Source organism: Eschrichtius robustus, chromosome 12 (assembly GCF_028021215.1).
Source record: "Eschrichtius robustus isolate mEscRob2 chromosome 12, mEscRob2.pri, whole genome shotgun sequence".
NCBI lineage: Eukaryota > Metazoa > Chordata > Mammalia > Artiodactyla > Eschrichtiidae > Eschrichtius > Eschrichtius robustus.
In genome coordinates, this window is record NC_090835.1 from 76,618,504 (window position 1) to 76,688,934 (window position 70,431).

The window sequence follows — 70,431 nt, forward strand, 5'->3', positions numbered from 1 at the left end:
ATTTTTCCTTATCATGCTCAGGATATAATAATATGTTGTTATTTTTAAGCTTTCTTCTTGGTACACGTAATCTCGGCTTCCTCCAAGTCACTTTTTTTTTTTTTAAAGAATCAATTTTATTTATTTGTTTATTTTTGGTGGCATTGGGTCTTCTTTGCTGCACGCAGACTTTCTCTAGTGTGGCGAGCGGGAGCTACTCTTCGTTATGGTGTGCGGGCTTCTCATTCCGGTGGCTTCTCTTGTTGCAGAGCACGGGCTCTAGAGCGCAGGCTCAGTAGTTGTGGTGCACGGGCTTAGTTGCTCTGCGGCATGTGGGATCTTCCCAGACCAGGGATTGAACCCGTGTCCCCTGCATTGGCAGGCGGATTCTTAACCACTGCACCACCAGGGAAGTCCCCCAAGTCAATTTTTGTTTTGTTTTGTTTTGCTCTGTCTTTTCTGTTAGAAGCCTCAGATGTCTCATAAGCCTTGGTTGTTTGCTTATTTTTAAATGTGGGGATCTGAAAAGCTGGTTGGAAGCTGTGTGTGTGTGCGTGTGCGTGCTCAAGTGTGTGTGCCTTGTCTGTGAGCCTCATGCGAGGGTGATCTGGCTGGAATATTTCATTTTCAAGCCCCCAGTATTAGTATCTTTAGTCTTTTCTTCCTTTCAGGTTGGTCAGATTCCTCAGAGATGCACCCTCTAGGTTCCAGCCTGGAGGACAACGGCCAGTGTTCTGAGATTCCAGTGGGTAAGAGGACCCAGGTCTCAGCATCCACTATGTGAACATTTTCAATGAGATACTCCTTCCTTCAGTGTCCTGGGGTTTCCTTGTCAGAGACCCTCTGCTTTCCCCTCACCAGGGAATAGCCTCTAGCTTTTGCCTGGCTGTATGGGGTAGGGGAAGAATCTGAGGATCTGACTGCTTTTTTTTTTTTTTTAATAAATTTTATTTATTTATTTATGGCTGTGTTGGGTCTTCATTGCTGCACGTGGGCTTTCTCTAGTTGCGGTGAGCGGGAGCTACTCTTCATTGCGGTGCGCGGGCTTCTCATTGTGGTGGCTTCTCTTGTTGTGGAGCACGGGCTCCAGGCTCATGAGCTTCAGTAGTTGTGGCACGCGGGCTCAGTAGTTGTGGCTCGCAGGCTCTAGAGCGCAGGCTCAGTCAGTAGTTGTGGTGCACGGGCTTAGTTGCTCTGCGGCATGTGGGATCTTCCCAGACCAGGGCTCGAACCCATGTCCCCTGCATTGGCAGGCAGATTCTTAACCACTGCGCCACCAGGGAAGTCCAGATCTGGCTGCTTTTTAAAAACACTTTCCCAGTCCTCTTTACTTACTCAATTCCCTTCACCCTCACTTGCTGAGGTAACTGGTGTCACCAATTCCTGAGCCTTTTGGGGATTCTGGGGTATAGATTAGTGGTAATGACTTTCACCACCACCTGTTCCGTGTTCTTTACTGTTCTTCCACCTGCTTTCCAGCTTCCAAAATTTTGTTTCTTTTACCTCCTCTCCCATCCTCCCTGTCCTTGTGGGTATATATCTTAAGAAACAAAATCAAAAGGAAAGAAAAATTTAGAAAGCCTTTCACTTCATTTTAGTGGCTTCAGGAAAGAGCAGAAGTGGGTGCAGGTGTTCAGGCTGCCATCTTTTCCTGGAAGTCCCTTAATCCATTATTGCAGGCTTTTATTATTACCACTTCCACATAATCATAGACCATGTATGCTTTGCTCAGGAACTAACATGTACATTCCAAAAGGGCAGAAATTGTGTGTCTGGTTTACAGTGGTGTTTCATCCTCCTGCACAAGGGCTGGTATATAAGAAAGTACCAAGAAATATTTACTAACTTTATGAACCAACAAATGAACAAATCAACTGCCTTCAGAACCTTTATTACATTAAAATTTTTCCTCAGCGATATCAAGGTTTCATCCTTGGGAACTGAATAGTATGTGGAAATAGCCAAAAGTTATTTAATACCAAGATGTGTGACCCAGAAGGGTAAGCAAACTGAGCAGGTAATAACAACACCTCTTTTTTTGTTTTTTTTTTTTGGTCCAAAACAAGGTGTGGCACCAAATTATGAGATTGATTTCCTTGTTTGGTGTACAATGAAATCTGAGGTCAATTCACAAAGAGAAATAGAGTCCAAAAGTGTTTTGAGCAAACTTGGATTTGTTGGCCAAGATGTGTAAAGCTCCATTTTTTGAATATATAGGATTTTGCAGGTAGTCTGGAAGAAAATGGTATATGATTTGGGGCAAGCCGTGTAGGTTGCAGAAGGTTTTGCCTTCCACGTCAGGAAAAATAGAGTTAAACTGGATGAGCTCCCACTACCTCTTAGCCATGGAGTTCGATGATGATTCTAAGTCTCTTGGGGGCTGAGGTGTGACTGGCGGGGCAAGAGAGTGCAGAAGACTGATTTCCAGGGACACCCATCCTAGTAGGCAGGAAGGAAGGGGCGCTGGGAGAAGCTGTTTCTCTGCGGCCAGAGTGGGGTCAGCATCCGGGCACGTCTACCCAGCTCGAAATGACAACACCACAGCCTCAAATGTTGATAACGCACTCACTCCATGCCAACCCCTGTGCTTTATTTACACAGGTCACCTCATTAGGTGCTTGCCATAGCTCTGTGGAGTCAGTACTGTTATTATCCCCATTTTCCAGATAAGAAAACTGAGTCACAGGGAGGGGAATGTAGCGCAGACATTCCAAGGTGGTTCAGCCCTGGAATGACAAAAGGACGATAGCAAAGGAGGACAGAGGCATGAAGGGGATACATTCCCCATGGCCAAATTTTACTATAACAGCTGGGGATTGATGGGGGTATGTGTGAAAATCAGTCAGCGAGTGGTTTTCTGGTGATTACTCCATGTAATATTTGCTGACTGACCAATGTTGCCCATTTAATGATCAAAAAGTGGCTAAATTGGTGATCAGCAAAGGGAAAGTAAGTTTCTCCTACAGACAGTTAAGAGACAGCTAGGATCAACTCTAGGAACACTCTGGTGACTGAACAATCAAGGTAAGTGATTTTTCTGACTCTGGGATGAGTATTTTTTCAACTTCATTTGCTAATTTTTTCCTGGAACCCTAATGAGTAAGGCAAGACTACCTGGGTGCCTCTTTCTGCAACGACTGAGGTTTCTGGCCTCACTCTGAAGCGTGTGGGATCGGGAACCACCCCCCCGCAATGGACTCTGCTTTGAAATCCTGAAAGCATTTGACTGAAGTTCACTTTGCTTTCTTGTTATTTCCTTCTTAGAGTACGAAAAGGAAATTCTGGTTTTCAGTTTATTCTTTTATTCAAATCATAGTGGTTAAGAGTACAGGTTTGGGGGCCAGACAGTTGAAATCCCAGCTCTGTTTACTTGTGGTATGACCTTGGGCAAGTTACTTAAACTCTCCCAACTGTAGTTTTACAATTAGATACTAAGGGATTAATGAGATAATGAAAGGCACACAGGAGGAATGCAGTCAAAGGCAGTATTTACCATTATTATCATCATCATTCACAAAGAGTCTACATGTGGCTCTCTATGCCTGCAGGCTTGTATTAGTCCTTAGGCTGGGGTGGAGGGATACAGACCACTGAAAAATGCAGTCCTTCCTATGTAAGTGTGCTTGAAGAGAGAACACACATACACACACACCCTCAGAAAGCTAAATGCATTGAATAGCAAACTGAGGCTGGCATGAGAGACACAGACAGCTCATGCTGTAGGAGTTTGGGGGAGACCACTGAGCAGAAGCGGTTCAGGGAGTCTTGTTTTAAGAGGTGCACCTTCATGGCTGATGGGGCATAAACCAGGAGGAAGAAACAAGTAATATGTGTGTCTGGGGCTATCAGAAGACCTGTCAGGCTGGAGTGGGATGTATATGTAGGGAGGCAGTGGGAAATAAGGCTGCAAAGTAAGCTGAAGCCACACACAATAATTATATTGTTAACGATGGGAATAGTGATCAGTGTTAATTTAGCTTCTACCGTGTGCAGGCCAGGTGCTTACGCTACATCCTTTCCATATATTATCTCATTCAATCCTCACTACAACCCTGTGGTGTAGGGATTATTATTACAGGTTTTCAAGGAAACTGAGGCTCAGAGAGGTTGGGTAACTTGCCCAAGGACTCAGAGCTAGAAACTGGCAGACCCACAGTCTGGATGCACAAATACACACGCAGACACTGACACAGACAGATAGACTCAGGGGCCTGGGCTTAGGCAACAGACAGCTGTGTCCCTCCTCATTCCCTCCCCCCTCACTGAGTTAGGGGTTAGTTCTTCCCTTTGAGGGGTCCGGTGTGAAAAAGCGACCCTTCTGCTCCCCCACCCCACCTCTGCCTCCCATATGCCTGAGGCTTTAGTCCCCAGGACAGGCAGCCCAGAGCGCAGGGCTGGGACTAAGATGAGGGGAACGAGGGGACCGGGTACAGTGTTTATGGAGGCGCTCACCGACAGGGCCAACCCTGCACTTGAGCGTGAGCACCTCCTTACACTGTGTGCCCTAGCTGCCTCACTCGCCTCACCCTAGTTCTGATCCTGCATGGGGGTGGGGAGCTTTGCAGCTTTGCTCTGTGGGCCAAGAAGCCCCTCGTTACTCCCAGCTCAGGCAGAAATTCCAAGGGCCCAGGCCACCGCTCTCCGTTTTGTTCCCAGATGAACAGGAGAATAATCTCAGATTGGTCTCAGATCATCTTTCCACTGTTCACACTCGGCGGCTGTTAGCATCCCCCATAGCCCACCTGTCCCTGCATCCTCTGAGCAGTCCCCTTCCCAGGCCTGGCCCATACACTCCTGCCCCTAAACAGTGAGTCTGGCTGCGCAGCCTTCAGCATGGGGCCCCTTTCCCCAGGGGCAGGGTGTAGGGCAGCTGGTTGGTCGAAGGGGCCTGTGCTGAGGGCCACCAGGGTATGCCCCAGGGGCCGGGAAGTCAAGCGCTGCTCTCCCACGCCCTCTAGAGGCTCGGGGTGGCACTGGGTGAGACACCCAGGAGGGGTCCTGATTGAGGAGGGGGCCCTGGGCTTCCAAGAATGTCCAGAAGGTGTCCACAGTCAGACAACAGCTTCATCTGAAGCCTGCTGCTGGAAGTGCCCGGTGAGGCTGTGCTGTAGGTTCAGGTAGAAGGGGGTTCCAGGCCCCTCACCTCTGTCTGGGTTACAGCCAGTCAACGATGAGGCTCCCTATAGCCTGCGCCCAGCCAGCGCAGCAGGACAGCTCCTTTCCGCTTCTCACCTTCCCCTTGGGCAGCTTCAAGGAGGCTGGAGGCTGCCCCTGCCAGCCCTGGCGTGGGGTGGGGACAACTGCGGCCCTGTCCTCTGACAGCCAGGAATCTCTGGAAGAGCTTTAGGCCAGGAGAGGAGGAGAGGTGAGGGGTGTGTCCCAAGGTGGCTTTGTGAGGACAGACCTAGGAAGGTGGTGGGAGAAACCTTCAACTCCTGCTTAGGTAGGACAGACAGAGAAGAAGGAGGATGGTGATGCGGAGAGAGCCTGGGAGGATGGGGGCAGAGTGGACAGAGGCATGGAATCACTTAGTAAATCTTTTCAGGCTGGAACATTGGGAGCTGGGGACCTGGGCTTCTAGAGGGAACTGGGTGGCCGACCAGCTTCCTTGTAACACACACGCATAGCAGCACATCTGCTCGCCTGGCCCGCATCCAGGTACCCGGGCTTCACCTCAGATTGTTCACTATTTGGCTGAGGTATTTGCAGGGCTTGGCCCCATTCTCTTGCTCAAACTCCTCCTTACCTGGTCCTCACTGCAGCAAAAAGGAAGGTGGATAGAGAGAAAGAGGGACTTCCTGGGTGGTTTTTCAGCCTCAGTTCACTCAGGAGACCAGAGATTCCTGGGTTTGGGACAGAAGAGGAGGAGGGACTATGGAATGAGTCTCAGAATTTTCCCACCTGCCCAAGGGCTAGGCCAGGAGTAGAGCAAGGGCAGACCCTCTCCTAGAGCCTTACCAGCTGGCCCCAGGTGAGAGGTGGGGGTGATACCCAGAGAAGAAGCAGAACGGGCCTGAGTGTCCTGCAGTCTTGGGGGAAGGAAGGCCCCTTGTCCTCAGTCTGCCCTGTGGACACTGCCAGTCTTACCCTCCCCAGTGCCTCCCCAGTGGGCCCAGGCTGGGTAGGTGTCACTCTACTTCTCAGACAGCGGCTCTGGGCTCCCGTGCCCAAGCTGAAGTCACAGCAGAGGCGCAGACCCTGCCCCAGTGAGGTTCTGTTGAGCCTGGAGTGGGGCTGGGGTGCCCAGGGCAGGGAGCCCTGGGCTGAGACTCCGTCTCACCCCCTCCAACCCGGGAAGGGTCTTTCTCTCCATTTCCCGCAAACACTTGCTTCGCCACTCGACAGCCTTCTCATTCCATTCCCCTGCTGCCCTGCTCTCGGGCCCACCACACCCCTGACAAATTCCTTCCTCCACTTCAGCTCCCAGACTGGAGGCACGGGCACCCCACCCACCTCCTCCCCTAAAAGGGGGTGGGGGGGAGCTAACACCTTGTCTTTCCCTCTCCTTTCTCTCCCCTTCTCTCCTACTCCCTGACATTTCATCCAGGCCACGAATGGGCCTAGAAGTCTCTAGATAAACATCCCGCTGCCATCATCCCATAAATCCCTCCAGAGAAGATGAGTTTGCTAGGCTTCTGCGTATCTAACTCAAATCCTTCTGGCTGCAGTACCAGCTGTTCTGGTTGATGGCAACAGGCAAACCCAGCTGCTGGTCAGACAGCGGACTGAAGAGAGTATGCCCTTCTCTGCCTCCCATCCACCTATGCTCCTGTGACCTTCACAGCATCTCTAAGAGGTGGTGCTGGCGTGGTGCTCCCGGTCCTCCCTCCACCTCTTTCAGTCTGCCAGGCCACACGCCAGCGTGTACGCAGCTCTCATCCTTACTGCTTCCTCCCCATTCCCCACAGCCATGGCGTAGGATCCCTAACAGGGCTTTAGAAATCAGCCTTTGCCTTCACTCTACAGAGAAGACACTGATATTACAGGTGGGCAGGGCCTTGCTCCAGGTCACCCAGCCAGGCAGCAACAGTTCCTGGTTTTCAACTCAGGTGTCCTGACCTCCAGTCGCAGCCCCACACCTGGTCTCTGAGGAGCTGCTCTGGAAAAGCAGCAGTACTTATTGGCAGGGCCTCAGAGACACTCTCTGTGTGAGGGACTTTCAAGGTAATTCCTGCGGTGGTATCGAGAGGGGCTGCTCAGGGGACGCCCAGTCTCTCCCCGCAGCCCCTGTAGGAAGGGCACCGTGACCCAGGTTGGCTTGCCTGGAACAGCTGGATTTCTGGGAATACTCCTCTCTTCTCTGTGGGGCTCTGTCATGGGCGGTGGTGTGCGTGTGCGTGTGTGTGTGTGTGCGTGTGCGCGCCTGCACGCGGTTTATTAGTCCCTGCAGCCTTCAGCCTGGAGATCCGAGGAGTGATGGAGAGGAGGAGGTTGGCAGATGAGTGGTGGGGAGAGGGTCACGCGGTGGGGGAGGGTGGGGCGGCTCCCCCAGGGCAATGGCCGGGGGCTGGTGAAGGGCAGACTCACCATGCCTACACCTGTCCTCTTTAAAGCCTCAGGTCACACCGGGGGCTTGGCGGAGCGGATCTGGCCCCTAGAGTTGCCACCCCACCAACCCTGGTGCCTGATGGGCAGGGGCACATCCCATCTCCTCAGAAATGTCCCTTCTGCAGTTCTCCCATAGTCCCTGGAGGGCCAGTGGGAATTGGGGAGATGTGAAGACCATCCTTTCCCCTAGCTTGTCCCCCACTGCCCAGCCTGCCCCCCAACAGTGAATGGGAAGTGGGGAATGGTCACCTCCCAGGGGGCTCTGAGAAGCTGAGGCTTCTGACAGGCCAGAGGAGCACTCAGCTAACAGGACTGGCCAGGAGGTCCCCTGGGACAATGGGAGCCGGCGGAAAAGTTGGAGAGAGAAGGAGATGAGGAGGGATGAGATATCCAAGCAAAGAGAGACAAGGAGGGAAAGGAAAATGCTCTGATTACTCATAACTGTCCATGATCTGGGCACTTGGGAATTCTGGCTGGCCGTACCTGCCCTTTTTTCGATAGTGGCTGGAACCCGTGAATGGTGAGGTCCCTGCTATGTTGGGTGTGGGCTACACTTGTGGATGGAGCATGGGGGGAGTCGTGCCCTGATCTTCCCAGGAGCGGAGGAGATATGGAGGCATGCAGACCAGGGCCCCAGACAGTCCTCATTCTAGCTGGGAACTGCACATTCCAGCCTAGAGTTGAGAGGAGACTGGGGCAGGGCAGGCGCTCAGCTGGTACAGGCCGGCACGGTCACCTGATTGGTAAATAGCTGCTGTTCCAGCCCCTGAGTCCCCCATATGCCTCTCTGGCCACCCTAGTCCCTTCCTAAGTCCCCTGCCCCTCCCCACGATCCAGAAACTGAGGGGTTTATGTCTGGCTCAGCATATGCCCCCAGCTCCATGTAAACTGTGCCTGGGCCGAAATGGGTGTTAAATATTTTGGCCATCACCCTCCACTGAGGGGGCTGGTGTCCCAAAGCTGGAGCAGACCAGGGCCAGGTCTTAGGACCTGGGGAGGCTGGCAGCAGGCCCAGCAGCCTGGAGCTGCCCTACTTTACTTTTCCTGATGCTTCCAGCTGTGTTCTGGAAGGACATGGGTCTGAATGAGTGCGCTGGCATATGGGGAAATGTGGAAAGAGCCATCTCTCCAGGGGACCCCAGTGGGGCATGGTTCACACAAGCTGTGCCCTCTGGAGGGCACTACACGGAATGAGGGAGTGCTGAGTCCCTCTACGTGGGAAGGGGGAGCAAACAATGGAGCCCTGGGCCCGGAAGCTGACCTGCTCCAGATGCACAAGGCACCTAGTGCCAGCACCCTTCCCTGGCACTGCCTGGCTCCCCAGAGGGCTGAAGCCCTATGTATCCCAAAGGTGCCTGGCTCAGGGCTGGGTCCTGATTAAGTGCTTAAGTGGCCCTTGGAGAGGCAGCCATGAGGCTGAGCTATGAGTCAAGAGACCTGGCTGGCTTCAGACAGCCCTGGGCCTCCTTCTGCTCATCTGGCCAGGGAAGGGATTTTCATACTTCTTTAGCAGTGGAGCCTTTTCTTCAAACGAAATCCCAAGCGAAATTCCAATCAACGAGGCAGATAAAACTGGGCGTGCTGTATCTGCCCACTCCCACACCCTCCCGCTGCTGCCCCACCTCTAAGGACGCCCAGGTCTTCCAGGAATCGGTCTGATGTTCTCCTGACATGGATACCCCTTGACTAATTGTGTGTTTCACTGATTATCTCGAGGATGTTAGGGCAGGCTGCTCCTGGAAGCTGAGGGGAAGTCTCCCCCACTGCCCATGGCCTGCCCTGCACTTCTGGGTCTGCAAAGGCAGGCAGGATGGTGGGGCGACTCCTCTCAGGGGGCCAATCATTAACCGGCTTTATCTTTGTGAACCGTCCTGGAGGGCCTGGGTCCTGGGCCAGACTTCCGGCCCAGGCCCAGGGGGTCACTGGGGGAGGAGGGAAGGGACCCTTCTTGCTAAGGGGTGGGGGCCACCTTGAGTCCTTGCTTTCTTTTTTTTTTTTCTCCTTAGGATTTCCCTGAAGGAACCTACATTGTAGCCAACTCAGTGACAACCTGGTGACACAGTTGCTCCAAAGAAAGGCTAAAGCAGGAACTAAGCCAACATACCCCACCCCTAGCCATCTTTGGCATGCACTGTGTGATTTCTTTCTTTCCTTTCTTTCTTTCTTTTCTTCCCCCTCTCCCCCCACAGAGGGATGGGATAAACCCATTTCCCTATTCCTTTCTGTTTGACTTTAGCCAAATGATAGTAGGTTTGCATTCTCTGAGAGTTTGCTCACACATGGGGGTAGGGACGGGAGAAGGGGAAGGGAAGTAACATTATGTGACGCTTAACTCTAGGCCAGAAGCTTTGCTTCTATCCGCTGTCTCCATATATCTCCCTACAACCCTGGGAGGTAAGCGCCATGACTCTCATTTTACAGATGAGGAAACTGCGGCTCAGGCAGATGAAGTGACTTGTCCAAAGTCTCATGGCTTGGATGTGGTGAATGAAGATTGAGCCCAGCCTGTCTGGCTTTTTCCACTGCATGCTACGGGGGAGGAGGGTGGGGCAGGGGAGCTGGTGGGGGCGTTTCAGAGTGAGGGTTCACCAAGCCAGGGTCTTTTCAAAAAGGACAGAGGTCCTGGCCTGCCAGGTGGGAGAGGAAGCAATTCTCTACCTGCTAGGATTTGAGGGGTTCCTTGGAATCACATCTCCCCTCCACCACTTGGTGCTGTGCTCCAGATTTCACCATGTGTGCTGGATTTCTTTGAGTTAAGCAGTGCCCTCCCTAGGAGCCTTTAAAAGCACACAGACCCCTGGAAGATATGACATTTTTGTATCAGTGATCTCAGTTGGAGTGTCTGATGGAGCTGTTACAGAGCCCTAAAGCTTAGGGAGTGCAACCTCACTCTTTCACCTAGGAGAAGCCTGAGGTCCAAAATGGGGGACTGACTTGGTCAAGGTCACACAGCATGCAGCACATTTGAGTTTTTTGCCCAGGGCTGTTTCCAGTCTCCACATGTCTGTGGCAGGCAGACAGGAGAGCTCTGGGCACCAGGTGGGGATAGGAAGGGGGCAGAGCTGGAGGAAAGGTCTTTGTGCTTTGAGCTCTGCCCCAGCTGAGTGGCCCTGTGCTTGTCACAGGCTGGTGTCCTCTGCCCTCTTCCTCTCGCCCCTGGGGCAAACAGCAGTGCTCAGCGTGCGAGCTGGACCTACCTCTAGTGTCTGCTTGTTTGTTTAAATACTCTGGCAGAGGCATGCTGTCCCAGAAGGCGGGGAAACCAGTGTGGGGCTCACCCCCTGAGGGAGCAGCATTGTCCCTTTGCGCTTTGGCTGGGAATGTTTCTGAAGAAGCCCTAATTCCCTACTCTGCCTAGCCTCAAAGTCTCTGTCACCCAGGGGAGCAGTGGGAGAGCTGGGTGAGCCAGCAGCGTTTCCCAGACCTCACTTCCCTGCCTGTTCCCTATCCCCGCTCCACTCAGCAAACTAGACTCCTGCTCTTCCTGCAAGACTCTAGTGTCACCTCCTCCAGGAAGCCTTCTCCCACTCCCAGCAATCATGCGTCCCTTCAGAGAGTTTCTATTTTCAGTGTACTCTTTGGTTCTCCTGCACACAGGAAGCCCCTTCTACATTGTTGTAGCCCCAGGGCCCAGCCCAAAACAGGGCTCATAGGCTGAGTTTAATATTTGCTTGTGGAGGGAGCTCCCTGGCAGTCCACTGGTTAGGACTCGGTGCTCTCACTGCCAGGGCCCTGAGTTCGATCACTAGTCGGGGAATTGAGATCCCGCAAGCTGCAAGGTGTGGCGAAAAATTTTTTTTTTGCTTGTGGAATAAATGTCCGGAGCTACCTCCCACAGAAAGCCCTTCCTGATGCCCATTCCAGCCGGTCTGACTGCTCTGCCTCAGTACCTTCCTGACACTTTGTGCCTCTCTCAGGGCCTCTTTCCCATCCTACCTTCTTGGGTAGCTGTGGGCAGCTGTCTGTGTGCAGCAACTCCCCAAGGCGGGTGTTTTCACTCTTGTTTTACAGACGAGGGGAACTGTGGGTCAGAAAGGTTGATTAACTTGCCTAAGGTCACACAGTTAAGGAGTGCCAGTACCATTTGGGTCCATTTGGATCCAGAGTCCTTGTGCTTTCCACTTAGGTGTCCCTGTATCTTCTATAATATTAGCACAGTGCCTGGTGCCTGTCAGGCTTTGGGAAAGATCCACAAATTGGAACAAAGCTCGGCTCCCACGCATGGCCCAGGTGGGGAGGGAGAATGCAGCTTTAGGTCCTTAGCTGCCACCTCTGCCACCACCTTCTTCTCAGCGGAGGGATTCCCTCCAAGACTGGCTGAGGGTGTGAACAGGGGCAGCAATGGGCAGGATGGGGGTCAGACTTTGAGGGATGGCAAAGATTGGGGTGTCAGGAAGTGGACATGCCTGGGGCTGTTGGGGAGAAGCGATCCAGAGAGACAGTCTGGTGTTTGGGGATGAAACTGAGGCCCGTGAAGGAGGGGCAGAGATGTGGCTGATGGGTCTGGGGCTGCTGTGGGTAGGGGTGCTCCCTCAGACAGTGACCCTACCCTGCCCCTTCTGCTTCCTCTCCCTCTTCCCTCCCCTTTTCCTGACTGGATCCTCTTCCTGGGCTTCCTCTGCTCTAATCTTGTTCCCCAGTTGGCATCATTACTCCAAGTCAGACCTCCAAAACCAGATGGGAATATGATTTTGGCACTGGAAAAAGAGGGCCTTCTTCCTTGCTTTTGCTTCATCTTCCCATTGCTTTATTGTAAAGACCTAGTGAGAGAGAGAGAGAGAGAGAATTGAGGGAAACCAAACCAATTCTCTCTCCCTCCATTCAACAGATTCTGTTCCTGCCCTTGCTGTGGATCAGCTCTGTGTCCTGCTAGGCTCCTGGGGGTTGGGGGATGGAGTGAGTGAGACACCTTTCTTCCATCACAGAGAAACCACTTGGAGAAATGTTTAGACAACAGTGAGACTCAGCGCCTCTCTCCCCCATCTCCCTTCTAGCTTCAGAGAGGCTCTGCCTCTTTACCTGCGCAGGGAACAGCCTCCACCCACACAGGGAGAGCGACCCTGAACATCAGAGGTGTCAGGACATCAGGACAAAGTACAGCTATTGTGCCTTGGGCCCGATCACTACTCCCTTTGTCTGGGGCCACTGCTGGCTTCTGGACACCTTTCATGCTCTTCTCCACCCACCTCTGCCCTTCTCTCCCCTTCCCCCTCACCTGGAACACCTTCCCCTTCCTCTTTGGCTCCTTCTGAACCACTACAGAGCCGCAGGCCGAGGCTGCCCTGGCCATGAGGTGGGGCCCTCCGAGTGGGGCTGAGGTTGCCGCTGAGGGGGCCCAGCGTGACCTCTGTCCGGGTTGCTCGCTGCTCCACACGCCCCCACCCCTCCTTGCCATGTTGCTGGGTGACCTTGGGTCCCTCTGTACCCTTGGAATTCTCTGGGGGGAAAGCCTGCCCTGATAGTCCCTGTCCTGAAGCGGCCTGCAGAGGGAGGATAAGTGGAATCAAGTTTGTTGGAGGGGATTAAGTCCATGGAAGGAGAAGATGCTATAGAGATGTGATGTGGTCTTATGGCTGTTGACTTGTGTTCTTGTTCTGTGTGTTTCTGGCCCCCACTTTTGAAGACCCAGGAGCGTGGGGCTCTCAGTTTGATGATAACCCATGGGGTTGGATCCATGACAGTGTATTATTGTGAAAGCTGGTGACATCACATTGGGGGATGGGACCCAGAGTCAACCCCCCACCCCCAAGTCACCACCAGGTTGTGGCTCTGAAATGAAGGGTGGAGATGGGAGACCCCTCCTCACCCTAGTGAAGGGTGCTCAGAACCCTTCAGGCAAGGCTGCAATTCTGCTCCCTCATTCCCCTGGTTTCCTGAGCAGAGCTCACAGAGGTTGCTGTAACACACTTTGCTGAATGGGGAATGGTTGGCTCAGGTGTGGGAGAGACTTGTGGCTATTAAGTGACAACTGATGGCCATCCCTCCTTGGAACCCCTCCGTCTTCCTCCCAACTTCAGGGTCCTTTATGAAGACCTCTTCAGGCCTCTCCGGGGTCCAAGGAAGGCTGGGATGAGAAGGGATGCAGAGGAGGGGGCCAGAGTGACCCCCGGTGGTGAAGCAGGGAGCCTCTGTCCTGGGCTCTGCCGGCCCCAGGGTAGGGATAAGGCAGGGGATCCCTGCCAAGGTGCCCACATCTTATATTCTGGGGGTGCTAGACGAGGACCAGGTTGGGCAAGGAGGAAGTCTAGTGGCTTCGCTTCCACGTCCCACGTGGCATCTTGGAAGGTGGAGCCTTGGTGAGGAGGCCTGCCTGGGAGGTGGAGACTAACTGTAAAAAGACCTTGTCCCTGTTGCTGGGGAGCCTGCCAGGTGGTGGAGACAGGACTGGAGGCATGAACGATGGAGAGGGTGTGATAGGGTGGCGGCTGAGCCAGCCCCTCTGCTCGTAAGGGCCTCAGGACACCACTCCTGTGGAACTGGGGTACTAAAGGGGTAACCTACCACCCCCACCAAACCACAGCGCCATGAGCTGAGGAGTTGCTGTGTTCTGTTCTCAGCCTAGCTCCCATTCTCAGCCCAGGCCTTCACAGAGGCTGCATCAGCCCCAGGCCAGGCCCTGGCCAGATCTGGATGAATAATAAGACCGGTTAGTCCCTCTCTTCCCACAGGTATCACCCACCCCTCCCTTGTTCCCTGGGGGAGCCTGGGAGCTGCTGGGTCAAAGCCCAACCAGGAGTTTTTCCAGGCTGGTTCCTGTATGCAAGGGTGAGTTGGGGGGCCTTGGGGAGCACTTAGGGAAGACATGAGGAGTTGGGGGAGAGGGAGGCTTTGAAGGAACGGGGGTGACTGAGGTAAAGGGAGAAGAGACTGCCAGCTACGAGAAGTAGGCAAGGGATCCTGGAGGTCTGGGGGCTGCCGAGGAGAACTCCCCAATTCCGTTCAGAAGATGAGCTGTGAGCCTGGACTCTGGGGCTGATAGAAGCCTTGGCCTCCGGCCTGGTGGGAGCTCTGGGCAGCTGGCCTACAGACGTTCCTTAGTGCTGGTGAGTAGGTTTGAATCATCACTCAGGCCCTGGCCTCCATCCGCCCCCACCAGCCCCCTGGCCTCAGTTCCCTGGCAGCATCTCGGGGTGGGGGGGTGGCGGGAAGCAGGAACAAGGGCCTCTGTCTGCCCAGCTGCCTCTCCCTTTGGGCTCTGCCAGACTCCACAGTGCATACGTGGGCTCCAACAGGTCCTCTCCCCTCTGGGCCACTGACTAACCCCAGAACCACACAGCTTCCTGTTCTCAGCCCCACGAACACGGTGCCAAATACTTCTCCCCAGGGGAGACTCCCTGAACACTTCCCAAAGGACCCTAGTCACCCCAGCCCGTTGGCTGCAGCAGGCCAGATGAGGGCTCCAGAAGGGCACAGTGTCCAGATGGATACATCATGCCCTCTGTGCCCAGCACTGGGCTCTGTGCACATGGGGCCATTTGAGTCCCAAACATGCCACTGTTTGAGAGGTCAGAAATGGGGATATCAGGGGTAATCTCCCTCAACCCTCTTCCTGAGGCCTCTTGAACCGGAGCTGGGGTGTGCAGACGGTAGTCACTAGGGGGCGCTCAGCCACCACAGGGAAGCTGGGTGAACTTGGGAGAGGGAGAGCAGCATCTGCGTGAGAGTGAGGACGCGTGTGAGTGTGTTGGGGGGGTAGCTGAGAGTGTTGGAGCGGGGGAGAAGGCCAGGGGTCACCCCAGGATTCCAGTAGATCTGTGTGTCCCTCTTTCCACCAGTCCCTTTCCGACTCCCCCAAACCCCTGCCCCCTCCAATATTCCCAGCATAGAGGGAATAGCTCTCGACTCCTGTCCGCACATAACCTCACTTTCCTGTACCCTCCCCCCAAATACCGCGCGGACGTGTGTGTCTCCGGGCAAAGGGGGGCGCACAGGTAATTTTCAGGCTGTGAACCTTGGGGGGGGGTCGAGGTTTCGCTTCGCTGGTGTGGGTGGGGGCCCAGGCTTCGCTTGGGGTCCCCAGGCGAAGGCAGCGCCAGGGGCCGAAGACGCGCGGAGGTGACGGACTCAAAGAGCCGAGGCTGGGTCTGTTCCCGCCCCTGGGCGTGTCGGGGCGGGGCCAGGCCTTCTTTTTAGTCGGCTCGTAGCGGTGAGGATCGCAGAGGCTTGGGGCAGCCGGGCTGTAAGGAGGCCGCGGCGCGGGGGGCGAGTGGAGCCGGCGGCAGCGGCGCTCGGTCGGGAGACGCATCGGCGAGGCGGACGAACCAGCGGCGTCACCAGCCAGGAGTCTCCGCACTGGAATTTGATATTCATTTATCCAGGGTTTACCCTCCTCCTTTTCTTCTGAAACATTTTTTTTTTTTTAAACCGTATTCTTTCCCCCTTTTAATTTATTTTTGCTTCCCATTCCCCGCTAAATCGGGCCGACCGTTTGGGGAGATTGCTCCTTAACTCCCCCAAATCACTTCGGATTTTGGAAACCAGCAGAGAAGCAAGAGGTAGCAAGAGCTCCAAAGAGAAGTGGAGGAAGATAGAGAGACCGGGTCAGAGAGCGCGCGCTGGCGAGCGAGAAACGAGAGGGACAGGGGCAAAGTGAGTGACCTGATTTTGGGGGTGACCGCCAGAGCGCGGCGCGAGCCCTCCCCCTCGGGATCCCGCGTCGGACCAGCCGCGCTGACGGACAGACAGACACCGCCCCCTGCCCCAGCGCCCACCTCCTCCCCGGCCGGCGGCCGACGGTGGACGCGGCGGCTAGCCGCGGGCAGGAGCCGGAGCCCGCGCCCGGAGGCGGGGTGGAGGGGGTCGGGGCTCGCGGCGTTGCACTGAAACTTTTCGTCCAACTTCTGGGCTGTTCTCGCTCCGGAGGAGCCGTGGTCCGCGCCGGGGCAGCCGAGCCGAGCGGAACCGGGAGAAGTGCTAGCTCGGGCCGGGAGGAGCCGCAGTCCGAGGAGGGGGAGGAGGAAGAAGAGAAGGAAGAGGAGAGGGGGCCGCGGTGGCGACTCGGCTCTCGGAAGCCGGGCTCATGGACGGGTGACGCGGCTGTGTGCACAGACAGTGCTCCAGCCGCGCGCGCGCCTCAGGCCCTGGCCCGGGCCTCGGCTCCGGGAGGAAGAGGCGCCCGCCTGGGCGCCGACGAGAGCGGGCCGCCCCGCAGCCCGAGCCGGAGAGGGAGCGCGAGCCGCGCCGGCCCCGGCCGGGCCTCCGAAACCATGAACTTTCTGCTCTCTTGGGTGCATTGGAGCCTTGCCTTGCTGCTCTACCTCCACCATGCCAAGGTAAGCCGCCGTGCCCGCCTGGCGCCGCGGGCCGCTGCGAGCGCCTCTCCCGGCTGGGGACGTGCATGCGAGTGCGCGCGTGGGGGCTCAGTGCCCCACGCGGGTCCTTGGGCACCAGGCGCGCGGCTTCGCCTCTATCTTCATACGTGTAGGGGGAGGGGGCGCGCGCTAGGTGGGAGGGCACCGGGACAGAGTCTCACCGCCCACGCGGGCCCTGCCCACCCACCAGAGTTACCGCACGTAGGATCTGGGCCGACCAGCGGAGGGCGGGAGCCGGAGGAGGCAGCTGAGGGGGCTGGGCTTGCGCTGCCGCTGGCGGCTGAAGTTTGCTCCCGGCCGCTGGTCCCCGACGAACTGGAAGTCCGGGCAGCGGGGGCGGGAGCCGGAGCCCAGCGGGCGGGGGTGGGGGTGCTCGGACCTTGGACCGGGGGAAGGCAGACAGCGTGGAGGAGGCAGGGTGCAGGCGAGAGAGGGGCTTGCTGTCACTGCCGCTCGATCTCTGCGGCCCTCGTCTCGAGTTGGGGAAAAGTTTTGGGGTGGATTGCTGCTGGGACCCCCCCCTCTCCGCCGGGCCACCTGCGCCGCACCACCCCCGCCCATCCCAGCTCGCGTCCCGCTCGGTGCCCGCCCTCCCCCGCCCGGCCGGGCGCGCGCGGCGCGGAGCCGATTACATCAGCCCGGGCCTGGCCGGCCGCGTGTTCCCGGAGCCGCGGCGGCCCGAGCCGGGAACCCGGGGCGGCGAGCGGCGCCCCTCCCCCCGCCTGCCCTCCGCGGGAAGGTGACCTCTCGAGGTAGTCCCATGCAGAGGACCCGGAGAACCACCCCTATTCCCTCCCGCTGTCCCCAGCCCTTAACCCCCTCCTAGGAGGAATTTCCTAACGTCTCTTACCCATTTCCTCTCTGCTCGAAGAGAAGCCCCTGCCACCTCTTTATTTTTTATTCCCCTCTGCTGAGAAGACCCATCTAACCTCTCTCCGGCCCCAGAGTCCGGGAAAAGAATGATCGCTGTCAGGAGTCGGGCTGCCTGGGCCCAGCCGGGTGCTTTGTCGAGACTCAACCTAAAGTCCCGACTTGGTGACAGTCTGCTTCCCTCCCCTCCCCCACACTTCCGAGTGAGCTGTGCTTTAGCTTTTATGGGGGTGGCCTAAGGGAGGGTTTAAAGAGGGTCCTCATCCCACTTTACACTTTTTGGAAAAATGGTTTGAAATTTGCTGTGACATGGGCCATGTGGGACTAGCTCTCCCCGAACCTTTGGAGGGAGCTCCTGCCAGCCTTGCAAACACACTTTGTTCTGGTGAAATGGGCGTTGGAGCGGGAGCAGGTGGTTTTTTCGGAACTCCAAACTTGCCCACCCACCTTGCTTCCCAAAACCACCTAAGGGATCCTTTTCCGCTCTTCCTTTAGCCACAGAATCCCCTTAGAGAGTGGCAGAAGGAAGGAAATGGGCTGGGGTCCCTGCTGCCACCCGGAGTTCCTCAGACCCTGGCACAAAGGCCTTGGCTCCAGGCCTCCAAGGGGGGGGGAGGGGGAGGAGAGGCCGCCTGGCCACAGTGTGACCTTCAGAGGCCCCCAGAGAAGGGCACCTGGCCCCTCCCCGCCCAGAACTGCCCCTCCCAGTGCCCCCTGGACTTGGAGGGGGTATGAAGTTTCTGACCCCTTTGCTCTTTGGGGCCCAGGAGGAGTGGAGGGCATAGGCAGAATGTTGGCAGAGGGAAGCCAGGGGGTGCCATGGGGATGGGTGAGGGGCTGAGGCAGAGACTCCAGGGGGGTCCCTGAGGGAACTGTAGGGGGAGGCTCCAGCTGGGATCCTGGAAACTGTTATCTGACCTTGGCCCTGGAGGCAAGGCTGGGGGTCTGGGGTGTATTGGTGGGGGGATGTGGGAAGGAGAGAGACAGACAGATAGACAGACTCTCTGCAGAGTCTGCAGTTCTGTGGGCTAGAGTGCAGCTCTGCTGCTCAGGATCTGCCCCAAAAGAGGGGCAGGTGGAGTGGGCAGTTGGTGACAACTGGAGACCCTCTGGAAGGGCTGGGAGAAGCCATTGCCTGCGGGGTGCTGTCAGGTCCACATGGTTGGGCTAGTTGACCTTCACAGCTTCTGGGGAGGGGAGGAATGATCTGGTGGGGGTGGGGAAGGATGAGAGGCCTCAGGCCTAGGTAGTGCAGGGGGCCCCCTAGGGGTTGGGCAGTGCTAAGGCATAAAAGGCTTCCCTGGTTGCCTTTGAGGAAGGTGCCCAGCAGGTGAGAGGGACTTGGGACCCCCCCCTGCATCTGGGAGGGAGAAGAAACCAGGGAACAAGGTGGGAACCTGAGGCTCGGGGCTTTAGAGATAAATTCATGCTCTAGGGAGATTGGTGCACAGGGAGAAATGGGGCCCTCCCCTCCCCCAGGGTTTCCTCCCCTGTTTTACCCTCTAGGCAACCTGTGGCTTTGCTAAGTATTCCTGAGGATAGAAGAGTTTGGATGGGGGAGGGTGCTTGGTGCCCTTCGGTCCTCTGAACCGCCCCCCCACCCCAGCACCAGCGCACCCTGGTATTTGTTATGTCAGCAGGAGAAGGTCACCATGTTGTTTTTCTTGCCCCCAGTCCTTCCTTCCTGCCCCGGTCCAAATTCGTCCTCCTGTTTGACCTTAATACTTACCCGTGGCTTTGGACCAGGGAGTCAGGGGGGCTGAGAGACTTCACTTCTTTTAGCTCAGCAAGGGGCCAGTGAGGGCTGGGAAAGGGAAATGTGGGGGAGGGGCAGGGGCCTGGGCAGCACAGCATTCTGGTGTTTTCCTCCTGTGTTTTGAGGCCCCCCCCCCCATATCTGGTCAGTCTTTATCTTCCTTGGCTTCAGAACTGGAGCAGTCCAGGGGTGGTGCTTTGTGCTGTGGAGAGCCCCCGGAGGTGCCCTGCTCCATTCAGAAGCCGCAGAGAAGCCAGAGGCTTCGGGGTTGGGAGGGACTTAAGGAGGGAGCAGGGGCGGGGTGGCTGGGTCTGTGCATCCCTGCTTCTGCCCATGCCCATTCTTCGTTCTTTGTTTTGTCTTCAGTGGTCCCAGGCTGCACCCATGGCAGAAGGAGAGCAGAAACCTCACGAAGGTAAGTCCCCCCCAACGCCCACCCCTACACATGGATGGGGGGGTGTCCCTTGATCCCCCAGGGGATGGGTGGAAAGGCCCAGTTCCTTCTCAGGTCTGTTGGGGTTTGGGTAGGGAAGGGGCACAGGAATCTGGGGATCTAGAAAGGAGAAGGTGAGCTCCGGGAGATTAACCCTTCCATTCTGGAGGACTCTGTCTGTACTACTCAGACCACGGCTAGAAATAGGACTTGTGGTCTTTTTCTTCTGCTCTTTCCAGTAAAATTTTATTTGGAGAGGGAGTTGCGAGCACAGACCAGGAAGACAAATAGTGTTCAAGGATCCCAGATGTCAGGGGAGGTGTCCCTTGTCCCCCCTACTCCCAGGGGAGGATGGGTACTCCATGTCACTTCCAACCCAGCCAGATTCTACCTGTGGGGTCTGTGTGGCAGAGGCTGTGACCCCTGCTGTCTAGATTGCTGGCTGTGTACGAGCTGGAGGTGCAGAGGGCCCAGGCTCATGGAACTCCCTGCCCCCACTTGGCATTCCTTTGGGGGTAGAGAGAGAAAGCCCTACAGCCTCCCCCTGCCCTCCTGGGGAGTAGGTTTGGGTGCTTGTGAACTTCCCTCTTGGTCCAGCAGAGGGCTGGCTGTAGCTCCCAGGAGCCCCGCCCCTCTGCCCAGCCTGAGTCTGCCTGCCTTTTGTTTGCCGCGGTTTGGAGTACAGATCCTCCCATTTCTCTAGGGATGCCCTGGCTCTCCCCACTATTGAATGTGGCCTCTGCTCCAGCCCGATGTGCCACTCCCCCAGCTCCCCACCTCTGAGAAGGGAAGGCCCTGGGGTCTTCCTCCAGGCGAGTTTCCCTGACCCAAATCCAGTGGCCCGGATGGTGGCCAGGGGCAGTGTTTCTACTCCCCAGGCTGGTGGTGATGCCTGGCCAGTTCTGCCTCCTTCCTCACTCAGGAGCCCTTTCCTTGACCCAGGGCCTGGCTTCCCCGCTTGTGCCACTGACAGGCCTCTGCTCCCAGGGTGCACCCACCCCGCCTCAGCTTCTAGTGGTCTCTCTCTGAGGTCTGGGAGAGGCAAGACAAATGGTCTTTGTTTGCTGGGGTAAAGGTTGTCTTAGAGAAATAAAGAAAACCACAAAGCCTGAAGTTGGAGTGTATGTGTGCCCATGCCTGAGCAAAAGCAGGACAGCTTTCCTTGGAGGTATTGGCTGGGGTGCGAAGGGTGTGGTGAAGTCACCCCCCTCTACCTCCTGTGGGCCTTGAGGATTCCAGGGAGCTTTTCCAAGGAATTCCCACCCTGGATCTTTTTACTGTCAGCTACCAACTCCCATGACCCAGGCCACACTGTTCTGCCGTCCTGTCCTTGTGGCCCTGAAGTCTTGGCCACCTCTATCCCCAGCCACGACGAAGTGTCAGGGCAAGAATTCTTGATTAGTCATCTTCTTCAATATAGACTTGGCTTACAAAAGGACTTCTTCAGATCCCTGGTCTAGTTTATACTCTTTTTGATGACGCTTGATCCTAACCCTTGTAGCGGTGGGGAATTCTGTGCCCATTGTCTGGATGGGGAAGCAGAGACCTCAGGCAAGGCCAAGGACTGGCTTGGGAGCCCCCACTGTTTTCCTTCCTGTTTTCACACGTATAGCCTCCCCACTTCCCCTCAGCTCCTCACATTCTCCCTAATCCACTATATATACCCCCCTCCCCAGCACCCAGGCTCATCTTCCTTCACCCCTCTGGAGGGAGGAGTGAGGAGAGGCTCAGCTATGGCCTCTGGGGAGAGGTAGCTGGGAGTATGCCCTCCAGATGTCTTGGTGGGGTTCTAACCTTGTGTCACCTGGGCTGAGAAAAGGGCGCTTGTTCTTAGGGCTGGAGATGGAAGGCAAAACCCTACACTTCAACCTCTGTTTCAGTGTCTTTAGAGATCAGCCCAACCCACTTACACAGATGTGCAGAGTCTGAGGCCTAGAGAGGGAGGAACTGTCCCAAGGTCACACCAAGTCCTGGCCAGAGCCCAGGCTTCCTCGCTGGCTGGGTGCTGCTTCTTCCCTTCTATTCAGGGGAAACTCATTTCAGGGACAGGATTGCTCTGTGGTGGTGGTGGAGGGGTGATGGGGAGTGGCAGGCCAGGCCACAGTTTGGAGTAGTCATTCAGAGTCCTGACTTTATTTATTCTCAGGGGCCCTACCTCTGTGGCCCAGAATTACCCCTTCATGCTCCGGTGCACCCCAGGCTCCACGGCCAGCCTGGGAAGTTGTCTTTACCCTGGTCTCCCTCCAGATCAGCTTCTAGAAACGCTCCGTGACTGCAGTGGCGGCACCGTTTTTTCCATGATGCAAGCAGTTTGCCCTCCTGGGTGGGGTTATCGGTGGCTGGCAGGGCCAGCACAGTGTTCCCGCCCATAGCCACCTGCTGTTTCTAGGCAGACCCAACCCCTGTGCCGATGCCCACCACCTCCTCAGCCCGAGTCTGGGGAGGGGGTCTGGCAGGTGGCAAAGTGCCCCCTGATGTTTCCCCTCTGTTTCACAGGATGTTGGCTTGGGAAGGCTTTGATGTCAGAGGTGACTTTAACTCTGTTACTTACTGGCAGTGTGGCCTTGGGGCCAGTTACTCAGCCTCTGTAAGCCTCTAGTTCCCCATTTGTAAAATGGGGGCTCCTACTAGAACCTCAGAGTACCATGGGGGGGGGGAGAATTGTTTGGGGTGACATCTATGGACTCCTGTACACAGTGCCCAGCACATAAGAAGTGTTCAGTAAGTGGTTGTCGGTTAATGGTATGGCAGTTGCTGTGGGGAGTTGGAGGGAAATGGAGAGCGGGTTTGCCAAGCTGGCTGCTCCTCCTTTCACGGGAAGCTTAGAGACCCCCAACAGGTATACTCATACTCAGACTGTCCTCTGGCATCAAGGTTGACCTAGGGATTTGCTTGGCTGTCATGGCGAGGCAAGGGGATCAGATGTGGCAGGCTGACTCCCTTAGAACCTGACAGTGCCATGTGATCTTTGGAATAAAAACAGGCCTTCATCAGTGTTGGTGGTGGAAAGATAGGAAAGGACTTCACCCACAGCCAAGAGACTTAAGTTAGATTTTCAGAAGGACTATAGTGGGTACCTCTCACAGAAAGGAGCGGCCTTACAGAGCTGGGTGGAGAGAAGGGCCGGCCACCTCTTACGTGACCTGCTGGGCTCATGTGTCACCCCCTGCCATGCAGTGGTGAAGTTCATGGACGTCTACCAGCGCAGCTACTGCCGTCCAATTGAGACCCTGGTGGACATCTTCCAGGAGTACCCTGATGAGATCGAGTACATCTTCAAGCCGTCCTGTGTGCCCCTGATGCGGTGTGGGGGCTGCTGCAATGATGAGGGTCTGGAGTGTGTGCCCACCGAAGAGTTCAACATCACCATGCAGGTGGGCACCTGCGGGGAGCGGGGGAGGGGCTGCGGGGGGGGGGGGCATTAGGCTTTGCCAACAGGTGGTCCCCGGCCCTCTCCTGGGCAGCTCTCGAAGGGAGGAGCCAGGCTTGCCTTGCCCAGCTCTCGCCCCTGAGTCAGTCAAGGGGAGATGTGGAGGTCTTACCCTCTTTGGAGAAAAAGATGCTTGCATTTCTCAGCCCAGGTCTCCAGCAAGCCCCAACCACCTCCTCCTCCTCCCTGACCTCTGTCCCCTGAGCTCAGGAGGGGGCTGACACCTATGACAGGAGCCCCTCCCTTCCTCTCTAGGAGGGAGAGAGCCCTCCCTCCCTGGGGGCTCTGTTTGGGAAGCTGGATGAGCCTGGTCTGTGGAGAGTTTAAAAAGCCAGTCGTTTGGTACTGCCTGGTGATGGGGCACATCTCAGCCTGGATGGGGCTGGAGGGAACTCTGAGACCCCAGGGAGGAGTGGGTGGCTCTTGGGTAGCTACTGGAGGTAGGGTGAGGCCTGGAGGGGATAAGAGGAGGGGAGGGATGGGGAGTGGCAAGAACCCAGGACCCAAATTCCCAGCCTGGCCAACCCTGCAGCCATGTCTGCCCTCAAGAGAAACAGGGGCTCCTCGAGGTCAGCAGGGCGGAGGGAGTTGGGGTGGGCCTGAGGCTGTTTCTGGTAGAGCCCTTGGTCCCCCTGTACTTCCACCACCCTTCCCTGCTCTGTAGAACCCCTGGGTGCTGAGTGGCAGGAGCCATGGGGTCTCCCACCTGGGTATGGCTGGCTGGGTCACTAACCGCTGTGATCTGCTTCCTTTCCCTCCAGATTATGCGGATCAAACCTCACCAAGGCCAGCACATAGGAGAGATGAGCTTCCTACAGCACAACAAATGTGAATGCAGGTAAGGATGGAGTCACGGAGTCATTCGTTCAGTGAATGGCTGCTGAACGAATTCAGGGGGCCCACTCCGGGCCAGGGTTAAGTACGTTCCACTTGTTAGCCCATTTCCACCTTCCAGCTGTGTAACTGTGGGCATTTCGATATTACTTCAATGTGCCTCGGTTTCCACATCTGTAAAATGGGCACAATAATAGTATGTACTGCCTAGCGTTGTTATAAGGATTAAATGAGTTATTATATGTCAAGAGATTAAAACTGTACTGATGTATCATAAATACTATGTTAAGTTTTTATTATTATTATTATTGTTCTTGTTACCATCACCATCTGAACTCCTCTCTGTTTTGTTCTTTTCTCTTTCTCTACCCACTGCAGACCAAAGAAAGATAGAGCAAGGCAAGAAAAGTAAGTGGCCATGACTTTTGCTCTTCTCCCTCTACTTGGCTGGTTGTCTTGGTTTGGGGCTCTTGGCTTCCTCTCTCAGGGGGGTCTGATGGCTTCACTGGGTCTGAGAGTTAGTTTCATGGGGACTTGTGGTGGCAGCAATGGGATGGAGCAAACTCTAGGATTATGGCTCTAGAACAACTGACAAAACGCAGCCTGGTGCCTGGAACTTCCTTTGGAAGAGATGATGCATCTCCGGGCCATTCCCGGCCAGGACTTGAGGTCTTGGTGTGTCGGGGGCCGTTGTGGATGCTGCCTCCCGGGCCTGCTCTAGCCTCCTGTCACCCATGGCAGGGAGAGGGAGTGGGTGGCAGAGAGGCCAGCTGTTGTGTGTTAGAGGAAATGGCCTCTTTTGGTGGCTGCAGTGGTGGTGCGGTTGGATTTGGGGCCAGCTGGGGTGTTTTCTTGGTGCATGCCCTCCTGCAGGAGTGAGGCAGGCCAGAGACGCTCAGCCCCCTTGGCCAGGGAGAAAGAGGTGAATGTTGGCCATTTCCTGAGGCTTTCAGTTGCTCAGTGTGGAGGGTCAGGTCAGGATAGAGCAGGGGGTGAGGTCTGGCAGCGGTGATCCTTCAAGACAGGGCGAGCGGCTGCCACGGGAGAGAGCCTGCAGGGGAAGAGACTGAGAGAGAGCACCTCTGCCCTTCCCCCACCCATCATCCTGTCTGCCCCCAATGCTCTGGTGACATTGAAGCCCCCTAGGCCTCAACCCCTTGCCTCTTCCCTAAGTCCCCAACTTCAGGATTGCTGAGCAGTGACTGGGGACAGGAGGCTCAGAGGGAGAGAGAGTGTGTCTGTGCCTGTGTGAGTGAAGACCTTCCTTCCTCCAGAACTTTCTCCCGAGAGGGAACAGACTTGCCCCTCTCCTCCATCCCTTCCCCTTCATTTCTCCCATGTGGCAGCCATCCTGAGGGGCATTCTCTGGGGCTGGGCAGGTGTGGGGAGGGCTGGTTCCCTTGAGGGGGACAGGCTTCAGCTTGCCGCCCTTGCCTGTTCCCCAAACGCCTGCCTTGCCCACAGGGAGAGTGGGGTTTCGCCTGGGCTCCGAAGGGAGTCCGGTGAGATGGTGTAGCAGGCTTTGACAGGCTGGGGAGAGGACGCTTCGCCAAGTGCCGCCCAGGCCCCCCTCCCCACACCTCCCTAACTCCCACCCCACCCTGCCGCCTGCCTGGGGCCCCGCCTCTCAGCCCAGGTTATGGCTGGGCTGGCTGGCGCCTTTCATGTGCCACCCTTGGTTTTGCGCCAGCTCCCAAGATAGCTGCTCCCCTACACTGGGATTCACAGAGGCAGGGCCTCTGGAGGGACCCCTCGCCCTGGTACTTGGAAATGAAGGCAGAAGGTGCCTGGAGTACAGCCTGCACCCCCTTCTCTCGCCCCACATCGAGTCAGGTCTCTGACCTTCTCCCCAAACTCTGGCCTACCTCTTACGGCCCCTGACCTTCAGGGTCAGACTTGTTCAGGGATGCTGGACAGAGAGCCTGCCCTCTAGGCTTTGCCCCCTGCCTGGGAGCAGGAGACACCATGAGCGTGGAGGCCTGTGGGTCCAGTGCCCTCCACCCAGCCTCTGATCCCCACCCCCTACACAGCCTTGCTAGGAGCTGGGTTTGCCTCCCCACCCCCCACAGGGTAAAGTGAAAAGAAGGCGCCATTGAGTGCCTGCTGCCCCGGCCCATCCCGCGTGCGTGCACGTGTGCAAGCTCTTCCTCGTGCCTCGGAGCGTGTCCTGTGTCCTGCCGTCCTCACTGCTTCCTTTCCTTTCCCCTACCCCCTTGGCTTTCTCTCTGTCTGTCTCTGTTTTTTTATTTTCCAGAAAATCAGTTCGAGGAAAGGGAAAGGGGCAAAAAAGAAAGCGCAAGAAATCCCGGTATAAATCCTGGAGCGCGTACGTGGTGCCACCGCTGTCTCGTTTCCCGGAGCCTCCCCAGCCCCCAATCAAACTCCCGCCTGCAGGACCCTGGAACCCTGCCTCCCTCCTGCTCCCCTTCCCTGGCTCCTGTCCTCCATCTTCCCTAGTGTCTCTCTCTCACTCTCACTCCACTAATTGGCACCGATGGGTAGATGTGGTGGCGGCATTGCTGGTCCAGGGTTGGGGGTGGGCGGGTGGGCAGAGTGGGCCTGGAGGATTCAGGGAGGGGCCTCTGGCTTGGCTGGGCACCGCCTTTCCCTCACCCACTGGGCACTGGTGGCGGGCCCATGTTGGCACGGGTGCCGGGCGCTGATGCCTGCTCACCCAACTGGTTTCCACTGCTCTAGGCTTCCGTACTTCTCTGGAAGCTGGGGGGCGGGGGTGGGGAGGACAGACGTGGCGTGAGGAAGGGGCGTGGATGAGGTGAGGCAGCTCGTTGTTGGCTGAAGGAGGATGTGGCGTCAAACACCACCGCGGCCCCTCCTTGTGGACTTGGGGCCTCTGGAGGAGAGCCCCCTGTTCCAGCCCAATCCATGGCACCCACAGAAGCCTTCTTGTAGGGTGGCCTCTTCCTCTGGGTTTGAGGCTGTTGGGGACCCTTGGGCCACCAGTGGCCTGGCCTGTGGACCCTGCCTCTGGGCCTAGCCTGCCGTCACTCCCTGCTTCAGCCCCCCTCTGGTGGAGGGGCCTGGGCGTGAGCCCTGGCACAGGGAGGAGGTGGCCCCGATTGCCGTCCCCAGCAGGTGGAGAGTCAAGGTGTGCTTTTTCGGGGGTGGTAGCCGTTGGTGCCCTGTGGCCCGAGACTTGCACTTGTGCCCGTGGGACAGCGCTGCCCCTTACAGCAGCCCTGTCCTTGCATTCTGCCCGTGTGCGTCCGCCTCTTCCTGCGGGCAGGCTTCCTAGCCAGTGCTGCCTCTTTCCGCCGCTCTCTCTTGTCTTCCGCTGTGGCGTCGGATCCTTCCAGGGCGTGGAAGGGTGTGGGGCCTGTGAGCTGGGTGGGGTGCAGCTGCCGACCTGGTAGGGGGTGTTGCATGGATTTTTTTCTCTCTCTCTGCTGACGCTCTAGCTTAGATGTCTTTCCTTTTGCCTTTTGCAGTCCCTGTGGGCCTTGCTCAGAGCGGAGAAAGCATTTGTTTGTACAAGATCCGCAGACGTGTAAATGTTCCTGCAAAAACACAGACTCGCGTTGCAAGGCGAGGCAGCTTGAGTTAAACGAACGTACTTGCAGGTTGGTTCCCAGAGGGCGAGCAAGTCAGAGAGGGGCTTTGCACAGAGATGGGGAGAGAGAGAGAGAGAGAGAGCGCGCGAGAGCGAGCGAGCACGCACCTGAAAGGGGCCAGCTCCTTGCTCAGCTTCTAGCTGCTTGCCTGGTGACTGCCGCCTTCTCTGCTCGCGGGGCCCCTGCGCTGGGCAGCGGGTGCTGGCTGGCCTGCCAGGGCCAGTTCAGAGCTTGCCCTGGTTGTGTGAGTGGGCAGGCCAGTGTGGCTTCCTGTGGTGGTGTGGACGCAGGCTGAGTGTTGTGTCCTGTGGTCCTGCTCGTAGTGGCTGTTGGTTCTGACGTCGTGATTCCTACCTTTGCTGCTAATAGGGAGGGCCCTTCCCGGCGTGGGGGGATGCTGCCTTTACAAAGTGCAAACACTCGGGGGCCTCGCCACCGCCTCTGAGGTCTGCACTGCTGGGTTTCTCATCCCCTCAGTGTCTCTCCTTGGGGACAGGGCTTGAGTTCATCCTCAGACTGGGGTCCTGGAGGGTGTGGGCTCTGCCTGTTGGTTTAGGGCAGATAGGAGATTTAACATCAAGGGACGCTAGATACCTTAATACTCCAGTCATCACGGCGACAACCCCAAACAGCCCACCTATTTCCAAATGCCCCTAGGATGGGTGGAGGGAGGGAGCCACACCCATTCTCCTAATATTAGGCTGTGAGCTCCTCACACCTGGGCCTAAGTTTTATTCATCTGTGTGACCCCCACCAGGCATCTGTGCCTCTGTCCCTTGTTCACACCTGGGACCAAGGAAGTGTCAAGTGCGTGAGTGAATACATGACTGAGTTCAGGGGTGAGGGCAAGAGCACAGGGCCGTGACAGGTGGCTGGCAATCTTTTGATGCCTCACTTGTGTTTATACCCGTCTGGCCTGTGCTCAAAGGTAGGGAGACCTCTGGGCCAGCGTAAGCTTCACCCAGGAAGGAGAGGCTTTTATGGGGATTCCCGGGCAGGGCCAGGGTGCCCCCAGCTAGTCCAGATGCCTCATTGGTTAACAGGGTCCTTGGAGTGTAGCTCTCTCCCCTGTCTCCCGTGTTCCTGTGGCTTGTGAGTGTCAGGGAGGCTGGGGATCAGCCCTGGGGGTGTTACTGTGGGTTCTGTCTGTCTTGGCGGTACGTGAAGGCAGGAAGTGTACACTAGTGCTGGGGTGGGGGCTCTGCCTCACCCCAGGGCTGGTTGAGGGGTCTCCACATCTCCCAGGGGCCTCAGAGAAGATAAGGGATTTGCCATTTTAGGGTTACCACGGTGATCATTCTGCAGAGATGGGATGGGGGATGTCTGCAGTGACCTGGGAGCTAACTGAAGTTACCCGAACCCATCCTCTCACCTGGCTGTATGGGGGAATTTCAGTCCTCAAATAGGAGGCTTAGGATCCCCATTCCTAGGCTCTCAGAAGGGCAGGGCCTGCTCTGACCTCTCTTCAAGTGCGGAGGGTAAAAGGCGAGCAACCCAGGTGCAGGGGCATGATGGGAAAGTTCTAGGAGTCCCCTCTGCCTCCCCCACCCTAAGTTAAATAGCATATTGGAAAGGAAAGGCAGCCTGGTACCTGGGGCCTGCAGCTGAGGCCCGGACGGTGGGCATGGCGAGGGGAGGTGTGTCCCTCACCTTCCCGGGGCCCCAAGCCCTGCAGGCTCCGCCTCTCTTGGGAGCCTCACTTCCCCAGCTTCCTGGCCTGCTTGGCCTCTGCACAGGCCCTATCCTTTGCTCTCCCAACTCGCTCCCCCAAACCAGCACCATAGGGACTGCACTGAAACATCTCCTTCTGCAGGGACGCTTTGCTGATTAACTTGGTCCAACTTTGCTCACCTATCAGCTCTTAAATGTCAAGTAGGGACTGTTCTTTGGGACGTGTTCATTTGTTGCTTGTGATGAGATGTCATTCTGTCTTTGTCTTGTCTCAACTAGATTGTAAACTCCAGAGGGCAGACTGGGAGCCCCGGACGTAGCTGCCACTCTCCCAGGGGCAGGACCGCGCTTTCTCTGTCCTCTCCCCTGCTGGCCTCGGGCTGCAGGAAGGGGAGGCTGCAGCCTCCCCACCAGGGCTCCTCCCCTGGCCCTAACCCCCAGCCTCTGTTTCCCGTTCTCTGCAGATGTGACAAGCCAAGGCGGTGAGCCGGGTGGGAGGAAGGAGCCTCCCTCAGGGTTTTGGGAACGAGACGTCTCACCAGGAAAGACTGACACAGAATGACCCATAGCCGCTGCCCCTGCACCACCACCACCATCAACAGAACAGTCCTGAATCCAGAAACCTGACATGAAGGAAGAGGAGGCTGTGCGCAGAGCACTTTGGGTCCGGAGCGCAAGACTCCGGCAGAAGCATTCCCGGGCGGGTGACCCAGCACGGTCCCTCTTGGAATTGGATCGCCATTTTATTTCTCTTGCTGCTAAATCACCGAGCCCGGAAGATTAGAGAGTTTTATTTCTGGGATTCCTGTAGACACACCCACCCACATACATACGTTTATATATATATATAAAATATATAAAAATAAATATATATATTTTATATATATATATAAAATATATATATTCTTTTTTTTAAATTAACATTGCTAATGTTATTGGTGTCTTCACTGGATGTATTTGACTGCTGTGGACTTGAGTTGGGAGGAGAATGTCCCCACCCAGATCCTGACAGGGAAGAGGATGGAAGGAGAGACTCTGGCATCATCTTTTTATCCCTCTTAGGGAAGCCGGGGTCCCCTCCCCTGCCTGGGAACGCGCAAGGCCAGGGCACGGGGGCAAATTTGGCCTGCTTTTGGAAACACCGACAAACCCAGCCCTGGCCCCGAGCCTCTATCCCGAGTCAAACGGACAGAAAGACAGGCAACAGGTACAGGGCATGAGGACGCTGGCTCTGACCAGGAGTTTGGGGGAGCCTCGGGACACTGCTGTGCTTTGGAGAACCCCTCCACGTGCTGCACGGGCATCTTGCCCCCAGGGGCACTGCCTGGAAGATTCAGGAGTCTGGGCAGCCTTCACCTTCTCTCACCCGCTTCCGAGATGCCCAGGAGGCCACTGACATGCCTTGGCAAAGAGAAGAGAGACGTTGGTGGAAGAAGGGCTGCCCAGTGACAGCTCGTCCTCCGAGGGAAGGGCCTCCTGCCTTGGCCCTCTCCCAGCTTTGCTTCCCGGGCGCAGCCCAGGAGGGCCCAATGTCCTCAGACCATTGAAACCACTAGTTCTGTCCCCCCAGGAGACCTGGCTGTGTGTGTGTGAGTGGTTAACCCACCTCCATCCCCCAACCCGACCCTTCCTGCGGCATAGAGAGACAGGGCAGGGTCCCCGTGCCCACCCTGGAGGCAGAGAAAAGAGAAGTGTTTTATATATGGTACTTATTTAATATGCCCTTTTAATTAGAAATTAAAACAGTTAATTTAATTAAAGAGTAGGGTTTTTTTCAGTATTCTTGGTTAATATTTAATTTCAACTATTTATGAGATCTATCTCTTACTGTCTCGCTCTCTCTTATTTGTACTGGTCTTTGTGTATAAAATTCCTGTTTCCAATCTCTCTTGCTCTGATCGGTGACAGTCACTAGCTTGTCCTGAACAGATATTTAATTTTGCTAACACTCAGCTCTGCCCTCCCCTTTCCCTTGGCTCCCCACCACACATTCCTTTGAAATAAGGTTTCAATATACATCTACATACTATATATATATTTGGCAACTTGTGTTTGTGTGTATATATATATATATATATATATATGTTTATGTATATATGATTCTGATAGACATTGCTATTCTGTTTTTTATATGTAAAAACAAAACAAGAAAAAATAGAGAATTCTACATACTAAATCTCTCTCCTTTTTTAATTTTAATATTTGTTATCATTTATTTATTGGTGCTACTGTTTATCCGTAATAATTGTGGGGGAAAAAGATATTAACATCACATCTTTGTCTCTAGTGCAGTTTTTCGAGATATTCCGTAGTACATATTTATTTTTAAACAACAACAAAGAAATACAGATATATCTTAAAAAAAAGCATTTTGTATTAAAGAATTTAATTCTGATCTCAAAGCTCCTCCTGGTTTCTCCTTCTCCATTGAATCTTTGTTCCAGACTTCCTCCTGCCCCCTTTCCCTCCTCCCATGGGAAACATGGCATTTGCCTGAGGTCTGGGAAAGGGGTTCCAGGTGTGTAGGATATGGGGTGACCCACCTCATTGTGCTGGGGGCCAGAGTCTTTCCATTCTGGCTGGGCCCGTCCTGGGGGAGCTCGTTCATCTTCTGCCATCTGTGGAAGTGGGGGAGGGAGAGACAGCTCCTTAGATAGGAGCCAAGGGCCCTGCAATGAGTAGAGCTGCCTTCAGGAGTCATGTGATCCAGGCAATGTCCCTTGTCAGGGAAGGAACTGGCCATGTCTCTGAGCTTGTTTCCCAGAGGACAGGAGGGGGCTGGGTTTGGCTCTGGAGCCTTGGCTACAACAGGCCGGGAATGGGAAGGGGGTGCTTGTGTGGGACCTGTACCCCCAGGGTGTAAATTAGTTTTACATAGTAGTCCTGGAGTTCCTTGAGCCTCTGGAAGGTGGGCCCACAGTTCCGCTTGCCCCTGAGGGGACTCCCTGCCCTGTCTTGCTGCGTAGGCCCAGCTCTCCTGCAGGCCCGGGGAAGGTGGAAGCTGTCTGGGTCTTTGGCATTTATGAACAGTGCTTCCAAATCCACTTCTCTAGCCTCTTTTATTCCTTCAAACCATATTTATTGGGCCACCAGCCATCGTGCCGGGGCAAGGGATGCTGTTACGAATAAGACACAATTCCACCCCTCAAGGATCTGGTGAGGGTGGGTGAGGAGACACAGAACTATAAATCCACAAATAGAAAAATACATAAATTATGATGGGGCATTTGACCCAGCTTGGGAGTGGGGATGGACTGGGGGTGGTGGAGTCTGGGAGGTCTGCTCATTATATTACCTTTAGGCTGCCCCTTAAAGAGTGCGAAGGAGAAGACAGAACATGGAGGGGCAGGTGGAAGGGTTGAAGCCGACATCCCAGGCAGAAGGGGCAGTGTGAGCAAAGGCATGGAGGGAGGACTCAGGCAGGGAGAGGGTGAGGGGAGGAAGGTGGGAGAGAGAGGCAGGAATAGCCCTTGCCTGCCGCACCCACGGCGCCAAGAGCCTATGACCTGGGGATGAACAGCAGTTGAGGGGTTTTAAACAGGGACCACCCCTGCAGGGAGGTGGTTGTAATCCTCCTGTGGGAGACACCCTGAGGAGGGTAGCGGTGACTTCGGTGGCTGATCAGGGAGGGCAACCCCTGCCTCTCCTGGCCACACTGGGTGGGGGGGGGACATGGGAGGTGAGGTTCCTGCCCTCGTGCAGCTTTGGTTCTAGTTAAGTGCTCATTTTCCAAGCACTTTCCACCTGTGGCTCTTCCGCTGGTTAACACAATCCACAGGACCTATGAGGTCGGGGCTCTTGTCATCCCAAGTGGATATTTGCCTGAGCCTCCAACTGGCCTCCCAGATTCTTCTCTCTCCTGCATTCTCATCAGCCAGAGTGAGCCTGTTAAAACATGAGCTGAATCATATTACCTTTTGGCTCAAAACCCTGCAGACTCCGTTTTATTCGGCGAAAGAAGCCGAAGTCCATACAATGGCCTTAAAAGGCCCTGCACCATCTGTGTTGCCTTGATCTCCCCAACTCAATGACCTCTGACCCCACCTTGGCCACTCAGCTCCAACCACACTGGTTTCTCTGTTCCTCGCGGGTGCGCTCCCACCTCAGGGCCTTTGCACGTGCGGTCCTCTCTTCCTAGAGTGCTCTTCCCCCAGATGTGGTATGCATGGCTCTCTCATCTTCAAGTTTTGTTACCGTCTCAGCAAGGCTGCTTGACTATTGCATTTACAATCAACACCCTGCACTTGGGGTCCTCTTTTCACCATCCTTCTTTTTTTCCCATAGCACATGCCACCATCTAACATACTCTAGAACAGGTCTGCCCAATAGAACTATGATGTGAATGAACCATGTATGTAATTTAAAATGTTCTCTGAGCCAGATGTTAAAAGGTAAAAAGAAACAGGTGACGTTTAATTTAATCATATATTTTACTTAACCCCAACATATCTAAAATATCATCCCAACATCGAATCAATATAAAAATGATTAATGAGAGATTTTATGTTTTTCGGTACTAAGTCTTCGAATCTGATGTGTATTTTGCTTTCATCAAACTTCTCAATTGGGAGTAGCAACATGTCAAGTATGCAGTATACATATGAGGCTGGTGCCTACCATTCTGGACAGTGTAGCTTTAAAATTTACCCCTCCTCTTATTTCCCCCACTACTAGAATGCAAGCAATGTGAGGGCAGAGATTTTTATCTGTCTCATTCAATGTTGTACATTGTATCTCCAGCTCCTAGAACGTGCCTGGGACATGCTCAATAAACATTTGTTATCTGACTGACATTGTTGAAACTGAGGCCTGGTGACTGAGGGTTTGTTTTATCCCAAGACTATGGAGGTAGGTGATGGCTGGCACTGGCGGGAGTGGTGGGTAGACAGGCTTTTTGACGGGTGGGGACTTGAGCAGGGCTGGGTGAGGAGCGGGGAAATCAGAGTTGGTGGTGGGGATGAGGAACAGAGAGGTCTCTTCCCCTGTGCCAGGCCCTGTCTCCTCCTTTTAGCCACCCTGGAGATGGGGCTCATTATTTCTACTTGGTAGATGAGGGTCAGAGAGGGTAAATAACTTGCCCGAATCGACTCACAGCCAGTAAATGGCCAAGCCAGAATTTAAACCAGCCTTCCTGACTCCGATTCCAGTGCTCTTCCCACCTCACCACAGTTGCCCCAGGCTAGGGCAGAACATCAACAAATAAAAATGAATCGTCTAGACTGAATACAAACAGGCAGAAGAAAAGTGGGACGGGGGAGGATGTGGTGGTGGCCAAACCCAGGGCTGAAATCCAGATTTCCCCAAGCGTGGCAAGGCAAGAGATGTCTCTAGGGGCGGGGTCTCGTCAGTAGAAGATCCGAAACCTAAGCATGGAAGAGATTGCAACACGCAGCCTTGGAAGACAGAAACAGTCTTTAAATAGACTCTGGAGAAAAAGAAGGATGAAACGAACATGCTGCATCCCCCAGTTGTATAAGACCTGCTCATACACCCCCTGCAGCCTTCCCAAAGGACCTCTCAAGGCTCGGTGCCAAGCTGTCCCAGTCTTTCTCCCCTCTGTGGGACTCACACCCTCCCCTCTGGTCTGGCCACTGTTTTCCCTGGAGACACAGCGCTCCTTCTCAACTCTGCTCTGCCCAGCCTGAGCCCCTTTCCCATTTTCCTAAGGGGCAACCTACCCTGGCCACAGCCCCAGAGGCCTTTGGGTACTTCTTCTCTAAGGAACCTGACAGCCTACTCTTTCCTCCTGTAAGGAGGCTGGATGGATCCATACAGAACTTGGTGATTCTGGATCAGTTTCACGCGTTAGTGCCATTGCGGTGGCCTGGGTCCAAATATGGCTGCCAGCAGCGCTTTCCACCCCTACGTCTGCATGCTGCAAGAAAAAGAGTCTACTTTTTCTCTGTTGAATCTGGGTTGGCCTTATGACTTGCTTTGACTAAGAGGATGTGACAGAACAGATGTTCTGGGACTTTTGGGCCTCGGCCTTGAGGGAGATTGCACTTTCCATTTTTTCCCTCTTAGCAGGCAGCTGCCATGCTGTAAGGAAGTTCAGCTACTCTTCTGGAGAGAGAGGCCATGTAGAGAGAAAGAGAGGGGCTCAGGCAGCCCCCAGCTGTTCCAACCACCCCAAGCTGAGGCCCCAGACGTGTGAGTGAGGTCATTTTGGATTCTCTAGCCCCAGGTGAGCCACTCTTGCACAACACAAAAAGGAGGGAAGCAATCGCCTGCCCAAATGTACAGGGTTGTGAGTAAATATATGGCTGTTGTTGTTTCAAATTATGATGTTTTGGGGTAGTTGTTACTCACCAATCATATCTGAACCATCTAACTAAATGGTCATTTCTTTGGGGCTAGGACCTTTGTCCCTTCCCATCCATAAGTCTTGGCTGGATGCATGATGGTCCCAGGGGGTGGAGGGAGGTTCCAGGAAGGAAGGATATTTATAAAGCAGTCAGAGACCAGCGGCAGTCTGCCCTGGTGGGAAGACTCAGGGCAAGGGCTGACCCAGGCAGGACAAAGAAGTATTGTCCAAATTTCTAGAATGAGGAGAGCCACTCAGTTTTATTGAACTCTCACCAAAAGAAAGTAGGCCTCATCTACAGCATGAGGGAGAGAGACTAGAGCCTGAGAAGAACTGGCAGAGAGAGAAGCACAAGGGATTTGGAGGAAAAAAAAGGCTATGGAATCTTGTCCTTCCCTTCCTTCCTTCCTCCCTCGCATCCTCCAGAATTTATGGAATAGCAGCCATATGGGCTATGCCCTGGTGCAGAATGGGCTCTCACTTACCGGGGCTGGCTTTAGCACGTACCAGCCTAAAGATGGGGGCCAGACGAGATGACCTCTGGGAGGCCCCACCAGGTTGGCCTCAGAGTTCTTGGGAGGAAGAGAATTCAGCTGCATCCACAGGACATTATCCATCAGGACATGGGGAACAGGGGAGGGCAGGGAAGGAATCAGTGAATACTTATAATCTGCCTGGAAAGGGAAAATGCAAGGCAAAGATAGGGCCTGGCTGAGCATCTGCAGAGGAGGAGGTGGGAGTGACTCCAAAGGCGGATGAGCTAGAACCGAGGGGAACAGGGATTCAAAGGAAAAGGACCCGTCAGGCCTAGGGGCCTACAGGAGGAAGGCCGGGCCTGGGTCCCCTCAGGACCAGAGGACCGACAGCTGAAACAGATTTTAAAAGGTTGCATTTGCCTTTGGGTGGTTAGTCTGTTAGTGAAGAAAGTATAAGTACTACCCTCAGGGAGCTCCCAGTCTGAGGCGGCTGCCATGGTCCTTGCCTTCAGGGTGCTCCCTGCCCTCCCAGAGTTTCTAGTTTGAGGGAGGAGACAGAATCCCTGCCATCAGACATTTCTTTGTTGATTAAGATGGACACCATTCTCAGGAAGGCACCCCCTCGCCTTCATTCGGCTGCTGTAGATGTTTGGAATCATGGGATATTGGTGCCTGATGAGCCTTTTGGGGCCTGCAACCTTCCCTCACCTCCCAGTGCACGTTTGCAGTCCCCACCCGACTTTTCTCTGTATTTGTTATGAGCCAAGGGTGGCTGGGCCGTGATGTTTCCCCACGCATCCCCTGATGCTCCCTAGGTCTGGCTCCAAGGGGGGCAGATGCCAGCACGTACCTCCCTCCTGGGGCTCTGCCTGTCTCCTCTGAGAACCCCATTCTATCACCTCCTCCGGCTCCCTGTGGGGAGACTGTGTCCCCACTTCACACCCCATTTGCAGCTGGTGCAGCCATCTGGAGGCCAGAAGTCCCCAGGAGGTGGGGTGATGGCCTTTGAGGCCAGCCCTTAGGGACCTCTCCTCAAACATCCTGCCTGCTGCCTCTGCAGAGCCTGATCTGGGCTGCCCTAAGCCCCACCAGGACTTCTGACAGATCTAGGTTGGAATCCTGGGTCTGCCGCTGGCCAAATCACTTCTCTGGGCCTCGACTTTCTCACCTCCAAAGTGGGGACAATCATACCTGCTCTTGAGCTTGAGGGGAGGAAGTGATGTTGACGTGTGAAGGTACCCAGTACAGTGCCTGGTATGTAGGGTGTGCTCACAATGGTCACTATAATTATGTTGTTATTTCTAGTGCCCACGTCAATGCCTTTTTCTTCTCCTACTTTAGTATAATTTGGTTGTTTTTCTCCCTCCTCACTTTTTAATTTTTAAACCAAAATACCATGACTGGGTTTTATACCCATCTTTGCAAGTGTACATCCTTGCTCCCCTGCTGAGGACTCGGGCAAGCCAGGCCCTCAGGAGTGTCCATCTCAGAAGCCCTCCCAGGAGGGCTCCAGGATCTCTGGGGGAAAGGTTTGTGGTACAGGTGGGGTGGGAGCGGGGCTCTGGGATGGGGCAGGGAGAAGAATGCTTTCCCTGGGATTTTGAGAGCTGGGAGCTGCCATCTCCTGGGGAGGCAGCAGGAAGATGACTTCCGGGGAAATAATTCACAGAGGGTGTTTGCATATCTGTTTGCTTTTGGCTTCCAGAAGAATCTCCACCCCCACCCCAGGTGTCTCTGCTTCATTCCCCATGGTTTCCCTCCCAGCTGCTCCATCCTTGCTCCTCTCTGTCCAGCTTGAGAAAGAGAGAGGATGCCGGGCCTGGATTCAGGGCCTGCTGGGCCCCTGAGGCTGGGAACCGTGGGGGAGGCCAGCCCCTGGTAGACACCCTCGCCGCCTCCTCTCACCCGGAGCAAGACACCAGGTCACAGGTCTCCTTCCGCACGAACCATCCACACAGCTTGCACACTCACAAGTGTGACAGGGGTCACCACTCCCAGTCACGGGGCGGCCGCCTGGTTGGGTAAGGTTTCCCGGGGCTGTGGGACCCAGCTGAGCGATCCGGCTTCTCAGGACGAGCCCCCATGGGGCTGGGGGGCGGGGGGCTGACCTGGCTGGAGTCCCATGACCCTATGCTCCCCTCTGGGAGCTGCTGACTGTTCAGCAATAATGAACACCTCACAGCTATTAATAACCTGCTATCTGGCAGCCACGGAAGTGATAACACTGGGTCACTTCTGGCCTAGCCTGGCCTGACTGCCTGGGTTCAAATCCCGACGGGTAATTCTGGGTCCCTGATGTCCAAAACTCAAACCCTAAACACAGGCCCAACCCTGACAACTTCTAGACGTGTTCTGGGGCAAAATTACCTTTTTGAGACTCAGTTGTTGTCTATTAAACGGGTACCATGATACCTGAGGCCCGGAGAAATGTGGACGGACTGAGGGCGGTGACTGGCATGTAGTGAGTTCCCCCCAAGTGTCAGCTGTCGTCGCTGTTGTGACTGGCCACAGGGTGTAGGAGAAGAGGATTTGGGATCAGACGGAGCTGGGCTGTACTTTTGACATCGATAGTGTTTTCTGGCCCTGTGACCCTGAGCAAGTTGCTTGACCTCTCTGGGCCTCATTGTCGTGATCTGTCACATGGGCATGGTAAAATCTATCTCCCAGGTGTTACTGTGGATTAAATTAGGTAATGAATATAAAGTAATTTCTACTTAAGAGGGGCTCAATCAATAGAGTACTTGTTTAATGAATGAATGAGTGGATATTAGTCACGTCACTCTGTCAGTGTCCCCAAGGGCAGGGATGGATTCTCTCTTATCAGCCTCGGTGCTCCCTGAGGACGGGGGTGCCACTCTGGGCTTGCTTCCTTGAGGCTGATCTATAGTACCCAAAGAAGGCTCAGCAGTTTAGGTAGTTTACTCCCTTGGTTGGTGTGGAATGTGGAAACAGCCAGTGTAAAAATCCACAGGGAAATAGAAACAACTTTTCCTTTCCTCTCAGTAATAAGGTGCAGGCAGGGCCTGGGACCCAGCACTTAGCTCCCCTCTTGGGTCTGGGGAAAGGGACGTTTTTGGCCACAAAGGCTGTAGGAGCTCAGGGGAAGCCCTCCCGGTGAGGACAGTGGGACCACCCCCTTGCCTTCTGGCTGCGGCCACCCCAGCCATACCCTTGGCACTGCCTGCCCCCAGTGGCCACACTAACAGCCACAACTGTGGGTGGCATGTTGGGGGGTGCAGGGAGGAAGGAGGGCAGAAGAGACGTGAGGGTGGGGGAGAGAACTTGACTCAGTGCTGGTAAAACCCTCCCCCCACCCCAGGGCCCATGACTTCAGAGAAACGGCCTCCAGATGCCGGTGGTGTGCCAGGCCCGGCCGTTGGCGTTTGCCTAACAGGAAGTTTCCCTGAAGACCGTCTTATCTCGACTGGCCCAGTGGGGCTGCAGAGAAGGGGCAAAGGGAGCTGCTGGCTCTCGCTTGGCCACCACCACATGCCCACCCCAGAGGCCGTCCCGGGCCTTCCCCATCCCAGCCACACTTCCGGGAGCGGGTGCGGGCGGAGGCGGCTGCTCAGGCCGGGAGTGTCTGCGGGTTTCGAGGACTGCCTGCTGGAGGCTGACGGGATCCCCTGATCAGTACCGGGTACCTAGAGCCCGGAGTTTCTCCTGCCGTTAGTCCCAGCTGGGCCTCATGGCCCCTGGTCAACCTGATCCATTAGGTCTGAGGAGGGACAGTCCTGGAGGCGGGTTGCCAGATACAGCAAATGAAAATACAGGAAAATACAGGTTAAATTTTCACTTTCATTGTTTATCTGAAATTCAAATGTAACTGGGCATCCTACACTTAATTTGGCAAAGCTGCCTGGAGGGAGTGGCTGGCCTTTCCACCCAGGTGATTCCTTCAGGTGCTTCGATGCCTCCCTTCTTCCTCCTCACCCTTCTCGCTGCTTTGCCAGAGAGGTTCCCAGTGTAGACATGGAATTCGGGCCCTCATTCTGGATATGTCCTCAATTTCTGCCCGCAGCAGAGATAGGGTCTCCCCGCTCAGATGGGGGCTCCCGGAGGGAGGGGCTTTGTGTCTCCCTCCTCAGGCTGGGAGCCTCCCTTTCACCTCTCCCTCAACGCTGGGACCTTTCTGGAGGCACTGAATGCTGACCACCCCCCCGCAAGCCCGACCTTTACATAGGCTCAATATGGCCTTGAGCGCTGTGACCTGGGGGAGGTCTAGGGGAGCCTGCTGGTTAGCAAACAGATATCTATCTCATCTTTTCTGATGGTCTGCCAGCGGGAATCCTGCCCGCCCCCGGCCTTGTTTCTGCAGGCAGCTATCTCAAGAAGTCCCCCAGGCTCTGGAAACCTACAGAGGAAAATTTTCCCTGGGAGCCACCTGAACTCCGGCTGGGGCTCTGTCACTGACCAGCCCGGTGACCTTGGGAAGGCTTTGGTTCCCCTCTGGGCCTCAGTGTCCCCATCTGCGCATTGGCGATGGATCTAGCTTGGTGAGCTTGCAGAAGTGTTTTCCAAACTGCAAATTGTCATCTATCAATGGGTCATGAGGTCAGCGGGATGGTTTGCAACCAGCAGGATGCTTTTTCTAAAATATGAAAGAGAACAGGGTAGAAAATATTCAGAGAAGCTTGCACGTAATAAGGGTAAGTACTGTTTCTTGAAACTCTTGGGGTATGTGTGTGTGCATAGGTGTTCAGGGAGTCCCATGAAGGATGTATTTTTATCACATGGGTTATGGTAAAACAAAAACTTCGGGAAGGCAATATCTCAGAGGCTGTGACAGAAGGGTGGCATGGGCAACTGGAGACCCAGAAGAGGGTGTCTGCTACTTCTCCACCTCCTGGATGCCAGCCCTGCCAGCAGCCTCCTCTCTGGGGCTCCTTTTCACTCTCTGAAGTAGAAGCCTCAGCTGGGCCTGGGCCCCCATCCCCAGAGGCCAGGCCTCTCTGGGCCAAGAGCCCTCAGGGGCTAGTCTGGTTCCTCTGCCTCTCAGACAGGAGACAGTGCTGGGATCTGCAGCCTGGTGGTGCCCCGCCTGCCTGGCTCCTTTCTCTGCCCCACAGTAACACTGGGTTGGGAAACTGAAGCTCTGGCCAAGTGGAGAAACACTGCTCCCTCCCTAACTTTCCCAACTGCCCTCCACCCTGCGAGACCTAGTGCTCATTAACCCCTTCCTGGGGGTGGGAGAGGTGGCCCTCAGCAGGAGGTGCAGGGTCTGGGTGCGTGGACACTACAGACAGAGGGTGAGGAGCTAGGGACCCCATGCTGTGTGACCTGGAAAATCCCTGGCTTTCTGAAACTCTGCCCTGTCTTTCCTCTGGGGAATGCGATCTAGGTGTGACCCACATTCCTGGGATGATTTGAGGTAAAACAGGTGGAAGATGCAAAAGGCCTGGTAGATCGCTATTCAGATTGCTACATCACTGCTCATCTCTATTCCTGTGGGAGCTGTCACCCTGGGATCCAAGTCACGTATGTAAAACAGGCGGAAAGGGGAACTGGCTCTGGTGTTGGGTCAGGATCATGCAAGAAGGGGAAGATTTGGTTTGGAATAAAAAAGTGGAACCAAAAGCTCTTGACCTGTGGGGCTCTCAACTGAGGGGGAGACACAGCCTTAGTTTCTTCAGGGATCCCCGGTCTGAGGGGAGACGCGGCCCCGTCCTCGGGGAGCCCCGGTCTGAGGGGAGACGCGGCCCCGTCCTCGGGGAGCCCCGGTCTGAGGGGAGACGCGGCCCCGCCCTCAGGGAGCCCCAGTCTGAGAAGGGGAGCCTTGTGGAAGGCTCCTTCCTAGGCCTGGGGATGGCAGCTGCAGAGGGGCCCTGGAGGCCCTCAGCCAGCTTGTTTGGGAAGAGTCTGCCAGGGCATTACCATCCCTTCCCCTGCTTGCCTGTAGCCTTAGGTGTGGTGGGATCTGGAAGGTACCAGGAAGGAGTCCTCCCCCTTAGCTGTGGCCACCATCACCCTCCCAGGTCTCCCTTTGCTGGCTGACCACAGGTCTGAAATCACTTCATGAAAGTCGCCTCTTAGATTACAGACTGGAAGAGATCTTGGATATCGGGGAGTCCGAGAATCAGAGGAGGCAACTGAGGCCTAGAAAGGGGAGGAATCAATCCTGAGTTCACCTAGGGAGTAACAGCAGAGCCCAAGTCCCAGGCCCAGGCTCTGAGCCAGATGGAGACTCTGGGGGAGGTGGGGCCACCCAGCATGAGTGCATGTGTGTGCGCGTGCGTGCGTGTGTGCGTGCGTGCGTGTGTGTGTGCGTGCGTGCGTGTGTGTGTGTGTGTGTGTGTGAACTGGGGGGGGATCTGGTACGAGCCGCTCTGGGTCCTCTGTGAGCAGAGGTGTGTTCACACCGTGTCCTCTGCCTGTGGTCTGGCCCTTCCTGTATCTCCGAACAGGGTGGAGGGAGGGGGAGGGACAGGCCTGGACCAGGGATACCAGACAGGTCTTACCATCCCCATGCCAAGTCCACTTGACCCAGCCCTCTTGAGACCAAGAACAGAGGGCAATGAGTCACAGATGACTCAGGTGCTGGAGGCCACAGCCACGTGTGGCACGTGACAACCAAGAAGAGCCGGGCCTGTTCTCGGACAGACAGATGACCCAGGAGGCTGACATTGTGAGTCCCCTTTCCTAGACAACAGGAGGCTCTCATTCAGGCCTCGAACCCAGGCCCCTGTGCTGGGGATGACAAGAGGGCCCATTGGCTTTCTTTTCCTCCTGAGCCTTTAACCCACTGGCTGGCCATGTTCCTCCAGTGGGGTGGGAGCAGAGCTGGGCAGAGCCATCCCTGTTCTCCCAGAACTGTGGGGTTAGCGTCACTCTCAATGGGAAAGAGTTTTCCCAGCCACTTGGAGCCCGTGTCCAGCAGTGCGCCGCCCTGCCCTGCCCTTAGAGCACAATGTCTGCCCATGATAGCCCTCCCTTCTTTGTCTGAGACAGGGAATGCCAAGACCGGCTTCTTGAGCGCGAGGCCTGGGCTGCAGGATGAGACAGTCTGGGGTGTGGACAGTGTCCTGGGTTTGACTCTTACTATGTGACCTAGAGCTGCACAATTTTTTCTCAGGGCCTCCGTCTCACCCTCTGTACCATGAGGGGTTGTGTTTGAAAGCTTGGTGGTTCCTCTTAGCTTCTGCCCTGTCAGGACTTGAAGGCTGGACTGAGGCCAGGGCCCAAAAGATGCCCCCCGCCCCATGCTTGAGGTGGGGGCCTGGGGAGGGGCTGGCTGAGGCTGGGAAGTCCTGGCCTGGCAGGCGCATGCCCCAGGGTCCCTGTGCACCCGAGACACCCTGATGATTACAGGGTGAGCGGCCAGCACCAGACACTGTAATCTGCTGCCCTCCCTTCTGCCAAGGGCCTGCTGCAGGGTTTCCTTCTGCTTTTTACAACTGTCTTCTAAGAGCTGTGGGAAGGAAGAGGCCCTTTTCTCTAGGCGTGAAGCTGAAAACAAAAAGAGGTGAGGGGAAGGAGGGTCAGCAATGGGGTGGGAGAGGAGAGGCAGGGAGGGAAAGAGGATGAGGGGGCAGAAAGGAGAGGGAGGTGTAGTTGGACCACAGAAGGCTTTTCCCTGGTTGACAGACTGAGGAAGAGGAGGGGATAGAAGGGTGGGCATGTCCACGCTCTACCCCTCATCCCCTGGCTTAGATGCTCCTCCTCAGAGAGACCTCCCTGACCTCATTAGCTAATGAATAAATAAATAGCGCGCACGCACACACACACACACACACACACACCCGCCCCAATCACTGTCTATCAATCACACCACGTAATGTGGAAAGCGTGCATCAAATCCCTGCAATGGCTCTTCATTTTCCTCAGAGTAAAAACCAAATTCCTCACCATGGCCTTCAAGGTCCTACGTGATCCCTTCCCAATCTGGTTGCCTCCCTGACTCCACCTTCAGCAACTCTCCTCCTCACTGCTTTAACCCCACTGGCCTCCTTGCTGTTCTTCAAACATATCAGGCCTGCTCCTGGCCCAGGACTTTGCACAGCTTTTCTCCTCTGCCTGGAATAGTCTTTCTCCAGATATCTGCAGGACTCCCTACCTCACCTTCTTCAAGTTTTTGCTCAGAAATCACCTTCTCACGGAGGCCTACCCTGAGTGTCTTACTTAAAAGGGCAACATACTTCCCACACCCTCATCTCTCTTACCCTACTCTATCTTTCTTCTAAGCACAACCACTTTCTAATTTTCTCACATTATAAAATGGCATTTATTCGTTATGTGCCTTGTGTATTGTCTCTCTCCCCCACTAGGGTTTAAGTTCCACAAGGACAGGTATCTTTGTTTTTTTTTTTTTAAAACAATCACTTTTGTTATTTATTTATTGATTGATGGCTGTGTTGGGTCTTCGTTTCTCTGCGAGGGCTTTCTCTAGTTGCAGCAAGTGGGGGCCACTCTTCATCACGGCGCGCGGGCCTCTCACTATCGCAGCCTCTCTTGTTGCGGAGCACAGGCTCCAGACGCGCAGGCTCAGTAATTGTGGCTCACGGGCCCAGTTGCTCCGCGGCATGTGGGATCTTCCCAGACCAGGGCTCGAACCCGTGTCCCCTGCATTGGCAGGCAGATTCTCAACCACTGCGCCACCAGGGAAGCCCGGTATCTTTGTTTTGATTGCTGCTATATCTTAAGTTCCTGGAACAGCACCCAAAACATCATAGGTGTTCAATTTGTCGAGTGAGTGAACAGCACCCATCCCTGTTGGAGAGATCTTGTCTTTCTCCATCTCTACTACTTACCTACTCCCCACGCCCCCATCCATTGGTGCCCTCCCAGCACATGCTTGGCAAAGAATAGACACTTGGTAAATATTTGTCAGCTGGATGGAAGGGACCTGAGGCAGAGCCTAGGGAGAGTGAGAGGCAGGGCCAGGGCCAGGCTCATAAAGGGGGGATTCTGGAGGAAGAGAGTGGGAGGGGGTTCACTGGTTGCTTCAAGACCCCTTAAGATCCCCCATCCTGAGTAGGAGATGTGTTCTTCCAGGCTTGTCTCTCACACACACACTCTCCAGGGTCATCACACATCAGCGTACAGAGCAGAAAGGAAAGGAGGGCTGGAAACCCTACATCTAGGTGGATGGTGGTGGCATCAGGCTTAACCCCTGGGGGCTTCCTAGAGGAGGTGGCCTGGTGCTAGACCAGCCAGGAGGGAAGACATCTGACAGCTTCAGTCAGAAGGAAAGAAGGACCACATGGAGGAGGGACTGGGATGGGGGAGAAAGAGGAAGGATGTGGCTGAGGTCAGCAGAAGCCCAGGAGAGAGGCCGGGCTGAGCCTGGGCCTGAGACTGTGGCTGGGTAAGACTGTGGGTTTGGGGTTCAGTGAGGTCTTGCGGGATACACAGTTGGAAGAAGAGGCTGAGTTTCCCAACTAGAATCCCTGGAGGAAGGAATTTGCTGGGTCTTTCTCTGGGGTTTGCAGTGATAGGCCCAGGGGCAGTGGTCAGTGGAACCCTGTAATTCGGGAGGCTTCCAGTGGGAGCTCTGGCTGCAGGGTCCATGCCCATGTTTCCCTCAGAATGTGGTACCCAGAGTGTGGTTTTGTATATGATTCCAGCTGATACTTTTTTTTCCAATAAAAAGGAACTCCTATTTTAAAAAAAAAAGTCAAAATCCAATGATCACTGTTCCCATAATATGAAGGTGGGATGAGAGAGTGAGCAAGAGTTAAAGAACCACAAACACTGGGCATGAGGCCTCCCTGCCAACCCCGCTGTCCCTGACCGCTCTCCTTTGGCCCCAGGGGAGAAGCCTGGCCGTCTGCCTCACTGTGTGGAAAACCCAGAAGGAAAGCAATTTTGAAATTCTACTCATGATTGATACGTTTCTGGACATTTTTGACCATTGTCAGAGCCCGGCCTCTGCTTCCCCCATCTGTCACAACCCCCTTTGAATTCTTTCAAAGGCTCTATCTTTTGTTGTCATATGGACACACTGTTATAAAGCACATTCAAACGGGACAGGTTTTTTTGTTTTTTGGTTTTTTTCTGAATTTTTGAATTTTATTTATTTTTTATACAGCAGGTTCTTATTAGTTATTTTATACATATTAGTGTATATATGTTAATCCCAATCTCCCAACTCACCCCACCACCACCACCCCACCTGCCACTTTCCCTCCTTGGTGTCCATACGTTTGTTCTCTACATCTGCAAACGGGACAGGTTTTGTGAGCAAAGGACATTGAGCTTTTTCCCAGGTCTACAACTCATAACCCTTGGTTCCCTTGGAACCTCTTTCTGTACCTGTAAACGGTGCCTCCATCACCACCATTGCCCAGGCCTGAAGCTTGGCATTCATATTTGATCAGCGCTTTTGCTTTATCTCCCACATCCAAATCCATCAGCAACCCTGGGGCCTGTTCTACTTCAAAAATATTTCCATCCCTTGCTCCCCCTTTCCCACCGTCTGGCCTGGGCTCCATGGCTTTCTTGGTCCCCCTCTAGCCCCTCCAATTCTTGCCCCTCCCAGCAGCCAGGATGAGCTTTGACACCACACACATGGCATCATGCTGTCTTTGCTTAAACCCTCCTTGTGCACTAAAAAGTCTGTCCTCCTCATCTGCCTCCTGACAACCTCCCCGAGAGGGCCCCTCACCCCCTGCACACACTGACCTCTCTGTTCCTGAACATATCAGATTCATGTCCGCCTTAGGGACTTTGCTCTTGCTGTTCCTTCCTTCTGGAACATTCTGGTTCCACACCTTTGTGTGGATGCCTTCTCCTCACCTTTCGGGACTCAGATCAATGTCACCTCCTCCAAGAGGCCTTCCTTGAACACCTCTCCCCCCACAATGTAAATTACATCGCTGAGATGTTCAACTCTTACCGTATTTACTTTCTCTATAGCATTTATCTCTAGTTGAATTAATTTGATGTGTTTACTTGTTTATCATCTTTGTCCCTCTCTAGGATTCCAGGAAAGCAGGAACCTTGTCCAGGTGATTTACCACTGTATGTTCATGTCTAGTGCTTGGGGTTCAATACATATTTGTTGAATGGATGAATGCTCCAACTCTGCCTTTGCTGAACTTCTAGAGATTTTGCAAGCTCTCTTACACAATCAGGAGCCTGGTAACCTGTTTGCACTCTCATTCCAAGGATTTTAGGCCTGCTTGGCCAATCAAGTTACAACTCATCAATTCTTGGCTGCCCCACCCCTGCCAGCAGGGCACAGAACCCAAAGTAGGTCCTTGGCGCCTGCTTGTGGGACTGAGTTGGTTAAGGCAGCCTGGCCCCTGTATCGATTATCTGGGTGACTTCAAGCAAGTCGGTATACATTTTGTTGTCTGTAGTCCTCACTGGAGAGATAAAGAGGTTTGCACAGATGATCTCTAAGATTCGGCTTGAATTTCAAGGACCAGAATTAACCAGTTCAGGAGGTTTTAGTGGGTTGAGAGGGAATGAATGGGTTGGGGTAAGGGACATGGTGATGAGCGATTTGGAGGGGGGCTCAGGCAGGACTTTCTTCCCAGGACCTTGAGGATCAGCTTTGGGGGACCCTTGGGTGAGGTTTGCTCCCCAAAGTTCAGGATTTTCACCTTGTCATTTCGCTTCCCTGGGGACTGTGACAGCCTCTCTTGTTCTGCTCTGTCATAGAGCAAGGGTCTCCAATCTGGGGAAATGAACCCCCTGTAATTGCCTGCACAGAGTTGGGGATATGTCGATGAATGCCTTTTGGGGAGAGAAAGTCCTTGTTTTCATTGCTTTCTCTAAGGAGCTTGTGACCCTAAAGTTTAGGAACCCATGTTTAGAAGGCCAGACTGAACTGAGAAGATGAATCACAGGAGAAAGAGGGGGAGGGGAGAATACCCAGTCCTTTCATTTTTTCAGGTCTTTTCTGGACCTCAGTTTCTTCATCAGTCACATTAGAAGTTTGGGTGAACTCTAGTTACATCCAGCCTTTAGAACAATAATGCCTAATTTTATTTCACATACTTTCTCTCATTTACTCTTTCCAAAAGCCCTGGGAAGGGGTTTCCTGTCAGCATCCCCACTTTCCAGATGATAAAACCAAGGTTTGGTGAGGTTTGGTAACTTGCCCAAGGTCACACAGCCTGTGAGGGTCAGAGTGGGCCCCAGATCTGGCTGCTGGCTGAGAAATTTCAGGGCTTCCTTGCACTGCCCAGGAGGGTTGCATACAGTAAGCTCTCTAGGGTTCCCACCGGCCAGTCTGGGCCAAGGGGAGTGAGGAGAGGGGAGAAGAGGAGGAGGTGGTCATGCCCGGGGAGAGGGGGAATCCTCAGCTCCTTCCAGTGAATCCAGAAGGCCTCCTGGAGAAAGTGGTGCTTAGGGGAACTAAGCTGTGGAGTGGGGAAAGGGAGGAATGCCCAGGCAGCCAAAAGCATCCTTTCTGGTGGGTTCTCAGGTATTTATGGCCTCTTTGGATGTCTGGAATGCAGGTGTGGGTTTGCTATCGGACTTTGGGCTCTGCTGCAGGCCTGAGGCTGGGGAGACTTTTCGGAATGTGCCCCTTGCCTTCCAAAGCCACCTTTGACCTCACCTGCTGTTTACCATCCTCTTCCTCCCCCTCTGTCCCCCTTGGCAGCCTGAGCCAGTGCCAGGGAATTGTTGGTCAAAGGTGGGGTCGCCAAGAACCTGGAGAAACAGGAGGTCCTCATTAACCTCATTTACCTGCCAGGTACCTGTTGCCTTACAAGGTTCCTCCTGCCCCTTCTCATTACCTGCGTCTCCTGCTCCCTTTGAAGCTCAGATCCACTGGGCAGATTTTGGTGGGGACTTCTTCACAGCTGACCTTCCCAAGAGGCTCCCCATTCCTCCAGTTTCGGGTACATGGTCTATATATCTCAGGTCACATCTCAGACTGTGTGGTCATCTGAGTTTAGATGCCAGCTTCCCAATGAGGCTGTAAGCTCCTTGAGGTAAGGGCTATGCTCATTTGCTCTTGTATCATCAGGGCCTGGCTATTAACTATGTCTGTTTCAATGGTTGGATGAATGGATGAATGAGACTCATGTCCTGGGTCTGTACTGTAGTTCCAAACTCACTTCCTCTGGGAAGCCTCCTGGGATTGCTTCCACCCTGTTCTATCATCCTCCCATTCCTACCTTTGGTCTATCTATCCCATCCTGATTTCTCCTTGCTGTTGATCTCAGATTATTTCAGAGGGGTGCATTCGACCACAAGTGAGCTCTGCAAAGGCAGAGACCATGTCTTCTGATTCTCCCGTGTGGCCCCTAATGGACGCTCACCAACTAACTGGCCTATAGAATCTGGGCCAAAGTTGGGCCAGGAAGCTCAGATTATTTCTCAAGCTCACCTAGCTTTTTGATGAAAGAGCTTGGGCCCAGCCTGGCCCAACATGCACATCATCACTCAGATCTGGGGCTCCCCCTGCGTGCAATGCTGATATTTTAAAACCATTGACATTTATTCATTTATTCACTCAAAAGATATTTGCCCAGGGCCTTTGATGTGCCAGGCACTGGGCTTACTCTGGCTCTCAGAGTCAGAGGTGATACGGTTCCCGGCCTCAAGGAGGTACAAAGCATTCACGGAGGTGAGATATTTACCAGAACAGTGCCTCAGCATTGGGGCCGAATGCTGGGGATGTCAGAGAAAGTTTCCCTGAAGAAGTCTGAAAGATTCTTACACAGCCATACATCTGGCGTAAGCCATTTAAGAGAGCTTTTGCCCATCTTGTTTAGCCCAAGATATGCCTGTGACCCACCTGTGGTCCTGGTTCACAGGGAAGAGGAGGGTGCAGGCCATCCCCTGCATCAGCACCACCTGCTCCATCATCGCCATCTGAGGGCTGCAGAGCCACGGCCACTGGCTGGCAATGAGAAGGCCCAACGCCTGCAGGCGGACACACTGGGCTCAGAGATGGGCAGAGACACTCCTGAGGCCCCTGATGGTTCAGGGCAGAGCTGGGTCCAGAACCCAAGTGTCCTGGCTCCTCCCCCATAGATCACCACCTGCCCTTGTCTTGGCTAGGCCAGTGCCTTTGCTGGGTCGGCACCTTGGGCTCTGGGCTGGGTGCTGGGCACAGATGGGCGGCCCTTACCAGGGCTCCCCTTCTCGCACAGTGACAGATGGACATTGAAAGGATGACCCAGGCTGAGAAACCTATTGGAAGAAGGTGGGGTATGAACCAAGCCTCACAATTTGGGCAGAAGGATGCCCATCTTCAAGAGTATGACTCCTGGGGACCTGAGTGCACAGCCTGGCTCCACTATTCACTGGCAGGGCAAGCTTATCAGGGGGAGAGAGAGGGAAAGGGAAAGGGGCCAGGAAAAGCCGCTCTCCAGGCTGGACTGCCCGGCTGTGGGCCTGCCTGGGCAGGCTGCACATAGCTCCCAGGCCTTGTTTTCTACAGCTGCCTCAGGGCACAAAGTCCAGTGGGGTGATTTTGTCATCTCTTCCCAGGGCAGCCTTAAAGGGCCAGCACTTCTCCCTGAGGCTAATGATTACCTGTTGGGTCACCAACAGACCCAGATGTCAGTGTGTGTGGGGTTGGGTAGGAGGTGGGGACCGAGGGGTGGCCCAGGGCAGGGCTAAGAAGAGACCCAAAGAGGAAGATGATGGCTCCTTTGAATACCTCCTCTTGGGATTGCTTCCTCTCCTGGCTGGCCATGGGCCATGAGGAGGGACCTGGGTCTTTAAGGGCAAACAGCCCAGGGAACTTGTGAGCCCCAAAGGGAGGGTAAAGTCCAGGGTGCTGCCCCTCGGCACTGACAGGAGAGCAATTTTTTGGGAGAGGATAAAACATGCCAGGCTTGGGATTCCCATAGGTGGGAAGGGGGCTCCTAGCCAAACCGAAGGGAGGGGCATGTCTGGGACTTAGGAGGTCAGGCCTTGACTGGGCAGGCCCCTGGGCCCCTCACCCTCACCCGCAGACACTTGAAGGTGCCCCAGCATCGCCCCGTCCTGACCCAGCAACACCCTAAGTCCTTCCGTTCTCATCTCTGTTCCACCCCACCCCCCAGCCTTGGGAAGCAGAGTACAAGTAATAATAATGATAACTTCGTGGGACCCTGGGGACAGTATATAGATTCACCTGTATTCCTTACAACAATCCCATGAGAAGGGTACAAATGTCACCCCCGTTTTTACCAGAGTAGAAAATGAAAACTGGAAAGCTTAAGATCGCACAGAGAGCAAGGAGCAGAGTGGGGCTTGACCCCTGGCCTGGGTTGTGTCAGCGTTCCGTGCTTTTTGCCACTGTGGGTGATGGGCTGTGGCCCTGCTATTCCCTCGCCAGGCTGGCTTGGCCAGGCTTCCAGAAAGCTTTCGAGATTTACCCATCCAGCCCATGTCTCTCCTTCTTGTCCTCCCCGGGGGGAGGGGGGGTGGGGAACCTTGCGCTCAGCCTGGCTGGACCCTCCTGTCACTGCCTTGGGCTCCGTGGCTGCAAGTGACTGTGGCCTCCTTGCAGCCCCGGGTGCTCCCCAGGGGCAGGGGCAGGGGCAGGGGCTCTGAGGGGCTTGTAGAATAGGACAGGCCTGGAGGAGGCAGAGGGATGGACAAGAAGACCCTCACAGGAAAGCCCTCTGTGGAAAGGCCTGTCCCTGCCTCTGGGAAGGCTCTGTCTCAAGCTCGCGCTCCTGTCCTACATTTATTCACAGAGTTCTTCAGGAATGCTTTCTCCAGGTGTGTAAATCTAACGCCTTCCACTAGATCCCCGGCTGTGCCTTTCAACAGTTGTCACCTGTCTCAAATACAGCAAGCTGCCCGTTTATCCTTTCCCAAGCCCTTTCCACATGCGATCTCCTATGGGTTTGGCAGAGCAGGTTTTTTTCAATCCCATTAGACAGATGAGGAAACAGCCCTCGAGCGAGTAAGTGACAGGACATAATGAGGTTTGGTGGCAGAGGCCAGCTCTGCCCTCACCCACACCCAAGTTTCCCTCTTGCTGCTTTCTCCGTGGCCTCTCTCCTGTCCATGCCTCGGGCAAACTTTCTTACCTCGGACTGGCTGGCATTGCAGTTATGATTTGCCTCTAGTTCTTTTACTTAATTATTTTTATTGTGGTAAGATACACGTAACATAAAATTTACTGTTTTAACCATTTTAAAGTGTACAGTTCAGTGGTATGAAGAACATTCATATTGCTGCGCAACTATCACCACCATCCATCTATAGAACTTTTTCATCTGTTCCAACTGAAACTCAGGACCCGCTGAACGACTCTCCGTTACCCCTCCCCCAGCCCCTGGCAACCACCATTCTACTTTCTATCTCTATGATTTTTACTACGCAGAATACCTCAAGTAAGTAGAATCATACACTGTTTGTCTTTTTGTGACTGGCTTATTTCACTTAATAAAATGTCCTCAAGGGCTTCCCTGGTGGCGCAATGGTTGAGAGTCTGCCTGCCAATGCAGGGGACATGGGTTCGAGCCCTGGTCTGGGAAGATCCCATATGCTGCAGAGCAACTGGGCCTGTGAGCCACAACTACTGAGCCTGCGCGTCTGGAGCCTGTGCTCCGCAACAAGAGAGGCCGCGATAATGAGAGGCCCGCGCACCGCGATGAAGAGTGGCCCCCGCTTGCCGCAACTAGAGAAATCCCTCGCACAGAAACGAAGACCCAACACAGCCAAAAAAAAAAAAAAAAAAAAATGTCCTCAAGGTGTATCCCTGTTGTAGCATATGTTAGAACTTCCTTTCTTTTTAAGGCTGAATGATATTCCATTGTATGTATAGACCACATTTTGCTTATCTATTCATCCATCCATGTACACTTGGGTTGCCTCCATGATTTAGCTCTTATGAATAATGTTGCTATGAACATGGGTGTACAAATATCTCTTGAAGACCCTGCTTTCAATTCTTTTGGGTATGTACACAGAAGTGTGATTGCTGGATCGTATGGTAATTCTTTTTTTTAAACATTTCGAGGAACCGCCAAACTGCTTTCCACAGCAGCTACACCATTTTACATTCTCACCAATGGTGCACGAAATTTCCAGTTTCTCCACATCCTCCCCAACACTTGTGATCTGGGGTTTTTGGATAGCAGCCATCCTAATGGGTATGAGGTGGTATATTTGTGTATTTATTGTAGCTTTGATCTGTGTTTCTTTAATGATCTGTGATGTTGAGCACTTTTTCATGTGCTTATTGGCCATTTGTATATCTTCTTTGAAGAAATATCTGTTCAAGTCCTTTGCTCATTTTTTAATTGGGTTGTTTGTTTTTGTTGTTGTTGTTGAGTTTTGGGAGTTCTGTATATATATTCTGGGTATTAATCCCTTCTCAGATATATGACTTGCAGATATTTTCTCCCATTCTGTGGGTCACCTCTTTACTCTGTTGATAGTATCTTTTGATACACAAAGGATTTTAAACTTCCATGAATGCCGGTAGTTCTTGCTTCTGTCATTGTGGTTCCTTCACACGGGGTTCCAGAGTGGCCCATATCTACGCTGCCTCTAGACCTGTCTCCCCACATTGATGCTCTGTTTACCTGGCTGACCTCACCCAGGGACAGAGAGCTCCCCGGGGCCAGACTCCAGCCTGGTTGAGGGCTGCATTCCCAGCATCAGCACAAGGCCTGGCACATAGCAGGTGCTCAGTGTGTGTTTGGTGATTGGGTGAAGATGACTTAAGTGTGATGACAGATGATTCAGGCTGGGGTGGAGGGTTGGGAAAGATGAGGGGCCCCAGAGCTATGGAGAAATGGGCACAAGACAGCCCGCTGCTGCCAACAGGAGGAGGAGAGCAAGACGGCGAGGAGCACGGACTTTGGAGCCAGGGTGCCCAGTTCGAATCCTCTCTTGTTGGCTGTGCAGCCTTGGGCAAGTTACTTAACCCTTTTATGCCTCAGTTTCTTTGCCATCTTTGAAATGGGAGTAAAAATAGTATCTACTTTAGAAGACTGGTTATGAGAGTCATATGATGTGTAAAAACCCTGAGAACAGTGCTTAGCATATCGTACACACTATATAGGTGCTGGATGTTCTTATTACTTCATTATAGTCTCAGTTCTTTGAGGGCGGAGAACACACTCCCTACATCACTGTGGCCCCAGCACCTCGCACAGTGCCCGATGCAGAGCTGTTGCTCGTACAGTATTTATTAACTGAATTAAGTTGTCTTTTGTCAACCAGGCAGTCCTTCCTTACTCCGACCTTAGTTTCTCCTGCTGCATCTTCCTGACACTTTTGGTCCTGTTCTCCATTGTCCTGCTGTACAGCTGGGTCCTGGTCTCCTTTCACTCTGGAAAGGACCTCTAGGAAGGAAAACTACTGGTTCTCAGTACTTCCTAAAGGGGAGCCTGGGGCTGGCCTGGCACCGGGGCTGGGTGGGCTAGGTGACAGTTCAGGACAGTGGGAGCTGGAAGAGGGCTGCTTCTCTCCATTTTCTTTCTCCTCTGTATCCCCTGCCCCAAGTCCTAGAATCACAGAGTCTCAGGGCTGTTCTATTCCCATGGAAGGGCCTGAACCATTCTGTGCCTGCTCTCCGTATGGCTTCCCGGCTGCCTGGTTCTCTCTTGGAACCAGGGAATCAGAGAGAAGACGTTCTGAAAGGGTATTGGTCTTGTCTCCTTCCAGAGACTCTAAGAGGTGACTCTTGTGATCATCTCCTTGGCACTGTTGTTACTTCCAGAGGCACCTGGGAGCCAAGCCCCAGAGCGAGGGCGGAGGGACATCCCTGATGATTCCCCAGTGGCAATCGGACAGACTCCTCTGTGGGCTGCCCCACTGCCATCTATTCACTGGGCCCTGCTGTCACGGCCAGCTGAGCCCCAGGATGCCAGGCCCACATGGACCTGGGCAGTCAGCTGTGCCCTCTGCCCAGGGGTCAACCCTCCCTGGGCTCCTGATGTCAAGAGTCCCCTGACGTCACCTCAGATCCTGTGACTTGCCCTGACCCACTCAGGAGGGACCTTGTCCTCAGGACCTTCCTTGTCCTGAAGACTTTGGCCTTTCCTCTGATGCTCGCGAGCAGTGTGGCTGGTGGGTCAGGTGCCAGTGGACGATGGGGAGGCTTGGAGGCTGGCTTGGGCCCTGCCTGGGTGGCTCTGGGTGTAAGAGCAGTGAGTCACAACTTTCAGGCAATGGTGAGGAGAGAAGGCAGGTCATGGGCACTGGGTATGTGTGGGTGTGGAGCCCGGGTTCACACCCCAGATGTTCCCATCTCCCGAGAAGCCTGGTAGCTGACCTGCATCGCCATGTGAGTGGGATGGGCTTGTGTAGGAGTGTGTGGTTTGTAAGTGTGTGTGCAGGGACGTGAGGATGGGGATGGTGTGAAGTGTGGGTAGAGTGTGCGCTCGTGGGTGCCTGTGCCTTGAGTGGGGTGGTCTGTGCTGGGAACGGGATTGGTATTGATGCTGGGCTTGGGGGCTGAGCAGAGGTCAGTGTAGAGAGTGACCACAAAATTACAAGGTACCTTGATCTCTCTTTATTTTAATTTAACCTCAGCCTCTGCCTGGGGGGTCAGGTTTCTGGGTAACTGTTGGGAATGGGGGTAGAATTTAGGGCCTCCTGTTGCCACCCCAGCTGCTGATTACCATCTGAATGATGATGACTTAGGAGGGGGGGAGATTTGTCACCCTTGGTAATCACACCTCCAGCAGGCAGGGCCGGCTTTTGGGGGGTGGTCTCTGTGTGTTTATGACTGTCAGTTTGTGTGTGTGGGTGTTGTTTCAAGCCTGGTGTGTCTTTGTGTATGTACATGTGTGAGCCTGTGGCCTGTAATGGGCTCTGCATGTCAGTTTTGAGGAATGTGTGTTCATGTGTGTATATCCATGAGCAGTGCCATTGTATTTTATTTTATCTTTTGATTGAGGGAACATGCTGCAGTCATATTTTCCAAATTACACAAACAAAAAACATTCTAGAACTAAATTTTAACAGTCCCTGTTATATATATGTATACATGTAGGTATCGTACTTTGTATCATATATTTGATATATATCAAAATAAATGCCTTATTATTGAAACAATTTTTTAAACAGTTAAAAATGTAAATCATGTCTTCTAATAATTTATTTCTTCTAATAATAAAATGAATTGTATTTTGATTAGATGCTTTTATTACCACCATCTGAAAATAGTATTTAATTGTATATTATCTTTCTCTCCCACTAGAATATAATCTTGAGGAGGGCAGGGATTTTGTCTCTCTTGCTTGCTGTTGTATTCCCAGTTTCTAGAACTGTGCCTGGCATGTAGAAGGTACCGAATAAATAAGTTTTGTATAAGTGAAAGGGAAAGAATTCCTGAGAAAACGGCATTTAAGAGGCCTTAAGGGTGAGGAGGGATTTACCAGGCCAAGAAGGGGTAAGGACTGTTCTAGGTGGCAGGCACAGTATGTACAAAGGTCCTGAGGCAGGCGGGGCAGAGTGCATTCTGAGGAGCTGACAGGTGGCTTGCGCAGTTGGAATGCTCTGAGTGCATGCATGTGTGTGTGTGTGTGTGTGTGTGTGTGTGTGTGTGTGTGTGTGTGTGTAGGGCTCTCTCAGCCATTTAAAGGAATTTGAAACGTTGTTGAAGAGTTTTAAGCAAAGGAGTGACATGATCAGATTTGTGTTTTTAAAACATCCCTCTTATTGCTGGAGGAGGCTGGACTCTGGGTTGGGATGAGAGGTCAAGCAGCAGGACTAGGTAGGGACCTGGTGCTGTCCTCCAGCGAGGTGGTGACTTGGCCTGGGGTGGTTGCCATGAGGATGGAGCTCCTAGGACAGAGTCAGGAGCTTTTTTAGCAGTGGACTTGGCAGGGTTACGACGATGGGCTGGGTAGAAGGAGTTGGGAGGTGAGGGAGAGGGAGGTGCTGGGAGTGGTTCCAAAATTTCCGACTTGCTTAATTGGTTGGCTGGTGAGTTGAGTGCTTCCTATGTGTTGGGCGATTTGCTAACTATTTCACTCTCCCAATTAATCTTCACAGCCCTCCGAGACAGGTCAAATGATAATCCATGAGGAAATGGAGGTGCAGAGTGATAAGCCCTCTGCTGTAGGGTTTATACTTGGAGCAACGAAGCCCTCCTATCTAATAACATCAAGGCTTGCAGTTGGCTGGTTAGCATGGGGATCATAAAATAATTAGACGTATGAAGGGTAAATATTTCATTTTAACTGGAGACTCATGGATGCACTAACATTTGCCTGCGTTTAGGTGTGTGGCTGAGGCCTCCTCCCCTGGCCCCAGGCTCTCCTGAGTGCTGAATGGTCTTTCTTGCATAAAACCACCCCTGACACTCTTGTCTTCTCTGAGCTCCAGTTCTGGTTTAGTTAAAGTAGAGCGAGAACTTCATACCTCTTAAGAACCAATCAAGGGGACTTCCCTGGCAGTCCAGTGGTTAAGACTTTGCCTTCCAATGCAGGGGGTGTGGGTTCGATCCCTGGTCAGGGAGTTAAGATCCCACATGCCTTGTGGCAAAAATAAATTTAAAAACACCATAAACAACAGAAGCAGTATTGTAACAAATTCAATAAAGACTTTAAAAATGGTCCACATCTTAAAAAAAAAACCAAAAACCAATCAAGGGCAGGATTCTTCCAGATGTTTGGACCCCCCATACTCCCCCCCGACTCCCTCCCAGGCCTGCCATTCCCACTCTTCACAGTCTGTCTTTTTCCCATTTGACTCAATGGCAATTTTTTCAGTGGTTTGCTATTACCAAAACTTCCAAAGCATTCAACTTGTATTTTTTTAATAAAAAAAGAAAACTCTTTCTTTTCACAGTCATATTTCATTGTTTTGTGTCATAGTTGATTAAATTACATAATTACAATAACAAGCACAACTGGCAGACAGATTTAGGGACAAACAAAGCGGTTCTTGGGACACACGTGGCTTGGCTGGTGGGAGCAGAAAGGGGTGGGCATGTTGGAGAGCTCCCCCAGGGTCAGGGAGGGGGATGTCTCGAGCCCTCCCTGCCATGGGCATAAGTCTGCAGGCTTCACGGAGGCAGTGCAGGGTTATCGGCTGAGGCCCCAGGTGAGGTTGGTCACCAGGTGAGAATGTGGGCAAGGGGGGGAGCTGTCCCCAGAGTGACACTCTGTTACATTTAACCAGGAGATGAATTCTGTGTTCAGTATTGGGTACACAGATTTGGAGCCCTTGGAAATCAATATGAAATGCTATCAGTGGTTTACATGCTCAGCATGATTAGGTTTAAAAAGTATGTTTTGTACCTCTATTAATAAAGAGCTGGCAGGGCTGGCAGTTCATTCTGGAAGTTCTCATTTACCCGAGCCAAGCCCTGGGAAAGGCAGTAGTAGGTAGTGCCATTGGGAGTGGCTGATGCAGTGCCCTCTTTTTTACTGAGGTGTCTACTGTACTTGACTAGGCTAGGTTCCATCCTGAAGGCCAAGTTTCTGCCTTTGAGGAACGTCTATTCCTAAAGAGAGTGAAGGTGAGATACCCCGAAGCAGTAGGAATCTGGATCCAGATACTGGGAAGGAGGAACCTTCTGGTTGGGCTAACAGGGTGTGTCCTGCCCATGGGGCTTCTGGGGCAGCAGAAGGACAGGGATGGGATGGTGCTTTCTTGATGCACAGTGCCCACCTGGCCCAGGGCGGGACACAGGGGTGGGGGGTACCTCATCTGCCAGGACTCGCCAGGCATCTGACTAGTTCTTAACGGGTGTTGGGGACCATTTCATCTCTCAGAGGGTTGGGGGAGGTGAATGGGGGCAGGAGGATTGGTTGACAGAGTGGGTTGGCATAGTGACAGCGATACGGGAAATGTGGGATAAAGGTGAGCCTGTCCCTTACTCCTAACAGTCAGGGAAGGGAAGTTGGTTCAGTTTAGTTGAACCATCATTTCTTGAGTCATTGTGTCAGGCTCTGGGAACACCAAGAGGAATAAGACACCATTCCTGCCCTCAAAAGCATACCATCTTGTAAAGCAATTATACTCCAATAAAGATGTTAAAAAAAAAAAAAAAAAAGCATACCATCTAGTCATGGAGACAGAGTCCAACAAGAGCATTTTCATATACCATGTTATGGCAGTTTGGAGTACATTTGATCTCAAGTAACAGAATACACAATGGATAGTGGCTTGAGCAATAAAGACATTTATCAATCTCACACAGCAGGAAGTCTGGGGGCGGGTGGCTTCAGGCTTGATGGAAGGACTCAACCATGTTATAAAAAACTCTGGCTTTTTCTTTCTGCTCTGCCATCCTCAACGTGTTAACTTTTTGTCCACATGCTTGTTGCTTCATGGTTGCAAGTTGGTGGCTATGGTGCCTCCTACATTTATATTCAAAGCAGAAAAGAAAAAGACCAAAGAGAAAATAGGGTTTATTCTTTTTTTAAAAAACTTGTTTTCGGAGTATAGTTGATTTACAATGTTGTGTTAGTTTCTGCTGTACAGCAAAGTGAATCATTTATGTGTATACACATATCCACTCTTTTTTAGATTCTATTCCCATATAGGTCATTACAGAGTATTGATAAGAGTTCCCTGTGCTATATAGTAGGTCCTTATTAGTTACCTATTTTATGTATAGTAGTGTGTATATGTCAATCCCAATCACCCAATTTATCCCTCTTCCCCCCCACCCCCCTGCTTCCCCCCCAGTAACCATAAGTTTGTTTTCTACACCTGTGACTCTATTTCTGTTTTGTAAATAAGTTCATTTGTACCTTTTTGTTTTTAGATTCCACATATAAGCGATATCTTGTGATATTTGCCTTTGTCTGACTTACTTCACTCAGTATGACAATCTCTAGGTAATGCTGTATTCTTATCAGGGAAGAAAAGTGTTCCCCAGAAGCCCCCTTAGAAAATGACCTCTCATGACTCATTGGCTGGGAGTGAGAGGGGATGCTGCAAGGGAGGCGGGGAAAGTGAGGGTTAAGTGGCCGGGAACAAGATGCTCATGATAGTTTAGATGAAGCTTGGTTCATCCTCTGGGCCTGGATACATTGTCACCTGAAAAGGTATGGGCTCTGGTGGCAAGGAGGAAGGGGTAGGGGGTATGGCTGTTAGGGAGAATGAGCAGTGTCTTCCATGTGTAATAAGAGCCAAGTTCAGGCCCAGGAAGCAAAGAGAAACCAGAGGAGCAGAATTAGCCCTACCTGGGGAGGGAAAGGTCAGGAAAGATTCCCTGGAAAAGGTGGCCCCTGAGCAAGGTCTTGAGTACCCCTATCAAGAACAGTTGGAAGGTCATCCTCTTTTGAAGGAACAACAGGAGGAGAAGCATAAAGATGTGAAATAATATAGTGAGTCCAGGAAAGTGTGCACAATTAAATATTTAGTTAAAGGATGGAGTTAGAGAGAGAGAGAGAGAGGTGGGAGGTGCAGGTGGAGACGCGACCAGAAACCACACCATGCTGGGCTTTGTAAGTCATGCGGCAACCTTGGATTTTATCCTGTAGGGTCTTGAATGGCTTTCAGCAGTGGAGGGGCTTGGTTAGCTGTACATTAGAAAGATCACCCAGTGCTGGTACGGAGAATGGATGAGAGAGGTTGGGAGGAGCTCAGACTGAAACAAGAATGTTCTTGCAAACATCTCGACGAGAGCTGCCGAGGGCCTGTAGTAAGACTTTCCAAAGTCAGCCTGACAATATTTCAGCGATGAGATAGGCAGGATTCCATGGCATGAATCTCTGGGAGGGAAAGATATCTCAAGAGGGCTTGGAAGCTCCCAAAAATGTACATCAGACTGTGCAATCACACACAGGCTGGTTTATTTTCCACTGATGAAGGAAGAGGAGAGGTGGCCAAAGAGACAGCAGGCAGCATGGGCTTTGCCAGCTTGCTGTTTTGAGAAGGCTTGAGCAGAAAAGAGAAGGGCACATACAAGACAGGACTGCAGGCCTGTAAAGCTGGTGCCTGGAAGACAAGAACTGGCAGAACTTTGTGAAAGATACTAGGGGCCACTCAAGATTTTTTGGCCAGGACCAGAGCCTGGGGGAGACCAAGGGAGAAAGAGGCTGCAGCTGGGCCTGGTGGCAGAATGTGGGCGGGGTGTGGCTAGAGGGTGGCGCTCCTGGGAGTTGCTCCTCTTCCAGAGACCAGGAGACCTGCCTTCATACCCAGAGGACAGGATCACACTTGGAGAGGAAAGAGAAGCCCAGGGGGCCCTGGAGGCAGGACAAGCTCTTCCTACCAGCTTCTCCTGGGATGTGCCGGAGGTCTCCCCGTATAAAATGCCATTTCAGGCACAAAGGAAGCTTGTGAACAAGACTGCTGGGTACATTTGGCCCCTTCGGAAGAAGTTTAAGGCATGGGTACGCAGTAAAGTGGAAATGTGGTTCTGAGTTTCAAAAAGAGGAGGAGGTCAGAACATGCAGCTACACAGCGGAGGGCAGTCCTGGGCCAGGATCCTTGTAGACTGGGAAAGAAATGGTCTGTGGGCACTTAGAAAAGGAAGGGGTCGCCAGGAGCCAGCATGGGCTCACTGTGACTAGTGTGTCAGTCCAATTAAAAACAAGAGTGTTGAGACATAGATCAGAATAAAATGGAATAAAATTCAAAAAGTACCAAAGGGTATACAGTGAAAAGTCTCTCTCTTACCCCCGACTCCTAGCCTCCCAGTTCCCATCCTCAATGCCAAACAGTGTTACCATTGGTGATGCATATTATCTATCCATCTATCATCTATCTATCTATCTATCTATCTATCTATCTATCTATCTATCTATCTATCCATGTATGTATCCATCCATCCACCTATCTACCTACTTATCCTTTTAAAAAGACAAATTGTAGCATATTTCACTTGTCATTTTTAAATCTTTCTCTTCCTCTAACAATATATCTTGGAGATTTTTACATAGCCGTGCATGTGGAGCTACCTCATTTTCTTAACGCCCTGGGGGTAACCATGGTCCAAATGCCCCATCATCTATTCAGCCAGCCCCCCGCAGTCCCCAGGCTTTCTCTCTCATCAACATCTCTACAACGAATAACCTTGCATATATGTCACTTCCTGAATGTTTGATATATGTGATATGTATGTGTTTCTATAGAATAAACACTCAGAAGTCGAATTGCTGAGCCAAAGAATATGCGCATGTTTAGTTTTGATAGATATCACCAAGTTGTCAAATTCCATAGGAGTTGTGCCAATTTTTGTCCCCATCTTGAATATATGAGAGGGTCTATTTCCCCGTGTTTTGGCGAACAGTGTGTTGGTTAATCAGAGAGAAGAAAATTCTAGTTTTCATATACTTTTCTCATATTAAGGTTTCTGACTAATGGCCTTTCTGACTCTCAGGAAGATTGGAGACTGGAAGATGTGGGAATTGTGGGAAGTATGGGAACTCCACAGAATTCTTGATAAAGTCTCTCAAGTACTTTGATGGTCAAGATGGGGAAATAGAGCTGGATCCTGAAGTGGTTTTATGGATCAGTAGCTGGATAAATGGTCATCCATTCATTCAGCAGACATTCTTGGAGGGCCTACTATTTGCTGGGCTTTCCTCTAAGACACTGGTATACATCAATGAAGCAAATAGATAAAAAAAAAATCCTTCATGGAGATTATGTTCAACAGGGAAAGATGAACAATAAATGAAAACCAGAAAAATTAAGTAAATTATGTAGTGTGTTAGAAGGCCGTATGCCAAGGGTATTGCTTAATGAACACACATAGGTCTAGAAGAGGACAGTTTTCAGTTTCCAATGGATGCCAACCGGGGCAGGGGATCTGTTATTAGTCCTGTCTTGTTCATTCAACAAATATTGATTGAACATGTACTATGTGCCAGGTTTTCTTTTAGGAGTCAAGGATGCAGCTGTGAACAAAACAGACAAAAACCCCTGCGCCACTGAAGCTTATATTCTAGTGGTAGGAGACTGACAGTAACAAAATAAGAAACGTATATAGTATATTAGAAAGAAAAAAAAGTGCTAGGGAGAAAAATTAAGTGGGAAGGAATGATAAACAGTGCTAGAGGGTGGGGTGGCAGTCCCCGATGTGGTGGTCAGGGGAGGCCTCAGAAGGTGACATTTGAGCGAAGGCCTGAAGGAGGGAGGGAGCGTGAGGCTATCCAGAGAGGGAGGGCAGTCGCAAAGCCCTGGAAGCTTCAGCAAGCTCAGGTGTTGGAGGAGCTGCAAGTAGCCAGCATGGCTGGAGCAGAGAGAAAGAGGGGGAGTGTGGAGGGGATGGAGAGGAAACGGAAAGGGAAGCTGGGTCATGTAGGGCCTGGGGGCCCCTGTGAAGACCTTCAGCGTCTACTCCAAGTGAGGCAGGAGCCCTTGAAGTGTCTGAGCAGAGGAGGGCTAGGATCTGAATTAGATTTTAATAGGATGATTCTGGCTGCTGGGTTGAGAATAGACTGTAGTGGGGGAGGGCAGAGCATGGAAACTGTAGTAATCCAAAGAGCAGGGGCAAAAGTCATGAGGCTCTTGCAAAAATCCGAGCGAGAAATGATAGTGGGTTGAACCAGATTGGAAGTGACAGAGAAATGGTTGGATTTGGATATGTTTTCAATATAGAGCCAACAGGATTAGCTGCCAAATTGGATATGGGATGGGAGAGAAAGAGAGGAGTTGAATGTAACTGCAAGGTTTTTGGTCTGAGCCGTTGGAAGGATGGAGTTGACGGGACCGAAATTCTGAGATGGTGCGGCCTGTGGGTGGACATGTTGGTGGGAGTGGGGCAATCAGAAGGTCAGGTATGGAATGCTAAGTCTGAGATGCCCCTTAGACATCCGGGTGGAGATGACAATGTACAGATGGATGTGTGAGTCTGGGATTCAGAGGAGAGGCCTGGGCTGGAGATTTAAATTTGGGAGGCATTAATTTATAAATAATATTTAAAGCCTCTGATCCAGATGAGATCACCAGGGGAGTGAGTGAAAATAAGGACGAGAAGGGGTTCAAAGAATAGCCGTGGGGAATTCCAATGTTACAGAGCTGGGGAGCTGAGAAAGAACCAGTGGAGGAGGCTGAGAAGGAGCAGCCAGGGAAGAAGGAGGAAAACCAGGAGAGTGTGATGGCTTGAAAATCAAGTGAAAAGAAGGTTTTGATAAGAGGGTGACCAACTGTGCCAAATGGTACTGAGAAGTCAACCGGGCTGAAGTCTGAGGATTCACCTTAGAACTGACCAGAGCAGTGAAGCACCAGCAAGGGAATCAGGACCCAGAAGGGCCTCAACAGGTGGCCACGAGGCATCCAGTGATACAAGATGGCATCTTCCAGGCCCTGCATTGGGGTCCCCAACACCAACTGTCTAAGTGGGAGGCAGCAGAGGGACTCAGTGGAAAAGACTTGGAGACTTGTTGACAACTCATGATGCGTCAACAGTAGCGTGTAGTGATTGAAGAGCAAGGCAATTATAGGCTGGGTTAATGGAGGGAGGGTTCAGCGCGAGGGAGGTGACTGACCTGCTGAGAACAGCACACGAAGTGAACCAGCTTCAGCTGGGGAGGGTGGAGGGGGAGATATGGTTAGTGTGTGCAGGGTGAGCACAGAGGGTAAGGACCTGGAAAGGAGGCTTTGTGAGGGTAAAGAGCTAAAATATTGAGCTTGGGAGAGAGTGGACATGGGGACATCATCCATTCCAAGAAGAGCCCTCCTAGGAAGGGTTTGTGTGTCAAAAAATGGTGGAGGGCTTCCCTGGTGGCGCAGTGGTTGAGAATCTGCCTGCCAATGCAGGGGACACGGGTTCGTGCCCTGGTCTGGGAAGATCCCACATGCCGCGGAGCAACTGGGCCTGTGAGCCGCAATTGCCGAGCCTGCGCGTCTGGAGCCTGTGCTCCGCAACAAGAGAGGCCGCGATGGTGAGAGGCCCGCGCACCGCGATGAAGAGTGGCCCCCGCTTGCCACAACTAGAGAGAGCCCTCGCACAGAAACGAAGACCCAACACAGCCATAAATAAATAAATAAATAAATAAATACATAAACAAATAAATAAAATTATTAAAAAAAAATCCACACTCAAAAAAAAAAAAAAAATGGTGGAATGAGGCTGAAAGGAGACAGACTGTGTGCCATGACCTCTCCTACATTTATCTGTGGATTCCCCATGACATTTTGCCATTTGTGAACATTCCAAGCCGTTTCTAAGCCAGGTGTGTTCCACAACTTGCTGAATGACTGCATCCAAAGTCTTGGGAAAATGATGCCTCCTCTTAAGACAAAGCTGAATGAAATGAGCAACTTGTGATTATGGCAGGCCACAGGGCTGGGGGCAGGGCCTTCCCTGGGCCACGCCCTCACTGACTTGGCGGAGGGTGTGGATGGCCGGCTCCCACGTTGCCACCTCTCCCTCCTCCCAGCTGTCTAGGCTCTGGGGTGAAATTAGGAGAGAGCAGAGACCTGGCCCCTGACCTCAGAGGACCCCAATCTGATGGCAGGAGGCGGGACAGGCTCTAGGGGCCGGAAGAGGTGGTGTGACCCTATCCCGGTTCTGACAGGAGGGAAAGGGCACAGCCTCCAAGATATATTTCCTGTAATGCTCTTGGTCAGCACTGTTTAATAGAATTGTAATGAGTCATGTCTGTATTTTGAATTTTTCTAGTAGCCACATTAAAAAAGTAAAATGAACAGGTGAATTAATATTAATAATAGATTTTATATACTTATATGTATTGATTGAACCTCATATATCCCCAAATAGTATCAACAGGTAAGCAATAGATGAAAACTAATCGAGATAATTAATGTGATTTTCAGGCTAAGTCTTCACAATCTGAATGCATTCTACACTCAGTTGGCATCATTACAGCACGTCTTGATTTGCACCAGCCACGTGGGGGCTGCACAGTGAGGTCTGGGTGATCTGTCTCACTGTCCCTCCCTGTGCTTGAAGGAGCCAGGGCTGCCAGCGGGGGGTGCAGGGACTTGATGTTGGTGCCTGCCTGGCTGTGGGAGGGGCTCACAGGGACCCTCAGAGGCAATCAGCTGCATGTGGCTTTCACAAGCCCCTGTGTGCGTTCGTTTCCGGGTGGGAGGGCCGCCCGCTCTGTGTGTGCCTGCTGATTTCCAGTGATGGTAAACATTAACGAAGCAGTGGGAGCCAGGACCTCTGGGAGGCCTGGGTTCCCCGGGCGAGGGGAATGGAGATAACGCTGTGTACCTTAGATAGGGCTTTAGACCTGGCCTCCGAGGCTGCTGGGCCTGAGCTACCAGGGAAACACGGGCACGATTTCTGTTCCAGAACCAGGATGCCTGGCGGGGAGATTCTCAGAACCCGCAGACCTCAGAAGTGCCACTTGCTCTACATCTGTGCTGGCCTCACCCCACTTCTTGGTCCCCCCTCCCTCCCCGCCCTCTTTACTTGGAGAGCTCTTCTCTCCAAATCCACTTGCCCACAAGCCCAGCTTAGCCCAATTTAAGGGCATAGGGAACAGATTGAGTTCAGATGATTTCTCCTTTAACCGCCCCCCAACCAATAAGCACTCACTTATTGAGCACTTGCTGTATGCTGGGCCATCACCTAGGCTGCCACCTTCCTCACAGCAAGTGGGGCTACAGGTGGTCACCCCCGCTCAGGCGAGGGGCCTGGAAGTCAGTCTGGTCAGCATCACACCTGAGATACAAACCTGGGCTATTGACTGGACTAGTTCTAGCTACCAGAAAGTTCTATCTGGGTAAGGGAAAGCAAGAATATTCACTTGTATTTACATTAACAGACATTGGAAAGACACACAGAGGCTGCTGTGAGTGATTACGTATGGTGGCCGGAATGGGGAGGAATGGAGGTATTGGGGTAAGAATTCTCACGGTGTATCCTTGTGTATTATTTCGATATTAGAACCATCTGGATATATTGTCTAATTTAAAAAACAAGTGAGATGAAATTTTAGCTGTTCATCTTTTCCTTCTGGTAGATGAAGATGTGTTTCTCGGAGTAGGTGAGCTTGATGACCAAACTGAAAATTTTTTGATATCCAGAATGTGTGTGGGCTTTATTTTCCATAAAGATAATTTAAATGACAAAGAAAAAAAAGTGAGTTCTTTCTGGTCATGGCTTGGAATTGGTCTTCTTTAACTTCTATTCTTGGCTCCTAGTCCCTGTTCTAGAAACTTCTAGTCTGATGAGGAAAAAAACTCAGACAACCCCCAGTCTGAGGGGAGACCCAGCCCCGTCCTCAGGGAGCCCCGGTCTGAGGGGGAGACACAGCCCTGTCCTCAGGGAGCTCCGGTCTGACGGGGAGACACAGCTTTGCCCTAGGGAGTTCTCAAGCCCAGCTCATCTGCATCAGGTAAAAGAAATGGAGGGAGGGCTTCCCTGGTGGCGCAGTGGTTGAGAGTCTGCCTGCCAATGCAGGGGACACGGGTTCGAGCCCTGGTCTGGGAGGATCCCACATGCCGTGGAGCAACTAGGCCCGTGAGCCACAATTACTGAGCCTGTGCGTCTGGAGCCTGTGCTCCCCAACAAGAGAGGCCGCGACAGTGAAAGGCCCGCGCACCGCGATGAAGAGTGGTCCCCACTTGCCGCAACTAGAGAAAGCCCTGGCACAGAAACGAAGACCTAACACAGCCATAAATAAAATAAATAAATAAATAATTAATTAATTAAAAAAAAAAAAAAGAAATGGAGGGATTCCTCTGTGTTCTGAAGCACCCACTTATGCTCTGGGCCTGGCTTCCCCTTCCCATCCCAAGATACCTCCTTAGTTCCCAGCCTGCTCAGTGTGTCAACACGAGACTGTTTTCCTCTGAGTGCTTGTCCCTGGTCCCTGGAAGGTATCTGTGCATCATCCTTTCTTGCCTGCAGTCTCTCCTGGAGCCTGGGAATGCATGTCTTGGGGACATGGGGAGCCTGGTGCCTCTTTGAGAGCCTCCCCTGCAAGATGTGGACTCTACACCACCACACAGACTGAGGCCCCAGCTGGGCTGGGGTGAGGGTGGGCCACCTGCAGGTCTGTGTGGGGCTCTGGGGGGCTGCCCTGCCCTTTTCCCAAGCGGCGTGTGGGCAGTGAGAGCTGAGGCGAGCACCCAGGAGGCTTCTCCCTGCTTGGGGATCTCGTTCAGTGATTCTGACCTGAAGACAAGCAGAAGGATGGGAGATTTCTTGAGTATTCTCGGAGTTCCAGAGGTCACTGACCTGGGAGGCAAGGGCAAGCCTGGGGAGGGCCAGGCCAGGGCACACACACACACACAGGCTGTGTTTCCTTCTCAGCAGGAGGCGCTGCCCTTGGCAGAGCTGGAGGGGCCCATCCCCACCCCCAGCCAGGGCTCCTCAGCATCCTTGAGGGGAGGCCAGCCTCTGAGGCCAGTGAGCCGCAGACCCCAACTCATCCCATCCCAGCTTACATTCTCTTAGAACTCTTCCCCCACCAGCAGAGGGGTCCTAGGGGTCCAGCCCAGGCCTTGGAGGCTGGCAAGCCATGTGGGGATGGAGTGATGAAATCTGGTTAGGAGACTAGGCGGTGGTGATGAGTGAACCCCTTCTTGAATGCCCCTCTCCGAGCTCCCCACCCTTCCTGTCTTCCTGTCCCCATTCTCGACCTTCTCCCAACCTGGTTGTGAAACTGAGAGCAGACCCCAGCTCCCTGCAGGGTCCAAGCAGGGTCCAGGTGGAGACAGAAGCCACTCTGTGGAATACAGAAATAGAGTCTGAGATTCCTAGCACCTCAGAGGTATAGAGGGCATGTTCTTGGGGATCAGCCAGCCCAATGCCCTCAGGGAGACCCATAGAGGTTTTTCCAAAACATACTGGAGAAGCCACAGAAGACAGGGCCCTGGGACTGGGACCTGGAAAGCAATTTGCTGGGGTGATGTGAGAAAATGTCAGGGTGAGGATGAGTGAGGTGGGAGAGGAGAAAGAGATCCAACGGGGACAGGGGCTGGGGGTGTTTACCCAGAGTATCAGGCCTGCAGGAAAAGAAAACAAAGCATTTGGGATTCTTGGAAGACAAGACCTCAGGTAACCCTAGGGCTCAGCGGTCAGCTTCCTAGGAATGTCAACCAGTCAGCAGCACCTTTGATTCAGCGCCCTTGCTCTGCAGCCCCGAGTAATTATGTGCAAGTCATCCCCCCCTCAGGGCCTCAGTCTCCACATCTGTAAAAGGTGGCAGGTACCCAACCTTCTCAAAGTACCTCCCGTCTCCACATTTCTGCATCCACACCCTGAATGGCCGAATGATATCTCTGAGAGACTTTTCTCTATTTGGCATTTGTCACTCTCCCTGTGCCTTGGTGTCTGCTTCAGTGAAATGGGGATAAAAAAATAATACCGATTTCTTAAAGTTATGGTGAGGATTAAATGAGTTAATACATGTAAAGCATTTAGTGCCTGGTATGCAGAAGATTCTTAATAAATGTTACTTATTATTAGTAACTGGGAAGGCAGTTGACTGCTACACAGTTGCCCATGGCCTGTAGTGAGTTTCTTTTTTTAATGAATGCGCTGGGACAAGGGCCTCCATGGGGCATTTTAAGGGCAGCCTGGCTCCAGGGAAGCCCACATCCTATTCCAGGTGCCACCCACATCTAGGCTGGAGAGCCTAGAGGACAGTGAGACCCGGGCCTGGAAGCTCCCAGAACCTCATACCAGGACCAGCGAGGCTGACACAGTGTCCCCCGCCCAGGGTTTCTGGGCCTTGGGTCCCAAAGGGAGAGCAGCAGCCCTTTACTCCCCTCCCCCGCAGCTGGAGGCACTAGGTGAGGGTGGCTGGAGATAGGAGAACAGCGAGAGGCATCCTGTGGAGGGCTTTCAAGAGGCCGCCCTGCTTAGGGTCAATATTTGTTCAGCTCTTGGGCTGGCGTGGTCCATCACTGCCTCTGGCCCCTCACATTCCTGCCATTGCATCCCTATCTCAGGAACTCGCTCCAGTCGACTTGGGGGGACCACGCCCCTTGTCGCCCGTGGTCTGCCCTGGTCTGCCACCACCACAAGATCAGGCAAAAAACTGGAGGCCCCAGGCAGGTGTGTGGAGGATGCAGGCCAGGTGTGGGCACCTGCTTCCCCTTGATGAAGGCCTAGCTTCCTCACCAACTGCAATCAGTGGTGGATGGGGAGGGGGACAGGACCTTCTGGCTTCCATCTGATTCCTACTTAAGTTAGATAATTATTTCAGCAAACATTTTCTAAGCGCCTACTGTGTTCCCAAGAGGATACCCCCCCTCCCCAACTAGAACCTCATTTCAACGGGAAAATATCCTTAGGGGGCCCCAGTATTAACTTCAATCAGGTTCGCTTAGATATATAGCAGACACACAACTAGATATAAAACACCTTTCACTAGCAGCTTTAACACGACTCAAAAACCGGAAATCAATTTGCAGTTTAACTACAAAGAAAAGAATACAATCAATCAATTTCAAATGGAGGACATACACTTTAGTGCTGAAGCCAAATCATCATTTGTGGTGTGAAGAGTGCCAGCGACAACCAGCATACTTTAAGCTTTTGTTTCTTTGAA

The 70,431-nt window shown here is 53.2% G+C and overlaps 1 protein-coding gene across 1 annotated transcript; it reads left to right on the plus strand.

The window, feature by feature from the left end:
• Positions 1–16,124: 16,124 nt before the first annotated feature.
• VEGFA (vascular endothelial growth factor A) lies at positions 16,125–31,796 on the plus strand (the record flags this gene model as incomplete). The annotated part of the gene is made up of 8 exons (XM_068558628.1): positions 16,125–16,799; positions 19,831–19,879; positions 23,075–23,271; positions 24,089–24,165; positions 24,540–24,569; positions 26,416–26,487; positions 27,608–27,739; positions 29,866–31,796. Coding segments are annotated over 8 exons (1,254 nt in total), but the record flags the coding sequence as incomplete, so codon positions are not given.
• Between the last annotated feature and the right edge of the window lie 38,635 nt (positions 31,797–70,431).